The sequence below is a fragment of the Erigeron canadensis genome, chromosome 8 (assembly GCF_010389155.1).
Source record: "Erigeron canadensis isolate Cc75 chromosome 8, C_canadensis_v1, whole genome shotgun sequence".
Taxonomy (NCBI): Eukaryota; Viridiplantae; Streptophyta; class Magnoliopsida; order Asterales; family Asteraceae; genus Erigeron; species Erigeron canadensis.
In genome coordinates, this window is record NC_057768.1 from 34117310 (window position 1) to 34188370 (window position 71061).

At 33.5% G+C, this 71061-nt stretch overlaps 11 protein-coding genes across 12 annotated transcripts; 4 read left to right on the forward strand and 7 right to left on the reverse strand.

The window, feature by feature from the left end:
• Window positions 1–202: 202 nt before the first annotated feature.
• Window positions 203–6993, forward strand: LOC122578222 (ubiquitin-like modifier-activating enzyme 5). Its single transcript, XM_043750132.1, has 14 exons — window positions 203–426; window positions 1716–1784; window positions 1872–1985; window positions 2157–2285; window positions 2416–2484; window positions 2984–3136; window positions 3289–3325; window positions 3704–3786; window positions 3894–3968; window positions 4165–4239; window positions 4815–4901; window positions 5010–5122; window positions 5543–5589; window positions 6627–6993. The coding sequence occupies exons 1-14, from the start codon at window positions 337–339 to the stop codon at window positions 6764–6766; spliced, it is 1281 nt and encodes a 426-aa protein (XP_043606067.1). The 5' UTR covers window positions 203–336; the 3' UTR covers window positions 6767–6993.
• Window positions 6994–11211: 4218 nt separating this feature from the next.
• Window positions 11212–11634, forward strand: LOC122610685 (protein indeterminate-domain 14-like). The gene has a single exon (XM_043783654.1). It carries the CDS (start codon window positions 11212–11214, stop codon window positions 11632–11634), a length of 423 nt encoding a protein of 140 aa, XP_043639589.1.
• Window positions 11635–18767: 7133 nt separating this feature from the next.
• LOC122580599 (probable methyltransferase At1g27930) lies at window positions 18768–19833 on the reverse strand. Its single transcript, XM_043752864.1, has one exon. The coding sequence runs from the start codon at window positions 19768–19770 to the stop codon at window positions 18955–18957; it is 816 nt and encodes a 271-aa protein (XP_043608799.1). The 5' UTR covers window positions 19771–19833; the 3' UTR covers window positions 18768–18954.
• A 915-nt stretch (window positions 19834–20748) lies between these two features.
• LOC122579914 (protein transport protein Sec61 subunit gamma-1) lies at window positions 20749–23454 on the reverse strand. Its single transcript, XM_043752172.1, has 3 exons — window positions 23301–23454; window positions 22945–23066; window positions 20749–20987 (listed from the first exon to the last, which is right to left on the reverse strand). The coding sequence occupies exons 1-2, from the start codon at window positions 23392–23394 to the stop codon at window positions 22951–22953; spliced, it is 210 nt and encodes a 69-aa protein (XP_043608107.1). The 5' UTR covers window positions 23395–23454; the 3' UTR covers window positions 20749–20987; window positions 22945–22950.
• A 2468-nt stretch (window positions 23455–25922) lies between these two features.
• On the reverse strand, window positions 25923–29128 carry LOC122578436 (stress-associated endoplasmic reticulum protein 2-like). The gene is made up of 3 exons (XM_043750399.1): window positions 28995–29128; window positions 27882–28038; window positions 25923–26229 (listed from the first exon to the last, which is right to left on the reverse strand). The coding sequence occupies exons 1-3, from the start codon at window positions 28995–28997 to the stop codon at window positions 26183–26185; spliced, it is 207 nt and encodes a 68-aa protein (XP_043606334.1). The 5' UTR covers window positions 28998–29128; the 3' UTR covers window positions 25923–26182.
• Window positions 29129–30125: 997 nt separating this feature from the next.
• Window positions 30126–32296, reverse strand: LOC122578057 (nuclear transcription factor Y subunit C-4-like). Its single transcript, XM_043749927.1, has 2 exons — window positions 31492–32296; window positions 30126–30467 (listed from the first exon to the last, which is right to left on the reverse strand). Exons 1-2 carry the CDS (start codon window positions 32187–32189, stop codon window positions 30464–30466), a joined length of 702 nt encoding a protein of 233 aa, XP_043605862.1. The 5' UTR covers window positions 32190–32296; the 3' UTR covers window positions 30126–30463.
• Window positions 32297–40064: 7768 nt separating this feature from the next.
• On the reverse strand, window positions 40065–45169 carry LOC122579377. Its single transcript, XM_043751545.1, has 2 exons — window positions 45072–45169; window positions 40065–42461 (listed from the first exon to the last, which is right to left on the reverse strand). The coding sequence occupies exon 2, from the start codon at window positions 42365–42367 to the stop codon at window positions 40313–40315; it is 2055 nt and encodes a 684-aa protein (XP_043607480.1). The 5' UTR covers window positions 42368–42461; window positions 45072–45169; the 3' UTR covers window positions 40065–40312.
• Window positions 45170–51817: 6648 nt separating this feature from the next.
• LOC122579311 (CBS domain-containing protein CBSCBSPB1-like) lies at window positions 51818–58207 on the reverse strand. Of its 2 annotated transcripts, none has more exons than XM_043751462.1 (14): window positions 57969–58207; window positions 57015–57183; window positions 56580–56712; window positions 56157–56294; window positions 55935–56013; window positions 55728–55841; window positions 55229–55295; window positions 55011–55116; window positions 54883–54941; window positions 54047–54156; window positions 53833–53966; window positions 53350–53435; window positions 53159–53248; window positions 51818–52237 (listed from the first exon to the last, which is right to left on the reverse strand). In XM_043751462.1, the coding sequence occupies exons 1-14, from the start codon at window positions 58139–58141 to the stop codon at window positions 52052–52054; spliced, it is 1644 nt and encodes a 547-aa protein (XP_043607397.1). In that variant the 5' UTR covers window positions 58142–58207; the 3' UTR covers window positions 51818–52051. The 2 variants fall into 2 exon arrangements, with proteins under 2 accessions (XP_043607397.1, XP_043607396.1); XM_043751461.1 differs by having other exon boundaries at window positions 56124–56294.
• A 2095-nt stretch (window positions 58208–60302) lies between these two features.
• Window positions 60303–64144, reverse strand: LOC122610687. The gene is made up of 5 exons (XM_043783655.1): window positions 64098–64144; window positions 61677–62689; window positions 61309–61594; window positions 61014–61251; window positions 60303–60812 (listed from the first exon to the last, which is right to left on the reverse strand). The coding sequence occupies exons 2-5, from the start codon at window positions 61727–61729 to the stop codon at window positions 60451–60453; spliced, it is 939 nt and encodes a 312-aa protein (XP_043639590.1). The 5' UTR covers window positions 61730–62689; window positions 64098–64144; the 3' UTR covers window positions 60303–60450.
• Window positions 64145–66057: 1913 nt separating this feature from the next.
• LOC122609853 lies at window positions 66058–66664 on the forward strand. The gene has a single exon (XM_043782798.1). The coding sequence runs from the start codon at window positions 66278–66280 to the stop codon at window positions 66485–66487; it is 210 nt and encodes a 69-aa protein (XP_043638733.1). The 5' UTR covers window positions 66058–66277; the 3' UTR covers window positions 66488–66664.
• A 1256-nt stretch (window positions 66665–67920) lies between these two features.
• LOC122610688 (serine/threonine protein phosphatase 2A 57 kDa regulatory subunit B' beta isoform-like) lies at window positions 67921–69663 on the forward strand. Its single transcript, XM_043783656.1, has 3 exons — window positions 67921–68434; window positions 68578–69152; window positions 69234–69663. Exons 1-3 carry the CDS (start codon window positions 67921–67923, stop codon window positions 69534–69536), a joined length of 1392 nt encoding a protein of 463 aa, XP_043639591.1. The 3' UTR covers window positions 69537–69663.
• The last annotated feature ends 1398 nt before the right edge of the window (window positions 69664–71061 follow it).

Sequence of the window (71061 nt, forward strand, 5' to 3'; positions counted from 1 at the left end):
TTTACTTACTGACTATCCCCGTTTACTTACTAACTACGGAGTATAAGAAAAGACGATAATCGAGGCCTAGTTAATTTATTTTTGTTTCTGAAATTTGTTTAAGATTTTAAAATACCCAAACTATTTCTAATTAAAAAAAATTAAATAATGTTAAATGTATTTGACTAGAATTTACAAAGAAAAAAAGTACTCGTAAAACAGTAGTGAAAAAGTGGGGAAACAGAATAACAGACGTCAAAAGACTTCATCGCCGGATCCATCTCTCTGCAGCTCTTTCACACACACACACACACACACACACACAGACTAATTGAATCGAATAAAAAACCAGCGGCAATGGAGGTCGAATTGGAAGCGATGCTAAACGATCTTCAAAAACTCAAGTCTTCATTACCTGATTCATCGCGCCATTCTTCCATCGATCAAGTAACTTTCTTTCAACTCATTGATTACTAAATTTGCATGTAATCCGTTTGATATTTATGAAGAAATTGGCTCACATAAACCCTGGTACCTTTTTTATTTATTTATAGGATTTTTATTTAATTATATAATTATTGAGTATTTTTATTATTAATATTAAGATCGTAGTAATAAAATCAAATTGAAGCTAGTATGTGTTTAAAACTGAGGACTTGTTTGCAGCGAAGAAGCCTATATAGTTATTTCGGATAATGTGATGTTTAGTGTATATTAGTTTTATAATATAATACTAGCATGGTACCTGCGCAATGACGTGCCTTATGGTAATTTTTTGGTAATCTAAGAATGGGCGATGTGGCATAATTTGATTATTTTAAGAATACGGTGGTTGGGAAAAGCTTTATATAGTAACTGTCATAGTGCGCGTGTGATGCGGATGCATTTAGTTTGTGATTGTTTTTCAAGAAAAAGAATTTTTTCAATGTATTTGGCATATCTGGACGGCAAGAGAGATGATGACATGTCACTTTTTTAATTGGATGAAAAAGTAGTTAATGTGTCATAAAAGGTGAAGTAAGGCGACCGGGGAGGGGGGGGGGTCATCTTATGCATTATATTGAACTCGCATGCTATTCGTAAAATGTGGCTGCCACAATGACTTTCATATGTCTTATCGATATTTCTGAAGGGTTTGTCAGCTTTTTTTTCATAAATAAGTTTCAGATGGCTTTTGGTCGGTTTTGGTGATCATCACTTAAGAGGGTTGCCAGTGGTGGTCACCTCCGACAATGGTATAAGAGAGTGGGAAGGGTGTGTTGAATTTTGTATAGGCCGGGAAATTTAGGGTAATGCGACTCGTTCCTATAGGAACTCCTCAAGCTTAAAATGAGTGTGAAGGTGAATGCTTTAATTAACAGTATAGATATAAACACTAACAGCGTCCCACAGAAACGAATTGACTAGAATTCTAGATCAGTATGGAATTGCATGATGATAAGGGGTATTCAAGACCTTTTGTTTCTTTTATTCGGTTTACATCCTTCATGATGGCTGAGGGACTGGCCAGTCTGTCACTGGGTTACCCTTATTTAGTGTAATTACTTGATAAATTAAGATAGCATTAGCAGATGCTGATCCTTCTTTAGCCCTTACACAGTTACATATATCAGAATTGGCCTATTCTTGACGTTGTTAGATTATCATGATTGTATTCTAAGACAACGAATTACAAAAAAATGTTCTTAGAAGGAAAACATATTTTTTCTTGATTATCATGACTTGTGCTCTGGCAGATCATGTTGCGCGTAGAAAACCTTGGTAGTCTTGCAATGGCTGGACCAACTCGCCGTACGAAAGTCAAGGTTTTGTCTACATCTATACCAATTGTGATTAGTTTCTAATAAAATGATTCTTAACAGTAATTGATGATGCTGTTGATTTGCTGTTAGGATATGAGTGCAGAGGTTGTAGATAGCAACCCTTATAGTAGGCTCATGGCGCTGCAGAGGATGGGTATTGTGGACAACTATGAAAGAATACGGGACTTTTCAGTTGCCATAGTTGTCTGTACTGAACCCATCTTTTTCGTTTTTTTCTCTACTTTATCATTCTTTGCAGTTTGCACTAAACTGTCACTTTCTAATTTTTATTACAATCACATTATATATTTTGTTGAGTTTTGGCTTATATTTTGGTGCATCAATTTGTAATCCCTTACATCACATCTTTTACAGGGTATTGGTGGGGTGGGAAGTGTCGCTGCCGAAATGCTTACAAGATGTGGTATAGGACGTCTTTTGTTGTATGATTATGATACAGTGGAGTTGGCTAACATGAATAGGCTATTTTTTCGTCCTGACCAGGTGGGGTTAAAGTCAAAACCATTTTTTTATATTCTAATCCGCGAAAATAGTAACTTAGTTTACTATTCCTAAATAAGTTTTAGGATGCGTAAGCTGTTAATATTGCTAATATCGGTTTCATAATTTTCAGGTCGGTATGACCAAGACTGATGCTGCTGTTCAAACTTTATCTGAAATAAACCCTGATGTTGTTCTTGAGGTAATATTGCAGCAATGCTAATAAGACTAACATTGCATTATACTGCTGCCTTTGTAAATATGTCAAAGTGATTGTATGTCCACTGCAGCACAGTATCTGTCTTTACAGTTGATGTAACTAAACATATTGACCTTAAAAATTTTAACACAAATGTGTAAGAATTAGTCTTCTTTTGATAATTATGTCTAAAAGGAACAATTTTTCACACTAGCTTTGGATGTCTAAACCTTGCTATAAAACATCATGCTGAGTCGGACGGGTCCAGGTTGTTTTAATTGCCTAAGTCTGGAATTCTCGATTAGGTGGACGTATAAGTGGACTCATGAGTGTTTCATTTTAATGTATAAAATGTTTGTAGATTTAGATTATTAAGACATTTGATGATACAAATTCTATATTATATTATTTGATATTACATTTCTTAAACACTATTGTTATTTCATCTATTTACGCGGAAATGATTAGAAGCTCACCTTTATTTTTTCCCCACTATTGTCAGAGCTTTACCCTAAACATTACAACAGTTCAAGGCTTCGAAACTTTCGTTGCAAGTCTCACAAACAAATCTTTTCGTCAAGAGAAAGAAGGCACCGGAGTGGATCTTGTGTTGAGCTGTGTAGATAATTATGAAGCAAGGATGGTTGTAAATCAGGTCAGAGTTGTGCCATCCTTGTCAGATTCATTTCAACTTTTCTCACCCGTTTCTCTTTAATTTCTGTTTCCTTTATAATAGATAGTTGATGGTTGATTTTTGTCTTCTTTCTTACCGAGGGTTTTGTAGCTAACCCAGTCTTATTTTTACAGGCTTGCAATGAACTAAATCAAACTTGGATGGAGTCTGGTAAGTAAATGAATCTGTCTTTGTTTTGCCTTATTGTATGGGAAAACTACTAGTCATTTGGTAACCGAAGATTATTGAGTATGATAAAATGCTAGTATCTTTGGCTTTCAATTGGTCAGCATAAGAATGCATGACAATGAAATGTTCTAGAAATACTTTTATTGCATGGAATCCACTTTTAGTGGGGAATTTATTTTTTTCCTGCAACATTAGAAAAGATACTTTTGTAACAGCAAACCTTGCATCTCTAGACACATGTTCATATTCTGAACACATGCCTGAAACTAATTATGTTTTCAGGATGAATGGTTCCTACAATATATTTCTATTACAGTCTATCAATTTTTGGTTTTGAGGGTTTGGTATATTTTTGGGCAGGGGTGTCTGAGGATGCTGTTTCGGGTCATATACAGTTATTGATTCCTGGAGAAACTGCCTGTTTCGCTTGTGCACCTCCTTTGGTAAGTGTAATTAAGTTGTTGAGCTTTATCCATTCGCTCCTTTTTCCCTCCTGGTTGTCGTTGTACATTTTATGAATCAGCTGAAAAGTAATTTTTTTCTTGTTCAGGTTGTTGCATCTGGGGTGGATGAACGTACACTTAAGCGTGAAGGAGTTTGTGCTGCATCTTTGCCTACTACTATGGTGAGGAATGCCCTTGTCACCCATCAACTGCTTTGTTCCTTATGTCTATGTATCATTAATCCTTTCCTTCTTTTAAAGCTAATATTTGGCAGCTTATTCATCGTTGCTCATTCAAATATCTATTATTATTGCACGTGAAAAGTTTTATTGTAAAGTTTTTTTTTCGTTTCGGCTAACATTTCATATTATTTGGCAGGGGGTTGTTGCTGGGCTTTTAGTCCAGAACACACTAAAGTTCTTGCTGAAATTTGGACAAGTCTCGCCATACTTGGTAAATAGTGCACAACTCTCTCTTTCCTCTCTGTGCACCCTTGTGTGTGTAATGTTCTGTAGTATTTTACTTGCTAATATTGTTTACTGTTATATCCTAGATTCTGCTTACCAAGCCATGTTAATTGTTTGCATTAATTATCTCAAGACTGTTCAAGGTGGGTAATATTGTGTATATGAACTCACTAGTCACCAGTGACGGACTTGAAATTTTTAAAACTATATATATACTTGTTAAGTGTATTTCTTACGAGTGATGTTTAAAATTATGTATACTTGTATATCTATCATCGTGTATTTAGTGATTTAGTATCGAGAATTTTTTAATGAAATAGATAAGAGGTAAAGATAATCAGCAAGCTTTTAGTGAAAAAGATTAAAAAAAAAGTAAAAAAGTAGAGCATGGAGGATTTGAACTCCGGCCGAAGAAACCTGGAAACACATTATATCATAAGCCTTGATCCATGCCCCCACTAAGTTCCGCCTATGGTCACCACCCATGATATTGGCAACCACCAATTATCATATGCAAATAGTTCTTTGGGCTTCACATATATTTTTTGGTTATATAATCAGGGGTACAATGCACTCAAGGATTACTTCCCAACAATGGCAATGAAGCCAAACCCTCAATGTTCAAATGGACCTTGCCTAGAACGCCAGGTAAATTGATATCATGGAGTCTTCCTTGAGTTTCTGTTTGATACGTGAAATATTTTTAAAGGTGTTGGTTTCTTTCTGATGCTATAATAAACATTCCTCATTCTGCAGAAAGAATACATGCTCATAAAGCCTGCAAGGGATGCAGCTGCCAAAGCAAAGATGGAGGAAGAACGATCAACAATAGAAATCCCAATTCATGCAGATAATGAATGGAATATAAGGTAAATTACAGTGTTACACCAATGTTTTTCGAATACCATTTTCATGACGTTTATTTGATTGAACTGCTGATTAGAGGTGGCCAGGTTGGTGATTGGGTACTGGGCAGGTTGACCGCCAAGCACAAAATTCTCTAATTTTTAAATAGTTATACATAAGTAATGCGTTATCTATGATTACACAAATCCATAAAATGATTCACAAGGCTGTGTGCATTAATTATAGACCGCGGTTAATTTGCAACTCATTAAGCTCTTTCGCCTTTTAGGAGTTATTTTTGATTTGATCCACATGAGATAAAGACAACCTACATTCACGCATAAGTAATAAATTACATTCAAATGGGTTTTTTTTGGATATTTCAGTGTAAAGTTTGTGTTCTTGACAAGTAATTGATCTTATTTGTAATCTGTTTCTTTCAGCGTTGTTGATGATTGTGAAGTTGAGGTCAAAAATTCCCAAAGTTCAGGTTAGCTCATTCTACCATTAACTAATCCCTGAAATCCTGGACGGAGATCACTAGGCTAGAAATATACAAAAGTTTACTGTAATTACATGCTGACTTTTCATAACTTGTGTAAAAATCTCAAAGATATGAACATCTATTAATAGAATGAAGAAAAGTATAGGAATGAGTTTGAGTTCAAACTGTTTGATGGACTCAAGCACTCTTTGTAGATACCAACTTTTATCAATTTGAGGAAAAACATTTTTGAGGGGTGACAAAATGGAAGTGAAGTTTTGGTAATGGCTAAAACATGTCTCCTATAAGACCATCATTATCAGTGAACCATATAAGAGATCGTCTATTATAATATTGAAAGAAATGAAATTGTACTGCGAACTCTCACGAACCTATTTACAAAACGAGCCAAGTTTGTCTAAGATTGTGCCACATGCCCATTTTTCATTGGATTCACATTTATAATATTTAAATTATCTACATTTAATTTCACATTTATATGTTTTTCATCAGTATCTTTCATTCTAAAAGCTTTTCTAAAAATATGAAAATGTATTATTTTTTGTTTTTCTTTTACGAACATTTTGACATATAATTCATTTAAAACGGACCTATTTGAAAAAAAAAAATTCTAAATATAAAAAAATTATGTGTTTAGATTTTTAAAGGCAAAATAAAATTATAGCATTTTTAATTATTTATATTGAAATATGTTTTAAGATTATTCAAAACATAAACAAATTAAGTTAGTTTATAACAATAATTCATTTTAATATGATAAGATAATAAATCATATTAATATAATAAACAATTGGTGTAGGTTGGGTTGAGGATGTGAGTGGATATTTGAGTTAGATTGGATTGTATAGGTGGATGAGAGAGAAATTAATTTTTAATTAAAGATTGGATTGGGTTGGTTCACTGATGTGGGTAGTCTAAACAACAGTTTCAAATGGTCAAACAATTCTATATTCATGAACTAATCTACTTGTTCTATATTTTTTTTTTCTTAAATGTTGATACATCTCTTTTTATGCTTGCAGATGCACTACCAGAAGGTCTTGTCCATGAGCTACCGAATGCAGATGTGTATCAACAGCCAACGGTCTCAAAAGAAACGTTGGACACTGTAGATGACCTTGAAGATCTCAAAAGGCAACTCGAGGCACTTAATGCCGCCTAGTTTTGTGATTTCAATAGCCAAATCAAGTGTGATAAAGCATGAAAAATTTAGGCATGTTCCCAGTTTTCGTCTAGGAGTTACTTTGACTTGTTTTAAAATTTTTGAACTTTGACAGCATTTTTTTTTTGCTACTCCTTGTTTACATTCTGAACCAGTGACATTCGCCTAAAATAGAAGAAAAAGCAACAAAGTTTACTTATATATATTTTAAAAAACTGACCGGTTAATATTTGTATTGTGAGAGTACTATTGCTATATGACTACATCAATTGCAGTATGATGTTTGTCATACAACAAGACAGAAGAACAAAATAATAATAATTTATACAGTAGTAATTATTTACATCACATAAGAACAAAACTTGTTTATATATGTAGTACGAATAAGAATAGGAGATATGACTAGAAGAATATGTTTCATGCTATGCCATGATGACCAGATTGCTATGAAGATTCACCAAACACTATACTAATTTTATGTCTGGTCATGTTGCTTGAGAAGAGAGAGTATTTTTTGAATTTTCCTTTTCAAGTAATGGATTTTCTGAATCATTATGATATCCACGTATGTGGAATCAACGGAGGTTAAAATGATTTGATGAGTATAGCGGCATAAGCAATTTTTCTTAATAACGGCCAAATAAAAGTTTTATTACTCCAAACTGAAATCCATAAACACGAGTTTACAAAACTCCATGATATAGAAAAAAAAAAGAAAAATGACATTCTGAAACACTAAAGCTAATACATCAAATCAAACCTTTTCCACTGTGACAAAGTTCAATCCGAATCTTTGGATCAGTTCTTGACTCACAAGAAGCCCAACTATTTAATTTCCTCAATAACCTTTGACGTCCTGGGGCACCGCGTTATTTAGGAAAGTAAAATAAGCGTGAGTTTGTATTTGTTGAGTTATTTGACGAAGACCAAGCCTTTTGACTTCGATATAAACAACTTAAGCAGATTCTTCTCGTGACTAAATCTGAATCTTTCCTAGACCACTCTCAAGATGTTACCGATTGAGATTCCATCTTGTATCTCTTGTAAAAGTGTCAGGTCTTATGACCATAAGACTAGCTAACTACCTTAGGTCGGTGCCAACCCCATTCTTGGAGCTCGGCGTTCTTCCTCTTCCTCTCTTCTTGCGTTGGCACGAGCTCGGCGTGGAGCTCTTCCTTCCTGGCCCTTCCTCCCAGCGCCGAGTGAAGACGAGTAAGTGTGGGTCCCAAATGCAACGTAAACAAAAAAAAAACAACTTTTTTTTGAACTTTGAATGAAACGGTTGGATTTGTTTTTTTGTTTTTGTGTTTTTTTTCTTTTCCACCATTTATTTAAACAACACTACTCACTCTTTCAAAAACACACCCACACACACATTACTCTTTCAAACAACAAACACACACATATACTCTTTCGAATCCTTTCTCAATCTTCACCTAATGATGTCTCGAAATAACGAAAATGCAAACCAAAATTAACCCTTGCAGGATTTGTGACAACAAATTCTCGATTACCCGCAACCGACAATGTCATCAACCAATCAAAGCCAAACAAGCCACCCTTCTGGCTTCTCCAAGGCTCCAACCCGCCCCCTATGGGTCCCCCGACAAGTTATATGGTTAACCCATTTTCACAACCATTTTATAACACCATGAACTACAACCCAATTATGGGTAACAATTGGAACGATACTCAAAGAATGACATTAGCTCAAGCTCAAATGGCGTTTGAATTTCAAGTACAACAACAACAACAAAACCCTGAAAATGCACACGAGGCCAGCGTCGCATCGGCTGATGATAAAAAAGAAGTACAAACAGTGGGTCATGCAGGGCAGAGAAGGCGGGGCAAACAACCGGCAGAGAAAAGAAATTGAGAGGATGATGATGCGGAGTTGTTGGCGAAATGTTGGGTGCATTATTCGCAGGACCCGATCATGGGTAAAAGTCAAACGGATGCCATTTTTTAGAATAAAGTGTTAGCAATGTTCAACAAGGAAACGAGATACGACTCTCGTACCAAAAGCCAAATTCATGGCAAATGGAGCAAGATTAAAAAGGAGGTTAAGGAATTTGGCGCGACTTACAAGAAGGTTACCGAGCACGGTCGACAAAGCGGGACGGATGCCAAACAGGTGTCCCAAGAGGTCATAGACATGTACAAGAAACAAATATGGGAGAAACATTGGCATTACCAGAAGTGCTTTGAGCATCTTCAAATTGTGGTCAATTTTTGGAACGACAACGCCTCGACGAGTAGGCAACTGGCTCCAACAGTAGATTTGACTGCCGATGATTCACCACGTGGTGCGACTCCAAATCCAACGGGACCCTCATTTAAAGGGTTATATGGTGAGGACCCGATTAGGTGACCAGTGGGTCGCAACGTAAGCTGTAGGTTGTCTAGTTCGTCCGATGCAATATCTAACCGGTCATCGGGTTTGAAAGCGGCCCAAAGTATTACTGCGTATGTTCGAATGCAACAGGATGCTTTGGAACAAGCCTAGGTTAGGGATGCCATGAAGTTTTTGTCCAAACCAATACCAACGGGTTTGTTGAGGAAAGATTTGAAGGCGCACATGTCATATCGAAAATACTTGCAAGAAAAGTTTGGGAGCAGGTTTTATGCCGAAGCCGGCGACGACGAGGAGGACGAGTAGTTTTATGTAGTTTTAATAATGTAGTTTTAGTTTTAGTTGTAATGTTTTAATTTTATCTAGTTTTAATTTTAATTGTAATGTTTGAATTATGTAATTTGTTTCAATTTTAGTTGTAATGTGTTTTATTTTTATTAATGTAATGTTTTTTTTAATAAAATTAACTTTATGTTATTTTAAGATAAATATAAAATATAAATAAATAAAAGTTGTGGAAGAGATGAGGAGTGAGGAAGAGGTAGGGTTGGTAGTGAGTGAGGAAGAAATGATTTAGGAGGGAGAAAAAATGATGTGACAGTGAGGAAAATGTGAAGATGAGACTAAGGTTGACAGAGACCTTAATGATGATTAAAATAATTGATATATTAATCTACCAGATATATTAACTTTGAAATATTTGTATTTAAACATCAATGGAGACCACTTTTACTACCTTAAATGATGATTAAAATAATTTATATATTAGTCTACTATGTATATTAAATTTGACATATTTGTATTTAGACATATCGTTTATTTGAAACATAAACCATTGTTAAGGTCGGGAAATGTGATATCCTCAGACATTGTAACTTTCATAGATTTTTTTTTTAAGCTGAATTTCGTTAGAAACTTTGTGTTACGATTTGACAGCAAGAGGTCTAGCATACGTTGTCTAAACCGCATCTGCGCTAGAGAGCTGAAGCAGAAATGCATATTTCAAATACTAGATCGGGGAACACCCCATACTAATCCATCCGAAGGCACGCCAATTAATAGAGGTAAACCCTTGCCTCCTTAAAGATTCGAGCTTAGGGTTATCAGACCCACACTTCTTCATGTGGGACTACTTTTGCCACTATGTAATTATCATAGATTATATACTTGTATTTTGATAATTATTTAAGAAAAGGATCTAGATATGAACAAATGATTTTTTCTATTAAACATATAATTTTAGGTACAAAACTCAATTAAAATAGTCAAACCAGGAGATGTAGGCAAAAATGAGCTCTTCACCACAATCACTAGGCATTTTATCAGGTTTTTTATATTTTTTTTAATACTTTTACGGTTAAGGTCTGAAAAAAGTGGTGCTTAATTTGTTGATTCCATTATGTATCTATCTATGTACTTTTTTGGACTGTTTTATAACTTGCTAGCCATCTTTATAATTAGGGATTAATATCCAGAAATGTAATAAACTTTGGACAAATATCTATAGTGTGAAATAATTAAAGTTGTGTTCAATGTATGTTATCAATATTTATCATCTTTAAATTATGTGTATTGTATGTAAGAAAATGTATCCGACCAATCAGAATCTAACAAGTGGCTATATATGGTTGTCATGCATGCATTCTTACATACAATACACATAATTTAAAAATAATTACATACAATGAACACAACTTTAGTTAATTCACACTATAGATTTTCGTCCAAAGTTTGTTACATTTCAAGATACTTATCTCTTATAATTAATATATTCTTTTGCATTTTAAAAAAAAGTGTGCTTCATTGGCTATACGAACATATAATACCTCAATGTTAAACAACATTCGTCATAAATGACTTAACAAGAAAAATATGTCAAACAATACAACAAAGATCAATCAAAAATTGTATTATAGGACGTTGACTTAAATTTATTCAAGTCTTGAGTAATTATTTCTTCCACTATTTCCCCATTTAAAAAAAATGGTTATATATATAGACGTACAATAGAGCTTTCCTTTAGTCGTCGTCACCACCTTCTTCCTAATTCTCTTTCTCTCTCTCTCACAAAAAAAAAAAAAAACATAAAAAAATGGAAAATGATCACAAGGAATTACAACTTCTTCCTACAGTACCATTACCATACACCACACCCTCTTACTCACGTGCCTCACCATGGCCGTCCGATTTCATCACTTTCAAATCACTACTGCAGGATGATGCACCATCTCCTTCCCTGGACTTGCAACTTTCCATAACCATCAAACCACCACCACAAGAAAGTGAGGTGGCAGCGGCGGAGAGCGCGTACGCGCGGCGCGTGATGGAGATGACGAGGCGGGAAATGGAAATGGCTCAGTTGGAATTCGCACGTGCCAGGCACATGTGGGAGAGGGCACGTGAGGAAGTGGAGATGGTTGAAAAGATGAAGGAAAATGCCATGCGCATGACTAGTGGTAATTCGTGTATGGAAATTACTTGTCAAGCTTGTAGAAGAAAATTTACACCGAATTAATTGATCCATTTTATTATGTATAATAATTAATTAATTTTTATTTATAAATTAAATTAGTATTTTATTTTTTTTCGAACATTTAGTCGGAATGCAACATTAGAGAAACCTCACCGTATAATGGTGAAACCTTGCACGTATCCTAGACAACGAGATGTTTACTATGTATGAGCCGTTACAAGTCTTCGGGGGAAAAAACCTCAAAACTTATCATCCCTAAGGATCAAACTGATCAAGACCTTAATTGGGTAAAACCTGTAAAGTATTTTGTTGAATATATATTCAGTTGATGATTTAATTAGTGATAATTATGTTTTTTTACAATATATATCAAGTTTATAAATATGTTTAATTAACGAAACTAGTTGGAGTTACAACTGACTCGGGTTGGGAACTTGAATTTCTTCTTCGTAATCAAGATTTTTTTAGGACTTTTCGAAGGAGATAGATTCTAATAAAAGCTACATTGTTCGACCAAATTCTTTTTTTTTTTTTCAAGGAAAAACTTCAGCCAAAAAGCTCCGATATGTCTTCAAAATTGGTTATCAAAGAAATTAACATCATAAAAAGCTAATTATAAAACAAGCATTTCTTGAAATAATCTACGAACATATAGAGTAACAACGTAAGATAGTTTTTTATTCATTCTTAGGAAAAGGACGAACTGTTTGCAATTAATCATGTAGTGAAGAATCATTGCAGTATATATCTTCATGTTTCTTGTTTTGTTTTGTTTTTATATGTGTAAGAAGTGATATGCATGATGGCAACGTGTTTCGTTTGAAACCTTTTCATATATATGCGATATTGCGAGTTGAATATCGATGGATAGAAAGGAATCATTCTGTCTTGTGACATAAGGTAGGATATATTACTAAGACAATTAAGTCTTTTGGTTTTTGAGTTTGTAATCATACGAATAAGAATCAAAATGTATATATTATTTGATTTGATTTATCTTATTTTATATACATGATCTTAATTATAGATGTCATGATATTCGTACAATCGTACATACATAAATGTTTTTTTTTTTTTAGCTCACATTCATACAATGAATATATATGATCCTTAATTTGATTCTTTTATAACTCTCATGTAATATCACGAAGTGCTCATCTAGTGGTAAAATGTTTGTTTACTTCTATATATAGGTTAGACAAGGTCTAAGGCCCCTTTCCTCTATTTTTATATTTAGGTTTAATGTTTTAGATTTTAGACTTTTATGTCATATGTTATTATTACTATATAAGGGTAACAAATATGCCCAAAAAAACAAATAGGCAAATAAACTTCATGGCTCATGAGTGACCTTTAGAAAAAAAAAAATCACACAAATGAAGTTCAAGGAAAAAACGGGAAAAAAAAAACTAACTACATACAAATCGAAAAATCCAAGATTTTTACTTTCATTTCCAACAACGAGTTAGTAATTACTAGTATATCTTAATTCTATGAAATACTTTCTCCTAAAAATGGTACAAAGTTTTGCTTCTTTGCGTTTTTTTTTTCACATAACAACTTAGTATATAAGAGGAACTACTTTTTTTCCTAATTTTTGTGTTTACTTTAATATAATACGTTAATCAACAAGGCCCCCAAAATTTATCTCACTTAAGGGCTCCAAAAAACTTAAGCCAGCACTGAAGATGTGTAAGGGAAAATATTCGAACCGGCCGTGGCAAATAAACCCAATTAGGCCCTTACATCCAGGTTAAAAAATACTCTCGCTATCTTCAGATAATTTGAATAGGGAAAAATCTCCTTCAGATAATTAAGGTGCCTCGCGCTAATTAGTGATTATCATCTTGGACCTCTTTTCTAGAGTTCGATCTCATGTTTGAATTTTCCTAGGTATAATCTTGAAGACAATCGGCCAGAAAACAAGAAATGATTATGGGATATATATATATATTCAATTCCGGTTATGTTGCGTACATTTTAGTCAAAAATAACTCGCTTTTCATAAGTAATTTGAATGAGGATCAAAAACCTTATTTGTTTACGTGTTTGTATCATGTAGTAATAGTCAAAGCAATATAATGAGTTTTGCAATAATTTGTTAATAATCAAGTGAAAATCTATACAATTTGAACTTTTTTCAACTTGATAGTACAAAGTTTGTTTCATATAAAAATTACAAGGAAGTTTACTAGTGACTGTCCCAAAAATCGTAAAAGGCCTAATGATTAACTCAAATAATATTATATTTGAGCCACATGGAATGATGGAACCCATATAGGGAAAAATCTACATATGTCATATGAGATAGGAACAATAATGATTGACCATTTGACTGACTTGTATCTTGTCACTGCATCCAAAACCTTAAGTTCCACTACATCCATAATTGTCCTTCCTTCAACAAATGAATAACACCACTTTTGGTGCATCTTTTCAAAATTTTGAACACTTTGAGACTTGAAAAAAAGGAAACACAAAAAAGTAAAAGCTTGAGTGTAAGACAAGTTGAAATGTGTTAGAATGTACAGTAGTACATAGATTGTGTTGGCTATAGATATAGATCGGCAAATGCATAAAAAGCATACATACATTGAGCTCTCTGGTTACCAAATGAAATATTGGTTCCTGATAATGTTCCATATATAATGGTAAATGACAAACCCAGAAGCATACTTAATTATGTTGTATTATATTGGAACATATATGGTATATAAATACTAGGAGTACTAATAGAATTGAAGTCACTCTAGCCTTAATTGATTTTGATTAATTTCATCAGTTAAATCGTAGTATAACAAATTATCGATAGATCTTAGGTTTGATTCTGGAAGCAGCTGAAAAGATGGAGATATATGATGGGATCGATGTGACTAAATTAAAGCAAGATGGGTTTATATATAGATTCACCATAACAAAAAGCAAAAACTAACACAATACATAATTAATGGTTCTCTCTCACTCTCACTCACTCACAAAGTATACATATATATACAGCTTATTTTGTTTTCACCTTGTTAGCTTTTAGCAGTACCATCAACCAAACACCCACTACCCTTGTCTCCCTAGCTAGCTGGGATTATATATTTACTAATTGAATTCCCTCCAAACACTAAAAGATATATACGTACTCATCATCCCTTGATCCTATAATAGCTACCTTTTCTGAGACTGAAACAATGCATGTGTAAATAAATGGATACAAATATATATATTCCATTCAAGATATTAATATCTGGTACGTGTTATAGGAAATTAAACAACCAGTCTACATGTGTACGTGTCTTTTTCTTTTTTGTTTTTTTGTATTTTAAAGATCAATTTCAAAAGTCCTTAATTACTAGCTAATTATTTATGATGATATACAATTGATATTCTGTCTAGAACTAATTAGCTAGGATTTCATCAGATATATTTAACTAGAATTAAGGAAGAGTATCTGTGAACGTAGCTAACTATGGACGGACGAATGTCTATAATATGTGAAAAAAGTAAAGTTGTATTCATTGTATGTATTAACTTTTAAATTTTGTCTATTGTATATACCCAACTAATTAAAACTTAACCTTACAAGTGACAGCTTATATGGTTGCCACATATACCCAAATACATATGAGCTTATATGGTTGTCACATCTTACAAGTGAAAAGATTCGAAAGTTATTACATACAATGAACACAAATTTAGCTTTTTTTTCCACCCTCTCCATAGTTAGTTAGATTCACGGACACTAATGCGTTAACCAAAAAGTTAGTTGTTTAGCAACCCTTAACTAAAAAGGCAATTTCCAGGCCCTAAACATATATGTGATTTCTTTGACCATTGGTCACGTACAATCTCTTCTTTTGGTTCTTTCCCTTCTTTTCTCTCAAACACATACATAGCGGTGGCTCTAAATCTCTAATTGTATCCGATTCAATATTTTAAGTGAAATGTCAAATTGATTAATTAAAACTGAAAGTGATTACACGCCTTTAGAGATTACAATCTGATTGTTTTGTTCCTTTAGTGCATATCCCTAACACACAACATTATTTGTTATGGGTAGGATATATAGACAGAAATTCAACATCTATTATCACAAAATATCAAGAAGCTAATTTCCTCTAAGATCGATCGATATTATGGGTACCTAGCAAGCCAGCTTTGAAAATGGCCTATTCATTTGTCACTATCACTATACATGTGCTCTCTATCAGATCATTTGGTGGTCAAAGTCAAACTACATAATTCCAATAATTATTTGTTTTCAGTTATATGGAAATCAAAAGGAAGATTAGTTAACTAATACTACTAAATGCTAGTGTTTAGTTAGTTTCATTGCAATATTGCATTCAAATGTGTACGTACATATATATATTTAACTATGTCCATTTCATTCCGTCGCTGTTCAATTTAGTACAAACAAGTCAGCATAGATAGTGGAGATAGAAAATTACAATCTACTCATATCTATGCAGCAATAAAATATGTAAATCTATGATGTTAATTACTCGTATACAAGTCACATGTAATGGTAATATTTGTCTTGCATGTACTCCCTTATGGGAAGAGTCATACAATAGAACTGCAACGATTAATGTAATATTATTTCCTTTTTTTGGCCAATCTATATAGTTCATAACTTCATATGTTCCAACTTCCAAAGTAATGATTCATATTACTTTTCTAAAATAAGTGTTCATTTCCAAGTTTTAATGAATTGATAACACTTTTAAAAGGTAAAAAGATGAGTTCATATTGCCATATATATTGGTTGAATAACGTCTTCTTCAAAACTATATGTTAGTTTTAATTAATTATAATGGACATTCAACTTAGAAGAAGGTAGGAGTAAAAGAGAGTTTGAGACCCTTTCAAGTTAGGTAGTTCTTATTATAACTCAGTGGTTGATCATCAGTTTTATATGCTGGAGGTCTCGAGTTCGAGATATAAGAAGAACATTGAAAGGAACTTCACAATAAAATCCTCCAATAAAGAAGGTTGAATCCTACAGAGGGGCAGAGTTTTATCCCAATTAAATGTCATGCCTTCAGGCGGTTTAGTTGAGAATTTCTCCTCCTACTAGGTATTGAGGGTGAGGGGCTCTCTAACACGGATCCGATTACGACAACGTAAGCTAGCTAGATCCCCTGTTGCGAGCAAATAATTCACACATTAAAAAAAAATCCGTTCAAGTTAGAATCTTTAATCAATCAAAATATTTCAAATTAAATATGGTTAAAGGTCTACTGATAAATAAAAATCAAGAAAACAATATTTTAAATTGCTTCTCTCAAACTACCATTATCGTTGATCCATTTATTGGATCAAGCAATATAATATTCAAAAAAATGAAGTATGTAAGCGATTAGTAATGAACTAGCCTCACAAACAACCTAAAATTGTAAAAAAAAAAAAAACATGCCAATTGTCACAATTTAAATGGTGGTTGGATATATAATTTTAATATATATATATATATATATATAGTTTTACACCTTGTTAGTTTTTATTATTATCTTATATATAAACATGATATTTTATAGTTTTTTTATGGACGTTTTGACATAAGTTTTATTAGAAACTAAGCTATTTTAAGAAATATATATTTTTTAAGTATTTTAATTTTGTATTTTCTTATAGGTCTTTTTTTATTTATTTATAAGACTATTATAAAATGGTTTATGTTGAGTTGTGAATATGAGTAAAAAGTTTGAGTTAGATTGGATTGTATAGGTGAAAATTTTTTTTTTAATTTTTAATTAAAAAATAGGTTGAGTTGGTAGTCTTAAAATCTAAAAATTTTACATATTAGGGTCTGTACGAGTAAAGCCTTCGCTTTTTGGTATAAAAAATGAAAAATAAAAAATCTTGTAGGGACGCTAGTTAAGAAGTAAAGCCATGGCATTTTTGTTTTTCATATTTGGACACATTCTGTTGCCATGGTAATTAGTGATTTGTCTCGGTTTCGAACATTTGATGTCGATGTATACAACACTTGCCAGTTGCCACAATGATTGGAGTGAAAAGGTAACCCACTGGTAAAATTTTTGACCATAATCACAACTACTAGTATTCCTATTATTTATTTTTGTAACAAAAACAAAAGCATATATGCATGAGAGAAATTAATCAAAAGCTCATACAAATCGAGCATACGTACGAAGTGAGGTAAGTTTAGAAGAAAAAGCCTATATATATTGAACAGTCCAATTAATTAAGGACAGGGATTAATCTTCGGGTCTCCTCAACGGAAGAATGTCATTTTTGGGATCGAGCAGCTACTCACGATATGGTGCGCGCAATGGGCCGGAGTGTGTTGAAGATGATAAGGCGAACGCCATCTGATGAAAGTCAGCTTTCACAATAACATAGTCATCATAGATATAATTACGTTTTTTATATAATATTCCACAATTCATCTAAAACTCATTAAAAACCAAATGAAAATATAAGATAAACACTACTAGTTGTTCTGGTATAAGTAATGTAATGTGGTATATATAAACTTACAATTATAATTGTTGTTTTTTTATGCATATAGAAAGTTTTTATGATAAGCGTTGAAGTGTTATCGTTTTCTAGTTTTTTTGACGAATAATGTCTACGAGTTTTGAAGAATGAAGATATAAAGAATGAAGAGCGCATTAAAAAATAATTAACATTTATTTGATTTTTAAATAGTAGTATAGTAGTATTGTTGTTTGTGTTAATATGAATTTGACTAACTTGGTAGAGGCTCTTGCCTTTTCGAGTGAAGTCCAGGTTCAATCCTTGATATAATGTAGTTTAAGGTTATTTGGTGCACTTAGTAATTGATTTGTTCTTCGTATATAGTTCACATGTTTAGTACTCTATATTTTTAATTGCCAAAATGCAATGAGGCTCCACGTACTCTTTATTTCTTTACCCCATCAACCCAATCTTAAACTAAATTTGGGCTTCCTGAACCGGACCCAACCTGATTAACCGAACCAACATGACCCAAGTTCTTATTCAGGTTAAGTTACTAATATAGTGGGATAGTGTGTGAATTTTTGTAGAGGTAGTGCTAACAAAAAACATCATGAACTAGCCAAGTGTATTAAAATAAACAGGTTGATACATGTTTAATTTTTAAGCAGCTAGGCGCTTTCATTTAAGCAATTCCAAGAGCTATTGAACATCGGTTGTTTGATAAAAGAAACCTCTCATGAAGAATATAAATGAATGAGTTATTGGCGGGAATTTGTTTCTAACAGCTTACATACTTGTAAAAATAGACAAGAATGCATGCATTTTAACAATTTTTTTCTTTTCTTTTCATTCCCTAATTCTATTTAAAACGAACAAGAGAATGCAGCGTAGTTACTAAACAGGATGACAATTACAAATTACTCACTATTTACCTAGAGCAGAATTCCTAGAACTGTTTTTAACTTGCTGAGGTATCCTAAAGTTCCAAAACCGCCCTTTGGAAGAAACCCGATTCTCTTCACCTAAAAACTCCCATGAAAACCACTTCTCAATCATACGATCAACATCATGAACAATCACATTAGTTCCATTTCCGGCTCTTGCCAGAACACCAGCCATAAATACAGAACCCATTCTTCCTGGTGAGTCTGGTCCTTCACCGCACGGCCCATCCACGATGATTATATCCCATTTCGTCTTTAACACTTCCTTAGGCAGCCCAGTCAAAGCAAGTTTACATTCTGTCATAATACTTTTTATTCCCAAACTCGGATCACAACTCGAGTTTGATCTTGCATACTTTAGTAGCTTGTATGCATCCTTGGCATAGGTTTTGTACTCAGTTTTATAAACCCGACGAGCATTATATCCTCCTTCAACTTTCATAAGCCTTTCAGGTCTATTTTCTAGAAAAACTGTGCTACCACCTGTATTAATAATCTCTAACTTCAGGTACTCTTCTTCTAACCCAAAAACAAGAACGTTGCAGGGAGATTTTTTTAGAAGTATATCAGATAGAAACCGGAACTCTTTCTTGGAGAGTTTTTCTTTTCTGATTGGATTTAAAGGAATGGGAGGTGGAAGCATGAAGGGTTCATGGTTAAATGTAGTTAGAACAAGTCTTGGAGACGAAAAAGACGAAGAGATTAATGTAAGTTTGAGTACTCTCAGAAGGGAGATGATTATTAGAATGAAAACAAGAGGAAGGATCAGTTTCCTTTTGGCAAGTCCCATTCCCATGGCCTGGATGCAACAGTGGACCAGGAGAATGAAGTTGATATGACATTATTGTTAGTTAATGAAGCCGAGTATGCTTTTCCCTTTGAACAGCTAACAGATGGTGGAAGGAATTGAAGGGGGTCATTGGATTAAAAAAAAGGTGTTTGTTAATGTGTTCATTTTCAAGTGGATAGAGTGAAGATGAAGAAATGGTTTTGCTTAGGTTTTAAGTATGGCAACTGTTTGGTATGATGGTAAACTACTCACCAACCTGATAATGATGGTTTTGTTAAGGTCAGCAGGTTGGGTGACCAGGTCAAGACATAATATTTTGGGTAGCAGTTCAAATGGGTCGAACAAGTTGGGTGGACTGATGAACTTTATCAACCTATTTATGCAGCTTAATCCGTAGTCTCTCTATGTCTTTTATTTATTGTACGTAGTTGAACCTTTGGTGGTCAACATTGGCTAATGTTGCCGATGAGCTCAGAAACTGAAATAAAACATTGATGTTGAACTCGTGTTGCTGATAAGTTTTGAGGCTGAAGTAAAAATTGTTGCTGAACTCATACTTATGATAAGCTCAGAAGCTGAAGTAAAACAATGTTGCTGATGCTGAACACGAGTTTTTTCTTCTACTTATGTAACATATTTGCATGTACCTCAACGCTCACTAACATCCTTTCTAAAGCTCATGCTTCTGATTAGCTCAGAAACTGTAAATCAGTCCTTATTGTTGTTCGTTCTAATAAAATTTTTAAACACATCGTTCATCGATTTCAGACTCGGGCTACGTTCATAGTGTTAGAGCTTGAATATACATTTTAACAATGCTTAGGCTCAAACTCAATGCTCGTTTAATAGCTTTGGGCATTTTGTTATTAACTATTAATGTGGGTTCTGTTGGCTTTTCTATAACCTCAAAGTCTCAAACTTGATTTCCAAAGCCTTAAGGGATATAAACTCTTGATTACAAACTAAGAATAATAGGACAATAGCTTATGTAACATAGACGAGTTCGATAGAATAATAATAACGGGTATAACAGACCATTGTAATAGTAAACAAACATTCACACCTGAAACAGGGCAATCCTCATTTGTTTTAGTAGTAACACGTAAGAGTAATTAAAGAAATAGGCATATGATATCTTTGAACAGATGTAAAAGACATCAGTGTTCATTTTATTCTCATCTCTAAGCCTTCTATTCTTTTGCATCTGTCAACCTCCGTGCAGCCTGTTATAGATCATGTTAAATGGTTTGGTCAAACAAAATACCGACAATTCCATCAACCAAAGAACAAAAGTAGTTATTTAGAAAGGTAATTTCACCAAACCAATGTAATTAGTATGACAAAGTTGATTTTATATTTTTATGTATAATAAGAATTGTATTTATACACTTAGTGAACTGCTTTAGTATCCATTTAGTTCCCAATTCAATATCTTTGTGTCTTAGCTAGTTTGTGCTACATACCAGATTTTTACACGTTGTGGGCCGAACAGCTGATACATTTTGGCATATTACTTAAACTACAGAGTTAGATTAAGATGAGAAAGTCATAAGGTACGCAACGGTGACTGATCATTCAGACAGGAAATTTTCAACTATTTTACATCCTGAGTTGTGGTTGTGACCTTATATGTGCTACAAAAGTCAAGTGGATCTACCAGATCATTTGGTATTAGGAAGCTCTATTTGTGTAACAAACATAGTTTACATGACAGAGGGTTTTTGCATTAGAAGAGGTACCAATGAATTGGCAAGTATGCTTAGAAAAAACTAACGAAGTGTGGAACAAGTAGTTCTTCAAATGTTAAACTTACCAACCAAAAAAATCACCAACATTCCTATTTTACTTTTGATGTTCAATTTAGCTTAGATGCAAATAAATTAAGAGAAAAGTGAGTATGGAGCTGTTATGCACTCAACTTGGGTGAAAAACCCTTCACATACCAATATTTTAATATTTTGAATAAATGTTTGGCCCCCCCATGATTTTTATGGTTAAAAAAAAGATATGTGAGGGGTTTTTCACCCAACTTAGGTGCCTAACAGCCTCATATTCCCTTCCCCCATTAATTAAACCATATTATAGTTAAACACTCATCCTATTGCATATGAGTAGCTAAAATCTATGATTCTGCCTTTGAAAAAAAGATCCAAACAAGAGAACTACATATAGAGAAAGTATGAATTCAGGAACTTACAGCACAGATAGACTATTTAAGTTAGCTAAAAGATATTAACGCAGCAAATAGCTCGATCCAGCATTCCAGGCTAACACATAAACTGGCTAATCATATTGCTAGATATACCATCACTTGTACAGCTTTTGTTAAAGTTTCTGTCTAGTTTGTGTTCTAGTTAGTGATTTTCTAGATAAATGTGGTAGCTTTTGCTTCTGTCGTTTGGGTTGTTGCAAGTTTGCACATACATTGTAAGCCGTATGGTTGTCCAACCATATCGCCTGTTGTTATTTTTGATTGATCAATTAAATTTCACCGGGCTAAATTAACCCTTTACCTAAAAAACTCTCTCTCCTCAGAAGTCAAAAAATTTCTAATCACATACAAAACTTTACCTCAGAGGCTTGCTCCTGGTCAAGCAACTTTTCCAATGGTTAAAAGTAAATCATTCACACGCTCACAAGTTCACAGGAGCCAAACCTAGAACAAGCCCTGATTTTATTTATTTTTTTATATAATTTTGTTTAACCTGGCTAGGTATCAAACTCTCTTTGTGGGCCTACTAATCCCACAGCGACCACCCGCCTTACGAGTAACCCAGAATCGTCGTGGGTGAACCTCTGGCCACAAGGGGTATATATGCTAACTAAAATACTAAATCAGCAGCCAAGTAACTATGCACTACTTTCAGCCGTCTAAGTGATGCCTTTGGATGCATCTTGTCTAACTTTATATTCCGGAAGGTACACCCTATATTAATTAATATTTTCTTAATTTCAAACAAATCATGTGAACTGAAATACATAATGTACGTGCTTCTAAGAAATGTATTTTGGTCGTCTCAGCTATACTGCGATATCTCATAAACAATTTCATGCGTTTAATTTCTGGTAATTAACCTTCCAATCAGTCGATCACAATGTTTATTAGAATCATAATAAACAGAAATTCATAATAATAATAATAATAATAAAGAAAAAGGAAGCAAAACTAAAAAAGAGTACCTGCTTTTAAGTGGCGCCAACAATGATGTTATTTATAGGAATGAAAATGAGCTTCACAAAAAAACCTACAAATCCCATCACAACGAACCCGATCGCAGTCCGAGTCGCAACTTTCGTAAACTCTGCCAAATTTATTTTAATTTAAATCACTCATACCTCATCACAATACATACATACAAGCCATCAACCAGGGGTACAACTATATACAAATAACAATAACAAAACATGCATTATTATTATTATTATTATTATTATTATTCTTAATATGAAAAAAAGGATAAATAATCATTCATAAGATGAAGATATTACATGCATATGTTATATGTATATGTATGTATAATAATAATAATAAATACCTTTGCGATCAGGTTTGTGACAGCGTTTAACAAGACGAGCGCTGTCCTTAGCAAAATCTCTCAGTGGATCGATTACTGAATCTATGGCGTCCATCTTTTTTTTTTCTTCTTTCTTTCTTTTCTGGTGGGATTTGGTAGAAACTAGATATATTTAGTTGGTGTTTGATAAACTCATCGACTTAATTTTAATTGTCTTAATCCATTAAGTCAAGAAAATATGTTTGTTTTTGACTTAATAAACCAAAAAATAACTATATTGACTTAATCTATACAGACATTGTATATCCATTTAGTCACTTTCTTCATTCAGTCACTTAAAACAAACAAGCCCTTAGTCTGTTTAATACATACTTCTATTAATAGAGGACGAGTTATGAAGAGTAACTCCAATGAATCAGGCTGGCTTTTTTTTTTTACGAGTTAAATACAAGAATGGTCCCTGTAATTTGTTACTTTTTACAACGGCTACATGGAAAACTTAACAACATTATTAATGGTTCCGTTAGTGAGGATCCAACATTGCAACTGAAACATATCTTTAGGGACCACGGTTGCTTAAAAAATCAAGAGAGAGACTGCCGTTGCAAAAAGTGACAAACCACGGGGACCATTCTTGCATTTAACTCTTTTTTAAAAATTATTATTCTTAATTTTTTTTCACATAACCTTAATTCTTTTATTTTTGGTACGAAAGCTTTGTTTTATTTATTTTTACACTTTTATCTTTCTAACTTTTTTCCACAAAAGTTTCATTCTCTTTACTTTTTATCACATATATTTACTAAAGTTTCATCCCTTTTACTTTTTGTCGCATCACTTTCGTTTCTTTTACTTTTTGCAAGAACGTTTTGTTTTATTTACTTTTTATACTTTTATTTTTCTAACTTTTATCATGAAAGTTTTATTATCTTACTTTTCACCACATAACTTTTATTTTTTTTCCTTTTGTCAACAAAACGAAACTTTTAACCTTTTTACTTTTTGTCACAAAACTTTATTTCTTTTACTTTTGACACAAAATTTTTGTTTAATTTAGTTTTTAAACTTTCATTTTCCTAAATTTTGACACGGAAGTTTTATTCTGTTTACTTTTTATCACATAAAGTTACTAAAGTTCTCACCCTTTTACTTTTGCCACATCACTTTTGCTTCTTTTACTTTTGGCACGAAATTTTTGTTTTATTTACTTTTTATACTTTTATTTTTCTAATTTTTGCCACGAAAGTTTCATTATCTTACTTTTCACCATATAACTTTGTTTTTGTAATTTTCGACAAGTTTTTTCCATTCCTCACACGAAACTTTTAACCTTTTTACTATCTGTCATATAACTTTATTTTTTTTACTTTTCGCACAAAAGTTTCATTTTATTTAGTTTTAAAAAATTCATTTTTCTAACTTTTACCACGAAAGTTTTAGTCTCTTTACTTTTTATCACATAAATTCCTTAATTACCATGAGTTGTAAATTTCACATGTAGTTACCTTTTTCAGGGCAACGCCCAAAGACTGTGGGATGACCAATGCTTTCTTTGTCTTCTTCTGCTTTATCACGTATCTACGATTATTGCAGCCCGCAACGCGGACGTTGAATTAAACTAGTTCTTAAAATACATCACAAAAATTATACTTTCATTGCCAGACTTTTTGAATCTTTTTATTTCAAATTTAACCATAAATATTTTTGTTTGTTTTATATTATAAAACTTGTTATAACATATATGAATTGATTGAGTTTTAAATATATTTTTTATTGATACAACTTTCATTAACTAATATATACATATTTACGGTCAAAGTCAGAAGAAAAAATAAAACTTGACCAATCAAAATAGGACAATTAAAATGAGACGAAGTGAGTACTATCAAAAATTAAGTTAAGAAAAGAGTTTTGCAATAGTTTTAAAGTTAACATAAATTTAAAAGTGAGTTTTTGATACGAAAAAATACAAATTTGTTTATGCATTTTAAATGTAGCCTTTTGAAAATTGCGTTTAGCATTTTTCTTTGAAAAATATCCCTTTAATTAATTAGTTTTTAATTAGTGGTGGATTAATAAATGTAGATTTACTGATTTACATACTTAAAAAATATCGGATTTATTAAATGCTTAATACATGTTTGGTTAAATAAGTTAACCACGACATGTTTGTCCTAATATAAGTATTAACTGGAAAAGGAAAAACAGCTATTACAACCGAGTTCTATTCAAATGACAGTTTTGTGTGGAGTAATAATTTCAATTCAATATAAATAAGTTGATTAATAAAATCTAAGTAATTTAACGTTTTATTTTAAATCTAGTCGTGTGTATACACAAGACTAGAATCCAGCCTGAATATTACAACTTTACAAGATTGTTAATCTAACCCAAATCAGTCCTAAAACCGATCAACATTTTACTTCCTTTTGAAGACTGTCCAAATGTTGTGCTAAACGCTATGAGTATTTCCATATGTATGAAATTATTCAAAGACAGACATTAATCGTTAGACAGATGTGTAATTCTATGTTATACTCCGTATTAATTCACAGAGAAGTGCATAGTTTTGGACTTTTGGTATCGTATCAGAGCCAAATATCACCTGTAGCTAGTTAGTAGTCGACCAAAAAAGAAAAAAACTTCATAATCAATTTGTAGCTTCAGCCCTACATTCAATTCAATAACTGTGTATTGTCTCATAATACACAAATGATGAACACATATTATCGTCTTTTTAGAGTAAATAGAACGTTATATAATTTATTAAGTTATATATCTCATATCACAACAAATTCTTTTAACTGACATAAAGGCAACATTAGCTCTCTAACCAACAGATCATAAACACATCCTAGATATTAGACTTGAGCCACCTATAAGGATCATTGATGCTTCAAGGTTTAAGCCATGCCTCCACTTGTTGCTGTGCGGATGATCTGAACCAAAGCTGATAATTTAACACAGTATCAGTTATAAACCCAGGAATACATAACATGTCAGATCGATTGAGTTATCTAGACAAAAAGAGAAACCTCCCCATCGAGTCTTCATGTACACATATAAATATGGTCGTTTTCCTGTTCCAAAATAAAACTAGATATACATATGGTCCTTGTAACCCGTGAGCTTTGTCTCATATGGTGTATATGATGACATATCAACCTATAGGTCATGGGTCCAAGTCCAATGGTGAACACTTTGTGGATATGTGTGGAATATGAGAGATTTGTTTAGTTGTCTTCCTAAGAAAAATATGGTCCTTGTACTGATATATGATCATGCGGGCTTAGCACACGACTAATTGTTCATGCTACCAAACACCACAGAGAACTGCAAACTCCAGTTTTCGTAAAACGCTTCTGATGAACAGGTCAGTATCTAGCTAGATAGGACAGACATTCAGATGTTAAAATATCTCCTAACAAAATGAACGGAGAAATTATCTTTGGTTTGTTAACTAACTAGGAAAAACAGGAACAATTGATACGATACTTTAACAACGACATCAAAAGCCTCCAAAGTTGTTTGTTGGCCCTTCAGAGGTGAAACATTATTGAACTAGTGATGTTTAATGCAAAGAGACATTTTTCTTAAATCTAATATTGTGAAGGTAATATGTAATTGTGTATTGGTAGTTGTAGGCATCATATAAAGATCATTATTTACCTTAAATCTCCTGTCACTATAGGTGGCATCATGGAAAGGTCAGACAAGCTGGTTATATGAAAACAGGGTAACTTTTGGTATGGGTAGAGTCATGTTGCCCGGTAAGCACTTTTATCCCCCCCTTTATAAAAATTTTTTGTATAATTAATTAGTCGCTTAGTGTGTTATGTATGTTTAATCTAAACTTAGGAATAAAATGATTTAACAAATTTTTTCACTAAACATTTATATTGGGCAGCTTTCAGCCCATTTAAACCATTAGAGGTAGAGCACAACCCTAATTGAGCCATTGAAAGGAGCTAACAACATGCAGTTAGTTACACAAGTGGCATACAGGAATACAGGATCCAACATGAAAGCTAACAAAGATAACAAATGCTCAGAATGTTCACATATATGCATATAGTAAACTCGGAATATACCGAGAAATACATAAGCCGGTGCAGAATGTCATAACATTCCACATGCATTCTACATTAAGTGAAAATGTGCATACAATGATCTGATGTCAACATACAAGCTTTATGCAAGTAAAAGCCTTTTTATTCCAGCATGCATTCCAAGTTAAAACCACAAAGATTTATGCAAGTAAACGCCTTTTAATTTTTGTGTGATAAGCATGCATTCCAAGTTAAAACCACAAAGACTTAAGCAAGTAAAAGCCTTTTTATTATGATCAGCATGCATTCCAAGTTAAAATTACAAAGATTTACGCGAGTGAACGCCTTTTAATTTTTGTGTGATAAGCATGCATTCCAAGTTAAAACCACAAAGATTTATGCATGTAAAAGCCTTTTAATTTTTGTGTGATCAGCATGCATTCCAAGTTAAAACCACAAAGATCTATGCAAGTTAAAACCACAAAGATTTAATTTTTTTTGTGTGATTCAGCATGCATTAATTTGGCAAAGGTTAAATGAGATAGAGACTTACATGATCCAATGACGACAAATACGAAAAAACAAAGCACCATAGGTCCAACAGGGTAAGAGTCTTTTTTCTTTGTCGTGGTTTCAGGCACCGAACCTCGCTTCTTGATATTCTTCTCAAACCTCTCCACCTTTCTATCAGCTAAACGCTTAGATGTAGTCTGCAAATATACAGGCACATGCTAAATCAGTTATCAAAGAACCGTCATACTTTGATAAGTTTTCAACATATCTACCGAAGTGACCTGCCTAACTCGCCAAACATAAAGACTCACACTAACGTGTATAAAATTACCTAACTTTAAAATTCCACATTAAAAATGCTCCCAAAAGACCATATCCCCAAATAATGTATCCGAACAAAAGAATATTCCGTGAACCCGTGGGAGGGATTCCATTCCGCAAAAACTATTCTCTCGGGATTCTGTAAATGCTATTTAGTTTTCCCTTAAATTGGGCGTGTCAAATAGTGCAGATGTAACTCAACAATCACTGATCCAAGAACGTAAAAAAGACGACTTTGAAATAATCATCACACAGTAAACAATAAACAGTTTCGAGAAAAAGAAAAATGTATTACACTAGAGACAAAAGAAAACACGTTGGACTATATCGTATCAAATCGAATTTGGAGACAACAGGGACCAGTGTACTGCCTTTTGAAACTTATACAACACTTTCAATGAATCAGAATATAGCACAAAGTCACTACTTGCTATAAGAATCTAAATCTTTAGCATATTGTCATATCGAAAAGTATCGATTTATTCAAATTCTATGATTCTACATTCAAAAATTCAGAATATACACACCCAGAGAGCTCATTTAGTCCAAAATTTCAGATATCATAAATGTAACTACATCAAGATACATTCTTTTGAATAATAAAACCAGATTCAAACATAAAGGTGAGAACTTTATTTTATATAAACAATTATATTAAATAAACAAAATTAAACCCTAACAAAAAATCAATTATACAAACAGATGAGATTAGATCTGACCAAAATTCACATGCAAAAATTCAATCAATTAAAATAACCAGAAAATCCCTAAATGTATATAAATATTAATCAACTACAAGAATTGTAATTAAATGAAATAATTGAGCTGTTACCATTGTATATGGAGCTTCAAAAAGATGTGATCTGCAAATTTGATAGATCAATTAGAAAGAATTTTATTTATTTATTTATATTTTTATATATTTTGTTTGATTACAGAGAAGAGCAATGCCTGTGATATAGACTATAGGGGAGCTCTAAATTGCTTATACGACACCGTTTGTCTATACAGTGTTAATTTACAATAATGGTACTTCAAGTATAGTATACACACATTTTGGTCTTTGTTTTGATTTTTTCTTTCAATTAAAATTTTGATATATTTCCCAAGAAAAAAAAAACACTTTTGATCCTATAATAAAAAGAAATATAACGACAAGTAGTTTATAATAATAGTTTTTTTTTGTAATTGATATAAAATTTCAAAATTCCCGATCTCAGCAAATAATTAAAAGCTTTATTTCTTGTTTAAATAGAACTGAAAGCTCAAAATTAATAAATTTATAAAACTTTTAATAAAAATTAAGTTGATGTATATGTTGTAAAAATATACACTCTTTTTCTTTTGTTTGGTAATGTTTGAGCTAATATTCATTTTGATTAGAGGAGAAACTTTTTGATATCTAACATGGTCACATTAGTACGAGTATGTTTTAATTGCCATTTTTTAACGAGTTACTTTTGTTGATATCAATATCACAAAAAATTCAGAAAAGGATAAAAATATAAAAATGACAGTCTTAAAGGACTAAAGACGTCGCTTAGAAATAGTTCATGGACGGCTTTGGCAATTCAGCGGTCACAAATCTCCATTTTCTAATTTATTTTGCAACAAACATGACAAGTTGTTGGGCTAATTTATTACTCCTACAGTTTCAAAATCTTTTTTGAACATTTAACATTAGCTCACTGCTCAATGTGAATCCAATTATATATGAAAACAATAATCGATAAACTAACAATCTTCAACTTTACATCAATTTAACTTATCGGTACTCCCAAAAGGTGTTGATTGACGGGGACATCCTCTCAGATGTCACTTGAAATCGGTAATTATATATCCATCCCACAAGAAATAGTTCCACATATTATAGACTAAGATATATAACGGTAGTCTATAATCTTCTAAAATATATGCTTTACTTTTGTGACAAAGCAAACAAAAATCATGCAAGAAGCAGGGCTGGCGGTTTCAATCTTTGACAACTTGATATATAGAAAAGGCAGAAATTTGCAAATTAGACTGCACAATGTATGATGGTTGAAATTAAGGATGATTTTATACAGAGATCGATCTCTAACACTACATCTGCATATTCAATCATTCAAACTAGCTACTTTTGTTTTTTTCTTCTTCTTGTGGTTACACTATGTATAGCTAGCAACCCCCAATGTTCATAACAGAATTTGCAGGAATTGCTACACCAACAGGGCTGCAGCTCCTTCCCATTCATTCCATCCTTGCCGCCCTCTCCAAGAAAATTAAAAGCCAACAACCACCAAGTCATTGAACAATCGGTTTTTAGCTGCAATTATCAAGAACGATAAGAATATGATCAACAATACTAGTCTAGAATCAAAAACCTCACGAGTGCTTGGAATTTCATTCGATTCTTACACGTATCAAAAAGATCTCGAATTAGAATTTAAGGATTTTTTTTATTCCAAATTAAAACAATTTTTTTTTTTTGAAAGGTGATTCCAAAACAACTAATATGCCTAAAAGAACAAAATAAATTGCTTAATTCTTATAATTAAAGTTAGGACATTCTTTCTACTAACAAGATGCCTGTTTCGAACAAAGACCCTAAACCAAAATTGGTTGCTAGTCTGATCTATCCATGTCGAAAACTAAAGATTTCCAAAACATAACTTCATGTTTTCACAATTCATAATAATTTTGCGCATGCATATACAAGAAAAAGAGAGAGCATGAGCACAAATTTAGATGAAGATTTAAAACAATCCCAAAATTTGAACACAAATTTTTAAGGACAACTAATTAAGATAAGTAGATAACACACATTGAGGCATTGAGCAACACAAATTTTTGTTAATATATACAGATATACTGTATTTAATATATGAATCTTAACAATTAGCAAGGTATGGCATAAAATTAAAGATTCAACGTTTGATTATATAACTACAAAGATGAGGATTTAGAGTTGAATTACATCCCACATAATGAAATAAACATAGAATTTTAGCTAGGATAGCTAAGGGAACATCAAAGAATTTGATGCCAACAAATTCAAGAACACAAACTTTTGCATAATTAATGCACTTTATAAAGCATTATAAGATATACCTAGTTACAAATGTTATAAGTTTCAATTAATCTTTAGAAAAATAAAAGCAAATACTAAAACAATATTAACCATTTAACCAAAATTATTGTTTAATTAATAAACAAAATTTTTTTTAGAATATAAGATATCCCAAAAAAATCCCAGATTTGTTTATGAAGATAAGATATTCGTTGTTAAAAATTATATCAACAACAAAAACAGAAAATATTGCAACAGATGAGTAAAAAGACCGAATTACCCTTGTCCATCGATACCACCATGTCCGGCACTGCCACCACTTCCATAAGACCCATCATCCTGCCAAACCGACTGCCACGCCTGCGAAGGCGGTCCATACATACCGGTGGGATCCACAGCTGGCCTTCCCAGGGCCGGCTGACCCACCGGTGGATAATAATAAGGTAGCCCACTAGCTGCGCTACTATTATTATTATTATTCCCAACCATCCCAACATTACTAACAACCGAACCAACATCATTAATATTATTATTATTAACATTTTCATGATCCCTTGGGACAATATCAACAAGGAAATCAAAGATGTCCGTACGCGTTATAGCGGCGGCAATATCGTTTTTTTGTAAAGTTCTACGTTTGTTTTCTTCTGCATGGAGCCATGAACGTATGGTAAGTTCTAATATAAAGAGTTCGCATGCTTTCGCGAATAAAATGGGAGCTTCCGCGGATATCATGCGGACATCTTCATCGGCTTTCATGATTTTTTTGATACGTGCAAGAGGAAGTTGATGGTTTTTGAAATCGTTGACTTGCTCGATTTCTTGACGTTGGTAGTTCCAAAACATTTGGAGTTGTTGATGTTGTTGTTGGAGAAGATGTTGGTATGGTTGTTGTTGTGGTGGGAATGCGGTGGCTTGTGGTGGTGGTGGTGGTGCGGTGGATGGTGTGTGGTTGTTATTGGTGGTGGTATTTTCCATTTGTACAAGAATGGGTCTTTTTTCTTTCTTTCTTTCTTGTTGGTGTTTTTTTTCTTGTTTACTTTTAGATTGTGAAGGTGGTGAGGGATTGAAGATAAGGTGAATTGATTATGATATGAGAAGTTTTGTTGCTATTGGATGAAATGGGACTTCGATTGATGTGGTTATCATGTGCATCTTGTCCCCACAGGGGTATTTTTGTAATTTCTCCGCTCAAAATTATTCATATCATAAATAAATGGGTTTTGTTAAACAAAGTCCTAAGACTTTTCGTTAAAGTGCATTAATTAGTTGTACATTTACCATAAAATTCATGGGGCCGACATTTAATATAGAAATGTACAATCTTTTTATACATGTTAAGTGAAGCTCCAAGGGCTTCCTTTAGCATTTTCGATTTAGACGTATTTTAACTAGCGATTTGCTGACCTCTAATAAAGGCTGGCAATTGGGTATCTGTTAAGACCTGTTAAGCAAAAAATATACTATGCAACTTTTTCTATTTTTAAAAATAATTGTTTTTAATATTTTAAAGTTCAACATTTAACTCTTTTTTATACATAAAACGAATAACTGTCAAACTCAAATCATCAAAGACAAGTGTTAAATAAAGCTGAAAATTTTGTGCGTACCGAACCTGTTAAGACCGTCTCGAACACGAAACCTTAAAAAAAACTCACCTCTGGAGCCTACTTAACGAATTTAAAAGCCCTTACTGAAAATTATAAGCCTAAATACTTTTATGAATGAATCAAAACATATGTAAAATCTAAACGATGGAGTACAAATTTAGAAATAGAGAAAAGCAAAGAAATTCATGTATCAATATATAGCTGAGTTAATTAGATATTTAAATATATTTAAAAAAGGAAAATAATAACTTTTTACATATAAAAACACTTACATGATTATATCTAAGTAAAAAACTTATTACATCTAAATCAAAAACTTGTTCTTCATGTATAACCTAAATACCAAAATTTTAATTTATTTCCCTATTTGTACTTGAAAATTTAATGAATAGATGTTCACTTTTGAAATTTTGTGATACTAATCTTGGTATTTTATATACATTATTGTAGATGACTTTTTATTTTATTTTTTATTTTTTAGAACAACCATATATAACTTTTCTTAATTTATTCATCCAAAATAACGTCAATTATGGCATCATTTTAAACATTAAAAAAAAAAAAATGTAGTCTACTGTCTACGTTTAAATGTGTAAACCATATACTAGTGGCCAAAAATCATACACTTTTAAGAAACTTGTAATCACTAACTTGTTCTTAGACAAAACGATGTCTATCCTTAGTTTCTTGTCTTTAAAAATAGCATTTTAAGGATAAAATTAAACTTGATAATCTAATTTACGAATTGACAATTAATATAAAAGTAAAAAGTAAATATCTAGAGTTATAGACAATGAAGCATGAAGTAGTAGAATCGTATTGACTATTCTCAGTTCTCAAACAGTTTTTCGGATTTTCTTTTTCTTTGGCAAAAATATTGGGCCCATAAATCCATAATAGTGAAAATGACATGGGCCTTTTTGATAATTTAAAGGGTCAAATAGTGAAATACTGCCAAGTTGGCCATTTCCAGTTATCCATGATGAATGACTTTCCTGGGCTATATCTCATAGCATTATCTATTTCCATTATTTTGAAATATTATTCCCTCCATCCAATTTATCACATATAAAAATTTCGCCAACTTTAAACTATTTATAAAAAAAATTATTATATTTCTTTAAAACGTCCTTTCATGAATAAAACAGACTTGTTAAATTTTCGCCACGGACATTTGGAGTGGCATGGAAAATGGTTAGAACAAGTAAAGGGTAAAGTTGTTTAAACTGTTACCCAAAAATGATTTGTCGTCTCAAAGTAACCCTTACCCGAAAAAAACTTTTGAAAAAGAAAAACATTGTCAAATTTTCCCAGCATATCTTTGAGATATCGATTTTTCAATACTAGTCTAATTACTTTACCTTTTAAAGCACACAAAGTGCTATCTCCATTGTGTTATGTGTACTTCATTATTCTACTAGTAATATAGTTTTTACAATCATATTTCAATACATCAGTTCTCTAACTTCCAAAACAATTGTACAAATGTATTGGCCAGTCAACCAGATCCGGCCTTGCCATCTTACCATGTACTTGCAATATTTCCTCATGACCCAAATAGACTTAATTCGATGTCTGACCCGCCAATTTAGTGTTTACCATCCGAAACTCAAACTAACATGTCCAATACTGGGAACTAAGACACATTAATGATGGTTCGGCTTTTGGGTTAAAAAAAGACCTCTAATACGTAAGCTTGGTGAAACATGCCATCTAGGAAAAAAAGCAATCAACTATGGAAATAAGTTCAACAAATCATTTTAATAGCCTTATAGGCTCTAGACGGGCAAAATTCAGAAACAATTCTGACAATTAACGGAGTCTACTGATTCATAGCACAGAAACCTAATAAGATTCAAAGAGAAATCACAAACATGCCATGTGATCATTGACTTTGAATCAGGACACCGGATAAAGATATAATGTCAACTGTAGATTGTAAATATCTGAGAAAACAGAGAAATGTACACCAGAATTTCTAAAAAACAGATATAGTTTAAACAAGATCTAAGATTCTACAAAGTTTAACATTTCCCCCCTCTTTAGAGTTTCATATTGTCGATAATTGCAACGTGCCACTTTCAGAAAGTTTCATAGTCAACATTGCCTAGTGGTCAATTTTCGAAACCACAACTTAATCGATATTCATAAGGATCCATGAAATTCCGATTCTTTTCTTTCTTTAAGACTACTTTAGACACTAGAAATATATACAAAGTTTTAAGATTTTTTTTTTCTCAAAATATATGTGAAGTTAAACATTATAATTGTCACTTAGTTATATCCGTGATCAAAGTTGACTTTTCATAAACCTTAATGATCATTTTTGCATAGTTGACTCATGTTGTTGCAAAGTATAATAGAGATCGGTCAAAACAAGTTAAGAGAATAACCCTTTAACATTTTCTATCCAGCAAATCTTGAAGGAAAAAAAGCCACCTAGAAACTAATAGCCAGAACCAGATTCATTTGACAAATGAAGTGAAATATCCAACTACTTGATGTAACTAAATTACTTGAAAATGATAAATACAGAATACACGAACATATCTAAAATACATGATAATGCACGACTATGGCAACTGACATAAGTAAAATGATCCTACAACTAAGATGCTCTATCACAAGATAGCATATCCACAAATCTACAAAATTGAAGAAAAGGCTAAAAGACCCTCTCAAACCAAGCATGAATAGCTAATGTTGTGTAGATAAGAGACTTAAGGAAATAAAGTTACCCAATATTTTCCAGCAAGAATTACTTAGATAATTTCCAGAGGTGGCAATTTCAACTTGTGTATCTGTCAACTGCTTGATATGGCTTGTACTTTGTCTTTAACAGACCAAGTGGGAAAACCTGAATAAAATTTACAGCTAGTTTTGACACGGTACCCAGCCTCCCCAACCCGTCCAGTTGGCCACCTCTAACTCTAAGAACTCCTTTTGAAGCTTTAGTTTCTAGCTTCTTAATGCCCCTCATCAGTGACTCTACCCAAGGGCCATTCTGAACATTTTTAGAACCCTGAAACAAGTTCAAAATTAGCATGCTAAAGCCAAATGTATACTTAAAACAAAAAATACAAGACAAAAATATTTACCTGAAAGACTGAAATTCAAGTTATCATCTTTGCCTCGATCTATCTTTTATTGGCGGCGTTTAGTCACTTACAAATTCTTTATGCTTATTTTAATACATACTATATGTAGTTGATTGCCATGATAAATTTGGGAAAAGTGAGTGTGGGTTCCAAATATAGCATTTAATGATAAAAAAAATTTCTCACTTTTCTCTTAAGTGAGTGTGGGTTCCAAATATAGCATTCCAAATAAGCATACATACTATATGCTTATTTACATACTATGAAGTAATGAAGTATATGGAAATTCAATCAAATCTTTAGGATATAGGATAGTTGGTTGTGAGAAATTGTTGTTTCTAAACAAATGTATTATCTAACATTATGTTTGAGTTGGAAAATTAGACCCATTTGCTTATAAGTGGGATTTAGGTCATGTTTATCTCTAATGTGGTGAAGGGGGAATTTTTAAAAGCAAACGGGTCAGTTTGTCAGGGAATCTGAACTTTAAATGCAGGGGATACACATTTTAAATGCAAGGTTAAACATTTTCCTGGGTATAAATGCAAAGTCAAAGATTGTAATTGTCCAGAAATTATATCCATCATCAAAATTCACTTTTTAGTTTTCACAAACCTTCTTGATCTTCGTGCAAAGTCGACGCTTATTGTTGCATATAATAAAAACCAACTGTCAGATCAACTTAAGGGAAGATACCTAAAACAATTTTAATCCAGCATAACTTGAAGGAAAAAATCCAACTAGAAACCAACAGCCACAAACAGATAGACCAAAGAAGTGCAAAATCCAACTACCTAAACTTATTGAGAAATATAAATATCGAGCACATGATGAGATCTAAAACACATAATACGGCATGATTAAGGCAACTCAAATAAGTAGAATGATCCTACAACTAGAATGCTCTAATCACTGGACAGCATATTGATATGAATCCATCCCATAATAGACTCGCATCAAGCCATAAGCTAGGTGTAGAACTCACTCCCAAAAGCTAGCCCAAAGGAGCAGGGGACACCTAGACTTATAAACCGCCAACCAATCCCATACTTGCCCTATGTAGGATCATAAGTCGTAACAATAACCCCACCCTTTGAAGAGTCAACGTCCTTGTTGGTCACGGTTGGCACCCTTCTTTTTGGGTCCAAGCCACCACTCCATAGTTCACCACTCTGAGCTCGGTGGTCACGGCTATGTTGGTCACGGTTGGCACCCTTCCTGTTTGGGTCCAAGTCACCACTCCATAGGCCACCACTCCGAGTGTTGGAACCTCGAAAGGTAGGGCTGACTCTGATACCAAATGATACAAACCCATCCCAAAATAGGCTCGCATCAAGCCATAAGCTGAGTGTGGAACTCAGTCCCAAAAGCTAGCCCAAAGGAGGCGGGGACACCTAGACTTATAAACCACCAACCAATCCCATACTTGGCCGATGTGGAATCATAACACATATCTACTATGTATTATAGAAAAGGCTAACAAAAACTCTCAAACCAGGCATAAGTAATAAATGTTGTGTATATCAAGAAACTAAGGATGGAAAGGTTACCGAAAAATTTTCCTGTAGAATTCAGTCGAAAATCTTAAGGTGGTAATTATCGACTTATTGGTAAACAGCTGAGTTGAAATATCATTTGTGTCCAACGGGTCAAGTGGGAAAGCTTAAAACATTCATAGCTGAAATGGAAATAAGATGAAAGTAATCTAAGTACTCAAAATGTATAAAACTTCATTAACTGCTCCGTGTTTCAAAAATTAATTTTTTGACGTAGTAATTTAGTTATTTAATCATATTTAACATATTAATCATTCTAGAACTCACGAAAGAAGAGTGCCAGCGGATTGATTTAACCTGAGCTATGTTAGGCTGCACTAAATCCACCAATTTAACACTTTGACCATCGGTCTATATGAACCATCACCCATCTGACCCACCTACCCATTTTGCCACCTCTAAGATCTTCTTTAGAAGCTTTTGTTTCCAACTTCTTAACTCTGCTGATCATTGACTTCCACCAAGATCAATTTTGAAGATTTTAAGAAGTCCTGAAACATGTTCAAAATTAGAATACTCAAAGCCAGATTTACACTTAGAACCAAAAAGAAGAAAACAATATTAGTTTACCTGAAAGACTGAAATTGAAGTTAACATCTGTGTCTCGATCCATCTTTTTTGGCATTTTGTTACCTATCTAATAGATATGCCCATATAAATGCATACTATATTTAGTTAAATTTAAAGCTAAATGTTTTTCCAAATTTGGCATTAAATAATAAACTTTGCGTTTCTAAAGCAAGATGATGTGATTCGTTTTCATTAAATGATATTGACTCTAGTTCAAAACACATATTATCATGAAGTATAGAACGATCACTCAAATCTTTATCATATTGGTTAGTTGGTCATAAGAAATTACTATTTCCAAAAACGTTGCGATTGAGTTGTAGCGTTATCTTTGAGGTGGAAAATTTGTTCATTTGCTAAAAAATAGCTCAGTTGGTCAAACGGACAGCCAGTATTAAAAAAAAAACAATCAGATCTCTTAAATCACTTCATTTAAAAACTTAGAATTATGGTTGAACTAGTTAATTTTGAAGGAAAACTAAAACTTTTTGAGAAAAAGTACTTACAGATCATCAACCCAACCCGGCCTTTTTCAAACCGTACAAAAACTACTTGTATTGACCACCCATTACTCAAACAGCCATTTCGGCACCTCTACATGTGGGCATATGGCTATTTCCATGTATCGTCAATAACTTTTCTTAACCAAAGAGATTAGTCTCTCTTCAACTTCTTTAGATCTGTCTATTGTTTCAAGTTATTCCGTAAACAGGAAAACACTCACCACAAAGTTAATTAGCCAACCATTAGCTAACAATTCAAACCAAGTTCAAGTATAACACTTAATTCAATGTATTTTTTAGATTACTTTTCATCCCATCTTGGTTAAAAAGGTAAAGTATTTTTAACTCATAGTAAAATGTAACGTAAGAAACTGAGTTGCAGAAGAAGACAACATGTCATGATTTTTTTTTTGCAAAAACATGACCCACATCATACTTGTATTCATAACTCATAAGCATAAAATGTGCATCTAAAATGTGCAAGCTAAAAGAAACAGGAAACCAGCAGATGCATTTTACACAGTAGAATGCTTTAATCTCAAACAAATGACCCCAAAATCCCTACATATAACAGTTTTAAAGTGTATCAGAAACATTTCAATCTTTCCTTTCTATAATTGAAGATACTAACAATCTTCGAGAACATATAAATGTCTACAGATTTTATTACAATCTGCAATCAACCAATAGTCCGTCACGCACATTAAGTGACAATTCATCCCAAAAAGACACAATGAAAACTACGGCTAGGAAAAGGGCTGGTAATATGATTATAAACCTCAAAGCATATAACCGGACAAGTATATATACTCGGAATGCTGGTAGCTTGGTACATAAAATTGATCCCAAAAAGAGACTATGTTTTCATTGTCTTCCTTGTAGGGTACCTTTTATGAAGACCAGATTTTAATTGCAGTACTTTGAAAAAGATCAGATTCACGTGACGTATAATAAAATTACCACAGGATTTCAGATGCAGATGGGGGTATTTTAAAAATTTGTAAAGGGCATCAAGGTAGCCCTTGTAGATTTGATAATTATCCAGACAGCGGAAGCATTGAATAGATACTTGATAATGTAAATGTAAAGTAACCCCGATTTATGATTCCAACACATATATCACAATAAAATCATTGTTCAGCCAGAATCTACAATCTGTTAGTTATCTATAGGAAATCAATACCTATGTTAAGCACGCCACCCTAAATCAAGTTACCTAAGGATTTTGAGGGATATACCATTATGTTATATATAGTTACTTGATATTGCATCCTTAAGTGTCAGTGTCACTAAAAGATCATCTAAGAAAATACTATTACACCCAGACCCCACACATTAATCACAAAACCATGGTCCATGGGTACAAACTTATAATAACCCAAGTAGTATACGATGTCACTAAAAGTAATATGCATCATCCTAGACAGATAGAGAGTGGAAATTACAGTAATCAAAGATATGTCAAACCAACAGATATTCACAGAAAATTGTCATTTGGATATAAAAAAGGCGGACCTTCAGAGAACTACTGCTTTCATGTATATAACATGTCTCCGGTAAGCAAAAAAAAGGAAATAAGTTTTTTACAGCAAAGCAAAAAGTTAAGTTAACCTTTGTAAAGCTCAACTGCCACAAAAATAGCCCTTTATACTGTCTTTAAGTTGCAGGCATGGTTGAGTCCAAAAATGAAACTAAGCTCCGCCTCTAATTCAAATCTATCTGCTATTCTTTCCTAAATCCACCCACTATGGTTTCTTCTATCACTTAATTGGTCCTTGAAGTTTCACAAGTTTTCCCTTTTTTCCTAGAATATGTTATAATCCCTTTTACCTCAGTTCTCTTTAAATTCCCATCCTCCCCTGACTTCACTTTTGGTTCAATTGTGGTCTGTAGGAGCTCCAATGGCAGTGCAGCGGGATCAAGCTCACAGCATCCGTTAGGAACATTAAGAGATTCTTCACCTGTGAGCATATAGAACGGCACTTGATGAGACATACGAAAGATCTCTTCCCTAGGAATAATTTGAGATTTTGCCACATCAGCATGTTGATGAAATACTGACTTGAAACCAGCAACCTTAACCAAAGGAGCTACCTTCACCCCTTTTTCTGCAGTATAACCTTCAATGACTACCACCATGTCATATTTACGTATCACATCATCTGATGTGAACTCATTCCAATCAGAAGACCAGTTTCTGTAAAGGGCCCACACATCCCCTTTTTGAGGGTAGATATGAACAACCCCCCTTTTGCCTTTCGTCCACTGAACCTTGTGTGAGAAAGAATTAAGCGAGGTGTTGATTTCATGCTTACTCATTCTGTAATCTCCACTTGTTTTAGGAAACCCTGATAAAACCCAATTAATTGGTCCTAATTCAGAATTACTCTTAGAGTTCAGCCAACTTATTTCCATCTTGAACGGTTTTCTTGATATGACATTATGAATCATTGCATAGTATCGAGGCATACCGTCTTCTTCATCATAAGCAGCCCAAATTTGGTTTTCACCAAATGAATGTTCAGTTCTGTCCATGTCAAAATCATGAAAATCTGGGTCAGGAACACTCATCAGTACCGCTGCAGGGCCCTTAGCATCAGAGTCCACTTCATCTGTGACCATAGTATCTTTTACTGGCATTATTACATCTGTAACTTTGTTACCATTTACAGTGACTTTTTCAGCATACTTTTTGGTTTTATCACTGTTACTTATCTCACCTTCTTTCTTGGTACCTTCATTCTTTAAAGCTTTTTCCACATTCCACTCATCCATCTTCTTAAGAATTTCTTTCCTCGCTTTTGTCAACAACATAGTACGAATTTCAGGTTGTGACAATTCCCTCTTACTATTATTAAGCTTGCTTTTTGTAGAAGAAACATTGACCTTTTCCCCTCCGTAATTAACTTTCGCATACTTATGGCAGGCATTTACCATGGAAGATTGTTCAGTTACATGTCTCTTTTTAGCAATTCCATCTGAAATTGAAGTCTGATAACTCATTGCACCTACTTTCGCTTCTCGGCGGCTTTTAAACGGTCCGCTGTTGTTAACAGACGAAGTGTTTTTGGATGAATCCTTTTGGACATTCACACGATTGACATCGGACGAATTTATGGACGACCCCTGCTGAATGTTTATGTGATGATTTCCATTGTGATTCTGCCTTTGAGGATAGCCCATTGTTGAAAGATGGTTTGTGCGTGGGCGAGACAGCTCTAAAGCCCAAAAGGGATGATGACACTCGTCACTGGGGCAAAGAATTTTCTGGTTGAGGTAGACTTTTGAATATTCCAATTGCATTAAGCACTTTGGACACGAAGTCCAAAATGTAGTGGTGTTTGGTGGCCGACGGTTCGGTTGAGTGGGCTGAGTAGTAGAGGTTGTTTTCTGAGTTACAATGACAGGTTGGTAGATGGATCTTGGGTTGCGCTTTTGGTCATAAACTTTTCTTTTAGTTTTATCAGATAGTAATGCATGTGCCTGAGACACAAGCTTAAAGGCTCCTTCAGCTCCAACCAACCTGTTTTTATCAGGGTGAAGAGAGAGAATGAGCTTCCTATAACTCTTCTTGATAGTTTCATCATCGGCTGTGGGTCGCACACCAAGAACACTGTACCAATCTGGTTCACCGTTAATCTTCTTCTCAAAAGAGATGTACACATCAACAATTATCAAAAGATGTGACAGACCTTCAAGTCCTGAACATAGCTTCTCCGCTTTTTGGGCAAACTTTTTTGCTCCCAGATAATCCTTTTCCGCTAGTTTCACCTCAGATATCTCTTTTGCCCGAAGAGCTTCATCTTTATTACATTCCATATCAACAATATTTCATATCCAACTCCACCAATTAGAATAACTCGCATGCAAAGTAAAGGGCCCAAGTCTGATTGAGCAAACCGCAAGCCGTAACCTAATACATATAAAAAGGGGTATAATGAATTAGTAAAATGTAAGAAAGATGTCATAGTCAAAATGACGATGATATATATATATATATAGCACACAAAGCAAGGACATGGTCAATAACGACCAATATGATTAAGAATCCAGGTATTTATACAAACTGATGTCCTATATATAAGCTCCTATTTGATGCCCTAAGAAGAAAAAATACACCAAGTACTGGAAATACCAAAAAGGACTATGAGAAGAATAAAAGGTTAGACCTATCGGACACTGCGTAACTGTCAAAAATACCTTAAGTTCATGAATCTAACACTCAGGGGAAAACTACTCCTTATGATTTGTATTAAGCTTTCCATATGTCGGTGAAAAATCTGGACACTTGTCTAATGGCGTCAAAAACAAGTCTGTTACATTAACCCTGAAAAACTATTACGCAATTCATATGATGATATAATAAAACGATGACAATAACCAAACAATGTACAAGAAGATCATGGATCAAAACCATGAATGAACCCACTTACAATTATCCTCAGAAAAGTTACTAAAACGATATTATGGTCGTAACCAACTGATGACAATGTATAGCACCCAAAGCAAAGATATTATCAATAAGAGCAAGTATGATTAAGAACCCAGCAATCTATACAAACTGTCATCATTTTATAGTCTGCATTGAATGCCCTAACAAGAACAAAAACTCAATAGACCTTTAAACTAAAACTACTAAAAAGGGTTTACCCCGTGATATATAAGAATACAGCTAGTGGAATATCGAATATAATTTGTCTGTAAGCATCACAGATTCCATAAGTTAATTGAATCTAACGGAAGAAAAAAACAGCAAATGTAACAGCTTTACCCTATGCAGAGTCGTATACAGCACAAATAGATAAAAACCTTGGAAGTATTACAAAACCAATGACAAACCTAAATATATTCAAGATGGTCATAAAATAGTACCATGAAACAAACTGCTTATACAAATTATCCTCACAAACAATTATAAAAAAAATGCCAACACTAAGGTAACATAAAAGATATCATAGTCAAAACCCACAATGACGACAAGCATGTAGCACACAACGCAAGAATATAGTCAACAACAACAGTTATAATTAAGAAACCTGTTAATTTATACAAACCGATATCCTATGTATAGATCATTTTGATTCCCTGATCGGCCACTGAAACTACCAAAAAGGGATTTCCATCTTAAATACAAGGACATGAGTCATATGACCAACAGAAAATCATAAAACAATAAATGTAATCCGCCATATAGTCCGCATATGCACGTGAAGGATATGGACAGTCTAATAAAACAAATAAAACCTCACAAACCGTTTCATTTTATAGCATGACGAAATAATGAAAAAATTAAATATACACAATAAGGTCATATATAGTCCAAAAATCAAACTGATTGCACAGACTAACAAAGACACAAAACGATGCAAAATTTAGGTGACATAAAAACATGTTATGATGGATAGCGACAATTATGACAAAGTGGCGAGCACACATAGCAGGGATATGATCAAATGGCAAGTACGATTAAGAATCCACTTATATATACACGGCTACACGCACACACAAAAGGCCGTCCTACTTATAAGCTCCATTTTGATGCCCTGGGAAACACAAACGCATAACTGACCTTTAAAACTACCAAAAAAGGTTATTCACATAACATTTGAGAAAGTGGGATATCAAAAAATATGTGTGTACCCACACATGTTCGATACGTTCATATAACACATAGGAAATTCCAATAAATGCAATTCATCATACAGTTCCAATATGTACGTAAAGCAAATGGATAGTCGCCTAACAACAGAAGCATACTAGACTTTGCAAAATAGGTAACTAAATGAAACCCAAGGCGTCAACAGTTCATATATTCAACATGAATGAAAACCCAATCTATGTAATCTGTTATGCAACTCCCATATCTTCGTGAAGCATACGAAAGCCATCTGACGACATAAAGACATAACACCTAGCAACAATGATACCCAAAACACATGTGGTGGCATAGCTTTTTATATGTGAAATTTGATTTGTTGCACACGTCAAAAAATATGTCGGAACATGTGCAAGGAGGCATAGGCATATCATCGATTACTTGGTTCCTAAGATGATATAGTTTCTTAGATTAGCCTGCTCTATATCATATATTTACACGCACACGAATACATTTAACCGAAGTGGCCTGGTGTTCTCACAAGATGTCTCGGGTTCGACCCTCCCTAGTTAGACCGTATACATCTAAGTAAAAACAAAACCTCACATGATAACCTGAACATGGAAAACCGCCTCGTTTACCCGTTTGATTATATATTAATATATGATATGAACTACCAACAGCAAAAATCTAGCACAAATTGTATCAAATCAAATAAACACACTAAATCATGCAATCAATATTACTAGATTTTTTTTTATCTAATATTATTTTTCTTAAACCCTATAATGCAAAATCAATTAAATGCAAAAATAAAAATCAATCATCAGCATTCCAAATCATAAAAATGTATATCATCTTAATAAAAAATTTAATTAATAATAATAAATGAAAATATATAAACTGATGAAATAAAATATAGAATACCTAAAACACTCTGAAACCAAAATCTAACCGAAGAACCGCCACTGAAAATTTGTTGCAAAATCTGATATTTATTTATTTTGCCGTTTTTGTGATCAATGAATGTTTATAAATGTTATATGTAACTTAGCTTCTTTTTTTCCCCTAAAATAATTAAATAATATATGTTTGTATGTGTATATATATAAGTTTTTTATATATACAAAACATTTATAAAAATTGTAAGTATATATGTTTGTAATTTATTTATGTTTGTAGGAAAACATTGGTGAAACAAAAACACCCACCAAGGGGTATGTGTGTTGTACTGTTTTGTTTAGTTTTTGAAATAAGATTTCTTATAATTTAGATATTTTTTTTTCTTATTAGTGTGTCCTATTTATTGCCGAAAGCTATGAAAGGGTACAAAGACACATTGTGCACCCATTGTTTACTTATTGTGTTTTAAAATAATTGATAATTTGCAATTTTTAGAGATAAAACACTGTTTTGAAAAATAAACTAGGACATACTTTTACAAACCACAATTTTAAATTTATACTTTATTTTATAGATGCAATTCCAAACATCATATGTAGGCATCCACACTTGTCCCTTTTACTAATCCATGTCATGCATGATTAAAACATAATAAAATGAGACTCGTTCCTTGTTCGGTTTTGGTTCATTTGTTTCCGAAAAAACGAGTTGAATATATGAGTATATTTTACGTAGTACTATAAATGGTATGTCCTACTAGTTCTTGCATTGAGAATATTGTCTTAGTTTTGGTTAGTCATTATGTGATGTAACATTGATGTAAAGAGGATATGAGAGATACTTTGAGTATATCAATTTTTATTTAAAGATATATACTTATATACTATATTAATTAATAATTAATATTAATTACAAATAAATCACTAAGACCATCTTCTTATAAAAATATTTATTTATTACTTTATAAACTTTATAAATGAAGAATGATTCATACACAACACATCTTTATCATACACAATAATATATGCATTATAGAGTTATAAATGTAGCAAAACATTTTTTAGATAACTTTGACTTGTGAATTTAATATTTATATTTACAAATAAATAACTTATTTTTTCAAATTAATTAAATTTACTTGTTCCATCAATAATATGTGTAGCGTATTTATCACACTGTAAATAAATTAGATGTATGACATAATCAATCCAATTATTCACTTGTAACCGAACTATCCAAATAACCGCCTATCATATCTATTAATTGGTTAAATGATTAGCACTTTTCACGTCTTACTACTCTCTTGTTAATTTAGGCTTGATCGACACATCGCCATCTGTAACCACCTAAAAAACTTAAGTGTTGTCTAAAAATACATACGTATATTGTAAAATGTGGGGACCATCCACAAAAAATGTATGACTGACGAGTCAAAGTTTCTATCAACGAATTCTCCTAATTCATTTGTGATTATCAATTTGAAAAAGAATAGGCATATTTATTTAATTTATCTTAAAAAACCTCTTTTAATTATATAAAGTATTAGTTTTAATACTCCTATATGTGTCAATATATTCTTATAATCTTTTATTTTGTTGACATATATTTTTAACTCTATAAAACATAATTTTTTTAAGTTTGTTGACAACAAATTTCTTAGATTATATGTAACTCAGTATTAATCTTTATGGTTATGTGATGTTCAATTTTTATTTTTTAAACTAATCCTATAAATTAAAATTGATAATTAATGAAAACATGTTAAGTATGAAAGTTAATCTAAGTCAAGAAAAAAGGATTTTTCAGGAAAAAAAAATGAAAGAGTATTACAAGGTTTAAAAAAAGGCAATTAAGAATTATTAGAGTTATGGGAACTTTTAATGCAATACTTATACTTAGCACGAAAATTTATTTTGAGAGATTTTCAGAATATTTTAAGAAAACTTTAAGAATTACATTTATTATATTCCATTTTAATAAACTTTCAATTAACAAATACAATAAACAAAACTTGAGATCATTCAATGCAATTCACTTTTTCAAATATTATTATCCACCTCATTAATCATAACTTTAAGTATACCATTTAGGTTAAAAGGAGAAAATATCCAAAGTGTGGACTTGCGTCATGAAGCGCTTAGTCAAACATTGGGTAACCTCTTTAAAAATGTCAGAATGAGGCTATCCAGATGAGTGTGGGACTTTCGACAAGTGGCGTTGGAGAGAGAGAGAAAGAAAGAGATGATAGAGATCTATTATATAAATAAAACAATTTTGATGACATAATTATTTTTAAAAAAATCTTACATGGCATCTTTAGAATTTTTTTAAATAATTATTTCTTTTAATTTAATTGTTTTATGACATCATCTTTTAACCTTTTATTTTTAATCATTTTATTATGAAGTTTTCTAAATCCTAACCAAGTCTAATATAAAATAACAATTTTTTTTATATGTCATGTCTTATCAAATGCGTCTCACTAATTTTATTATCAATTTCTTTTTAACTTACACTACAGCAAATTTGTCATTTTTACGCAATTTTTCTACATACTCACTAAAAATGCGTAAAGTTTTGTTAAGTTTTTCGCACTTAGAAATGTGTACAAATAGTCTACATTAAAAAGTGCGAAAAAAGTTACAAGTTTCATAATTAAAAGTGAAAAGAAAAATGTTCACACACTAATAAGTGTGTACAATATTAGATTTGTACACACTTATAAATGTATAAATCATTTTTTTCATGGGTGATTTTTACACACTGAAATAGTAATGATCATTATAATTTCTTACAATTTAAGTATGATTTCAAAAAACATATGGTACAATTATAATTTATATCCAATTTATTTTTGTAATCATAACTATGTTTCGTTATTATTATTTATTTGTATGAGTTCATTAAAAACAGTTAGACATATATAATAAACGAATTAATATGTAAAATTACCATCAATCTGGTCAACACTTTTACGTTTTTGTTTTACGTAAATACATTTTTGTCCGACTGTTGGTCACTTTTATAAAAAAAAACAATTATGGCATGTTCACAGTCGTATGGTTCTTTAATTTTATTGTCACTTTTTATAAATATATAAGTAGTGTTGTTTTTAATGTTTATCTTCTTGTATGTCATAACCTTTATATCTTTAATATACACGGGTATCACCCGGGTTTATAAGCTAGTTGTCAAATAGAGAAGGATGTTTATCCGCTGATATATTGAATCGCGCAAACAAATATTTTGGCTAAGTAGCCTAGTGGGGTGGTGTTTTAGGCAAACCAAATAAAAGAGGAGGCGACTAAGGGGTGGGGTTCTCCCCAGTCCATTTTAGACCGTATATGTATTAGTTTAGATTTCGAGGTAGTCGAATGTAATAATTTGAAGGTAGTTAATTGTAATTTGTAATTCTATAAATTGAGATGAATGAGAAGGGAAAACCCCAAGGGATTCATTATCTTACATGGTATCAGAGCTCGTCCCTCTTTTCCGATCAAAACCCTAATTTCTTTCTTGTTTTTCCGACCGGCATTCTCTTTTCCGATCAGCAGATGTGCGATCGACTTACAACCCTCTATTCTTCGAATCACACAACACCACCTATACCATTAGCTTCATAATTTAAAACCGAAAAACCCTTTAAAATTTCGTATCCGCCGGAGCCACCACACGCCACCACAACAGTCGCCGGAATATTTTGAATTTCAGCGATTTCACCCCTTTTTTCGGCGAGTACAGTGTCACCGCCGCCACCATCTTCCTCCTTGCATAATTCCGGTCAAACCCATATAATTAATTTTACATTCGGCCATTCTCCGCCACCGTCCGCCGCCGGAATTTTTTTTCAGAAACCCTAATTTTTATTTTCATATTTGTTTCCCTTTTCCCACTCCACAAACACCTACAATTATGACCGGCTCCGACAAAGACAAGCAAACAACCACCACTACACCCTTCCATCCCGCAATAACCGTCACCAACATCCGCAACCATATCCCGATCATCCTTGATAGCGAAGAAAGTAACTATAATTCATGGATGGCTCTTTTTAAGGTACAGTGCACTGCGTGTAAGGTCTTGGATCACCTTACCCGTCCTGCCACAGAATCCTCTTCAACCGCAACCCCCACTCCTCCTGATGCGGAGTGGCTCCGTCTTGATGCCATTGTACTTCAGTGGATCTACAACACCATCACCCCGAATCTGTTGACAATTATCCTTCATCCAGATGACACTGCCGCACAAGCTTGGGCTGCTCTTGCAAGTATTTTTACCGACAATAAACCGACCCGGGCGGTGTATCTTCAACAAAAATTCAGTAACACCAAGCTATCTGACTTTCAGTCCGTTTCAGCATACTGTCAAGAATTGTAACATCTTTCTGATCAACTCTCTAATGTTGATGCCCCGGTAGCAGATTCAAATTTAGTTCTCCAATTGATTGCGGGCCTAACTGTCGAGTATGATAACGTGGCTACTAGTCTTCAATAATCGGCCACTCTCCCCACTTTTGAATCCGCTAGATCTCGCCTTGTTCCCGAAGAGGGTCGCAAAGCCCGTCAAGCAACAAGTGCCAATTTCACGGCCACCACATACCATCCGGCTCCAAATCCACCAGCCCCCCGGCTCCGGTTCAGAATACCGTTTCATCAGCTACCGATCCCCAACCACCGAACAACCAGGGTCGCGGTTATGACTATCGTGGCTGCGACAAGGGTGGACGTCGCGGGGGTCGTGGTCGTGGACGTGGAAATAATTGGACCTCCAACTTTGGTAACTTTGGCTACTTGCCTCAATGGCAGCAATAGCAGGTTCCGTATCGTCCCCAATGGCCGATTCCACCATCCCCCTATCCTACTATTCCTCTGACTCGACCACCGTCACGCAACCCGGGGATACTTGGACCAGCTCCATCAGCGTCATATGTTTCTGCACAGGATTATACACGCCCACCAACATCGACTATGCCTTTCAGACGATGTCCTTGAATCCTGATCAGACTTGGTATATGGATAGCGCAACAACGAACCACATGTCTAACAACTCAGGTATGCTTCCTTCTTATGTCAATAATAATTTTAAACAAATCGTTGTTGGCAATGGTTCCCACATACCCACTACTGGAATTGGCCAATCCACCTTAAAACCACTGTTTCCACCTTTAAAACTACCTAACATCCTTGTTTCACCCTCTTTAATCAAAAACTTAATTTCTGTTAGAAAACTCACCCGCTCTTCTAATGGGTTATTCTTGTCTCAAAGCCGTTATACCTCTGACATTCTCCAACGGGCTATGATGCAGGATTGTAACCCTGTTTCTACTCCTGTTGACACTGCAGGAAAACTTGGTGCCCAAGCCGGTGTTCCTTTTGATGATCCTACATTGTATCGTAGTTTGGCCGGTGCTCTTCAGTATCTTACATTTACTCGCCCAGATATTTCGTATGCCGTTCAGCAGGTGTGCATGCACATGCATGCTCCTCATACTGATCAGTTTATTGCATTAAAACGCATCTTGCGTTATGTCAAAGGGACTCTTGATATGGGTATATGGATGCAGCCATCTTCTTTGTCCACCCTTGTTGCTTACACTGATGCTGACTGGGCTGGTTGCCCTGATACTAGGCGTTCTACATCCGGGTATTGTGTTTTTCTGGGGGACAACCTTCTTTCTTGGTCCTCTAAACGCCAGTACTGGAATGTTAGTGCTATTTATCTTTTTGAGAATCCGGTCCAGCATCAACGCACTAAGCATATCGAGATTGACATTCACTTTGTTCGAGAGAAAGTTCAACGTGGTCAGGTTCGTGTTCTCCATGTTCCGTCCCGGCATAACTTTTCAGACATTTTTACCAAAGGGCTACCGCGTGTTTTATTTATTGATTTTCGGTCCAGTCTTAGTCTCCGGAATCCTCCGCCTTAGACTGCGGGGGTATATTAGACCGTATATGTATTAGTTTAGATTTCGAGGTAGTCGAATGTAATAACTTGAAGGTAGTTAATTGTAATTTGTAATTCTATAAATTGAGATGAATGAGAAGGGAAAACCTCAAGGGATTCATTATCTTACATAAATAGTGATGATTACCAAGTGGTTTAGCAACAAAACTTTTGTTCTTCACTATTTAGCAAAATACTAGTGTTTAAAAATGATTTTTCATTTTAACATTTTAAATCGTTTTTCAAAAAGTTATAAAAACCAGACACAAATAACTCAACAATATATAAGCAATGTGTTCTTTTTGATCATTTTATCAGCATAAGCATAATTTGTCAAATACTTAATACTCTAAAGTCTAAACAACTTGTTAGCTTGAAGATGCATTCAATGGTCCAAATAGTGTCTCATACAATGTATTATGATTATGATATTAAACCCAAAAAGGAGTTTGTGCTTACCTATTAGATGCCTAGCGAGAAAAAGTAAGGATGTGAATGAATTGTGAAACTCAGTGGGTTAGTGCTACAAAATAACAGGTCAACTACTCAACTCCAAATCGTAATGCTTTAATAACATTTAAAGCCAAAACCAGAAAGTGCTACAATGTGTCAAAAGTTGCTTAAAGTGCAGCAAAATGATAGCAATTGATCCTAAGTTGTTATATTTATATATCACGCAACATGTTACATGTGTTCATTTATATATGAAGTTTTCAGAACTAAAATTTGACATGTTAGTATGTTACCCAATACTTATAGTTTATTTCATTTCCGCTTTCCTTGAACAAAACAAGAGCCAAAGCAAGCTCCAAATCAACAAAATTTGGTTATAAAAACTTCAAATTGGCATTCCATTGCAATTTTTTTATAAAATTTCAAGTACATGTATGTAGCTCAATGAGCTGAGGCTTTTGTTTTCCTTTTTACTTTCATTTTCTTTTCAAGTATATATGTAAACCCACGGAAATGGACAAAGAGCAAAGAAGCACCCTCCAACCAACTTCATTTGGCTCATCTTTATCTTCACATCTTCGTAATGGTAACGGATACAAAAGTTAATCTCAATTACTGGATCTTCTTAAGATGGCTAACATCCCTAGTCCAGCTACTAAGGCAGCTCCAGCTGCAGCAGCACTGTATGCAGAAGCCCATGCATCGGCTTGGGCAACCTCCATACCCACTGATGATGGTTTTGAGCCTATTTGACGATTAGACGTTCCATAATAATCTAGATGCAACTTTAATCCCTATTAATATTCATCATCAAAACATCAAACTTCACTAGTATTTGTTATATATAAGTACAGCACATGGGTGACTCTTATTTCTTTTCCTAATGAATAATGATTTGCTGGTTAAAACAAAAACCAGCAGTTCTATAGCTGATATATGTCCAGTGACGAACAAAAGGTTTTGATATATGTTCCCTTGATTACGAGTTGTGTTTTTTCTTTCTTTCTTTCTTCTTCTTCTTCTCCTTTTTCTTTTTTTTTTTTTTTTGGTAAGGCCCTAGATTATGTAGTTCTAATTGTTATTTCTATCTGCAGATTTATACTTTTGCAAATAGATGCCCTCATTGACAAAATTATTTAACAGAATGCCTTGGATTATAGGTATGGCACACTAGAGATGGCAATAACAATGCTGCTTATAAATGAGTTGATCTGAGTTATGTTTTTACCCTTTAACCATTAAAGGGTCAAACAGGTAGCATCAGAAAATTAGATTAGAAAAGAACATGTCAAATGGGTTAAAACGGTTGAAAGATGCCCAAAGTTATAATTCTTTAACTCATTTATTCGAAGACTTAAATTATTTTGAAACAATAAAATTGTTATAATCATATTGATAGACTACTACTTATTGAAATTCTGTGAGCTTTGAAAAAATGTTTTGGTCAACCTAACCCGTCTCATTTCGATATGTACAGAAAAAGCCACAGATTTTGACTAGTTACAGAACAGAACAGACCAGACCCATCTGTGTTCCATCTCAGTTTTACTTTAGTCGTATTGCAGAGTATGCTTCACCAAGCCCATCTAGCTTCAGGTTAGGACTTTCGCCACAGTGGGATGGAGTATCGTTGTTGTTATGTGCCTTGTTAAATGTAGTATTTTGGGATGGGGGTAGTAGTAAAGTTTTAGTTTTGGGAAGAAAAATAAACATACCTTCCAACCAGCTAAGTGTGCATGTTCTACAGCTACGCTAAGATCATAGTCTGATGAAATCACGACTTTATCCTGGTCTTCATCTTCATACTGCAATATGATGTCATTGGTAAGCAATTAAGCATAATAGGATATAACCATACAAAAGAGTTACGCAATTTTTACAATCAGATGAATTTGGTCAGATATACCAGAATCTGTGGGAGGTTGTTGCGGTCGATCTCACCCCCTAGTCTCTGAATTATTGCAGTTATAAGATCTGTCAAACTTCGAGAATCTGGAAGAATACAAACACAAGATATTGTACTGTAAGCCTTAAATATTCCTTAGTAACGCAGTGTTTGTATGTACTTTTTGAAAGTGATTATATGCTATTGAATAACCAAAATCAGATAACTAGCAGAGGTAAACCGGTTGTAGAAAGTAGTGTTTTAAAGTGCTTCTGGTGTTCCAAGCTAAAAATATTTAGAAAAGCAGATGTTTATGTTTGGAGATTCAAAATTATATAATGAAAACTGATTATATGATACCAAAATAATCAGAAGCATAATCTATTTATCCAACCATTAAAAAAATAATTATATCACGTTGTAAATTACCATTTCGAAAACAAAATGATGGCTAAATGATTTTTTTTTTGGCTAAATGATTTTAGAAACAAGATAATAGCATACCACAAATAAATCTATGCATCCGACCCATCTTATCTTGAATTTTGAAAGCAAATGTATTAGGATGAGAGGATGAAGGATAGGCGGGAGATTTTCCAGTGTCTCCATTTTCAGAAGGCAATTTCACGGAACTCTCACTGCAGTTCACAAACGCTATACATGTAAACCAAGAAATCAAAATAGTATTCTTGTACTAACTAAAGGTGTGGCCGCTTACCTTCGTGTATCATCTTCATCATCTATGGGAGATAATGCCATTGCAGAGTCCCAAAACTTTTGCATCATTGAACTTCCCACCTCATTATTGGTACCTGTAGCATTTCCCACCTAGTTTGCAAAAACAGAAGTTTTATGTCAGTAAATGGGGAAACATCGAGTGGTTAAAGACTTAAAGTTACAAATTAGCTTACAATAGAAAGGGGTTGAGTAAGCCAAAATTTGCCCAAAGTGTATTCAAAATGCATAAAAATCCCTTTACTTCAAAAACTAGATTATCATTGTCATCATATATGTTTTAAATCATATACAGTGCTTTAGTATTTAAAAAACTTGATAATATAATATAAAATTGCTTGTGGAATGACCTGCCTGCCTCGACCAGTTATCCATACTAAAAAGTACCCATTTTTACTAGAAACCGTTTCCCAACCCGCTTGACCTGCCCATTTTCTACCTCCATACATCATCAGCTGAAAACGCCAAAGAAGTGTTTAAATTGAGAAACAAAAGCACTGCCATTTATACGTTTTCGCACATACATGGACCCAAATATGTGCTATTAAACATATGATACAGATATCACACTAAACTAGCCTTGTACCCGTGTTACGCCAGTGGCTTCCAGATGTTTTAGAGTTTTCAGGCTGTGGAGGACTGGAGGGTGGTAGCGGTGATGTAAGTGGAGAGAAGGCAGTAAGGTGTAACATTTTTATTGGTTATCCTTTTTATCTTAAATTAGGGTATGTTCTATATAGAAGAGAAGTATAGATGTATCACAAAAAGTAAATGGTATTGTTCCTTCAATATTAAATTTCATTAAAGTGGTTTACTTACTGTGGCTATTGCAGCATGAGTGATGTGGAGTACATCAACAATGGAAACAATAAATCCATCTGCATGAAACCATCTGCAGTTAGGCATAAACTGTATGTATAAACTGAAAAATACAATATTCTCTTTACCTCTATCAACAACAGGAAGATGTAAAAACTTTCCATCATGCATCGTATGCAGGGCATCGACAATAGGTGTGTCAATAGTGACACATTCAGGGTTTGGAGTCATTACCTACAAAATCATTCATGCAAAACTAGAAAGTAAGTTGAAGTTATATATTGTGGAATTACATCCATGATCCGTCGCATACACAAGAAAAAGGTGTCACTTAAGAAACATTCACCTTCTCCACTAAGGTTGATTCAGCTGGAATATCTTGTGCTATCACCCTTGTTAAAATATCTTTAGAGCTGATATTGTCCAAAAAACACATGTTACTTTATGGTATTCTCAAAATCACATGGCTCTTTCTTGTACGTGTAATAAAGAATGGGTTAGGTAATGGGTCAAAACAGTCAAGTTCTGGGCAAGGGTTAGGTTAATCCGATACACTCTTTCTCCAAGTTTCAAATAATGTAATAAAGAAACAAGGCTTTCAAACACCATAAGAGAACATATTGTATTATAATAGTAATCTAAGTATATAAGAAAAATGATATAGAAGGTTTTATGTGAAAAACATACACTTTGGGTAACTTTTGACCCAGTTTGATTCGTTTCCCGTTTAGCTACTTTATATTTCAATGGCTAAACTAGTTAGAGAAGCATAAGTCGAATCAAACCCATCACATGTGACGGGTTAAATTTGGCCCCACTATGAAATGCAGATGAGCATAACTCACGTTAGAATCCCTCGTGGCTTATTATCAACTGTTACAATGGCAGAGCTACTACGAAACTCGAGCATCTTTTTTGTTGCCATCACAACTGTGTCGAATGGTGAAACAGTCACAATCCTGGACAAGGATTAGAATACATCAAATTATTGTTTGAAAATTGTCTATAAGGCTGTGCATACAAACAAATGAATATGTAAAGGTATTACCTACTTTGAATTCTCCGAGATAATGGTTGACAAGGTAGGCTTAAACATCTTATCTCGAAGTGTTTCAATGAATGTATTGGGACCTGTACAATAGTGACCAGTAAAAAGGGATTATAGTTAAATTTCACCACCTGTATCACAGTTCAATAAACCTTTTAAATTATCTATACTCTATAGTAATATACAATCTAACCAGGAAAAGAAGTTCCCCAGTGTTTCTCCACACCTTCAACAGCAGCTGCTATAGCCTTCCCCTTTTCAGCTGCCCTTTCCATGCGTGCAATAGCATCGTACAAACATTTGGCTATGTCAAGCAAAGCAATAACCTCGCCATTCTCTACAACAGGCAAGTGTCTAAATTTTCCTGTACATGTAGTTTAACTTTCAGCATTAGAAGGTTCAGGAGGTGGCAAAATGGGTAGGTGATATCGGGTTGGGCAATGGGTCAAAACAGTTAAAGATGATAATTCTAATATGATTGCGGTTGGTTGATCCATTAACAATTTCTGTCCTTTTTTCTGATCTTTAAAAGATAAAGTCTGATATACTAAATATAACCCATACCGAGTTCCTTTCGACCCATTTGATACGTTCCCTCTTTAAAATTTATATAACCTAAATCAACATGTTCTTCCTAGTTGTTACAAACCTTGGACCATCTTTTGCAGAGCTTCCACGGCAAGGGTATCAGACAACACATATATCGGGTTCTTTGTCATCACCTTTGAGACAGGTGTGGTCATAAAATCAATCTCGTGAGGAATAACTTTTGTTGCAACATCCTGGAATCACCAAAAGGCGCAATCAACATTTTGATTCACAGTGATGTTGAGTTGACTAATATGTAAATGCAGGCAGCAAAATGGATGGCTCAGCTAGCAAATTGATTTGGGTACTTTTAAAACGGGCCAGATTGGGTTGCCCCGAAACATGACCAAAATGTATTTAGTTTTTACAGATAATTAGTGATTTAAAGTATGATTAGACAACTAATCTAAATTTAGGAGGTCGCATACATTAAAGATAAACTTCGGGCGACTTTCAACCCAATTGAACAGTGATAATGTCAGGTTTTAAGGCAAACCTTATCTGTCAATATACCACTGAGTAGTGCATTCGAGTCAGTAAGCAAAAGAGCATCAACTCTTCGAGAAGCCATCCGACAACAGGCTTCATATATTGTTGTTGTGTCAGGTACAGTCAGAGCCCTTGATAGGCGCAATCTTCTCACGGTACGCTCTCCAGTTATGGCCCTATTTCAATTCATGTCAACAAGTAAACCATACTACTTTAGAAACACATTCAATTGAATTTCGAATGTGTACAACTAATATCAAAATCTCAAGTCCTTTTATGTTTCTGCATACAATCTATCTATAACTATATATACAATGCAAGTATATTTGTAATTCTCTGGCCTTGCTGAATCAATGGCAAGCCACGGGCTCTTTACCTTGATCCACGGTTCCATTATATATCTTCATCACCCTGATCCAACACATTGGCCTAATCGTTTTATAAAAAGACAAAAAAATTTATAAATATGCAATTTTTATTTTGTCAATTTATCAGCAACAACTCCACCATGGGTGTCATGTATTTTTAAATTTTTTTTTATGGATTTAAAAATTTTTCTTATAGGTTTTTTAACATTTTGCCCCCTTTTAGATTTGTTTTTCATAGATTTTTTAACTTTGTCCTTTACTCCACCCTAAAAAGTACAACTTCAATGACAAATTATTTCCGTCTAATAACTAATGGTAAAATTAGTTTCAACGTAAACATCATGGTTCTGCACTATTGCTATTATTAAAAAAGATTAGCGGGCACAACTTGTTGTCAGTTTGTCATTAATTTCCATGTAAATATTTCAATACTAAACATTTAATTTGCGACAAACTAAAATGGAAATGCAAAACCGGAAACACAATCAACGATTACACAGCTTGCGTATTAACAACGCTAGTTGATTTTATACATGCAGATTTTGATATGTACAAATATATAAAAACAGAGAAAATAACGAAAGAATACATACAGAGATGAACGTGAATTTGTGAGAGATTTTCGGTTAGAATCCGCAGCGAGATTTTGAGTAATGTTTTCATTATTGTTTTGATTATTTGTTCTCTTTTTGCGGGAAGATGAAGATGTCGATGATGATGATGACATGAGTCTACGTGAAGATGAACTTCCATGACGCGATGTCATGATTTCTTCTTCAGCAACCCAAATGCGACTTTTTTTTTATTGTTAATAACAACTAATAATCGTATTTGAAAATTTTTGGAAGATTTTAGAAATGAAGAGAATGATCAATTAAATTGGCAACCAAATTTTGGTTTTTCGGTTTTATAATTTGAGGCGTTTTCTGTTTTTATTTATTTATATTTATCGAATGAATTTGACTTTCATTAAACATGGACTTAAATATATGTTTATTTATTTACTTGTATTATATATATTAAATGCAAAATCAGTTGCTTTTCTGTTACGTGGGCGCTATTTTATGTTTCAGGAGCCGTTTCAATAAATAAATTATTCTTTTGCTTAAATTACAATAATAGTTGATCAATTGGCAATTGTCTATCTGTCTAAGTTCTAATACGATAGTTTTTACCTACAGCCCTACAGGCGAAGATTTGAAACCCGGATGGACCTAGTAAAATTTTTGCTTGAAAATTAACAAGATAGAATTAAGTTTTACTGTTTTTCGGGGGAAAAAAAAAGTTAAAAAGGTTTTATTCCATGGACCGTTATGTATTTTATGATTTATCTAATTTATTAAACCACCTGTTTCCACCGGCTACATTACGGTCCAACCAAAATTTCCAATATTACTAGTTTAATGAAGCTGGTATCTGAGTTAAGAATTGAACTAAATAATAATAGTATAAATTCACAAAATACATTGGAAGTTTTATTCAATGGTTTTAATCTACAACTTCAGTTACACACGTTTAAAATGAATTCTATCAATATTGATGACTAACTTCTAGACTTATTCATGATCATCATTGTTACTTTTTTGACTTAATATATACATGTTTTTGTTGGATTTTATTACTAGGCCAGTTGGATTTGGATATATTCCAATGACACTTTATTATTAGGTGGAGTTCTTCCACTTAAATATAAGTGGGCGATCTTTTGGTGCATTTTTTCCATTGCTTTTTTTTTTTTAATGTATATATCCAAGTTAAAAAGCATGTACTTATAGATAGAATCATAGAAATATAAGTTACCAAGTCTTTAAAGTTATTCCATCATTCTTTTACAGTTTCACAACATTTTGATATGCAATTCTTTCAACTCAAGTAACAGCTAGCAAAAGGCAAGGAGTTGAGGAAAGCCCACAAAAGGGAAAGGGACAAAAAAAAAAAAAAAAACATTCTTGCTTCTATTTATGTAAACTGAGTTTCAAAGTGTACTAAATAACAACTAACAGTTGAATCAATTCAACTTGCAAGAAGAGCAAAATACTAGATTGGGCACAAGTATTGGTAGTGTTAATATTGTTCATATTTCAAGTTCCTGGTAACACCCTAACTGTTGAATTCGGTAGCTCGAGCACTAATGGAAAATCGATAATCGTTCGATTGGGGATATTACTACACTCATTTTGGCTAATGGAGTTCATATATACACAGGGATATTACTACAGATCATGATGCTAAGCACTTATTCTTTATTGAGCAATATATTCTTTCATAGGTTTGCTACTTATTAATGGAGCTCGAATTGTCATTTTTTCATGTATGTGTTATTGTTCTTTCTTTTCATTGTTTCTAACCATTTCTTGTAATGATGAAACACTCATACACTCGTCATATTGAATTCGTGGGTTAAGTATTGTATTTTGGTGATAGCAAATGTTGGGGTCGGTGTTAGAGAGGCTGGGACAAGTGAGTTCTGCAAAAGAGGCAGCGTCAACACATTGGCCAGCCTATTACTACCCCTCCATAAATTCTCTAAGTGTTAAACTAGTAATAGGCTGCGGGTGGTGTTCTGGGTTAATAAGTCGGGGATCAGGGTTGAAGTTTCTTACTTGAAACTTTTAGTGAGTCAAAGTAAGAGTAGAGAATTTCAACCCAAGAACTAAACTCGTCAACTCGAATAGATTAACAACCCTACTCACATGTGTATTACGGAGTACAAGTGACTATAATAGAGATGGGAATGAAAGCGTCCTGGTCCTGGTATCGGTCTTGAAAACTGTCAAAGGTCCTTGTTGAGAAGGAAAACACTACGCAGTGACTCATTAAACCATTCTCTCTCTCACTAATCTCAAAATCCCCGAATTTTTCTAAATATTCTAAACCCCCTAAACACACACACACACACACACAGATCAATCTACAAACTGAAAATCGAAGTACAAGAATGGCTGATTGGGACCAGTATCAGTTGCCGTGGTGCTGTTCGTGTTGTTAACACATTTACACAGAGAATAAACTACACCACACCTACGTACATGAGCATCTCACTAACAAAATAACAAGTCAAGTAATAATTACCGGTTAAGACCAACATGGTCCAATCCAAGTACAAGGGTGGTGGAGTTGGCGTCGAACTGTGTGACTGACTTGGATGGTTTTGTTATTGAAGGTACCTAACGTACATGTTTCAAGGGTATAGAACACTATCCTCCCATTCCTATTATGCAGTTCATCCGGAAAATAGATCTTGTTTCCCATTTCTGGTGTTTTGGCTTCAACGCAGAGGCATGTTTCCTCGGAAATATAAATCATGTGCCGTCCTAAATCATCTACTTTCTCCCAAGTTTTAGTACTATCATTAAGCTTGAATACCTCGACAGATTCTCCAGACACATTAACTAGTAAAAGATGTTGATCATCCTGTTTCGTAAGGTAATGTTTAGCTCAACAACTTTTTGGGTGGGCTTGAGCTACATCTTTCTCCCAAGAGTAATCATCTATGCCCAGATCTTTGAAAACATGAAGTTCATCCTTATTTAGGGCATAAAGATCTCTGCCATAAAATGTTGGAAAAGCGGAAGTCATGATATGTATAAACACCATCAAAGAGCAGACGCAGACGCAGACGAAGCTTACTTAAAATTCCCCCCCAACGAAATGGATGTGAACTTCCCAATCAACGTATCCTGAAAAACCAACCACCATACAATCAGGGGAAGTAGGTGGTGTAGAGAAGGAGAAGCTATCAGCAATTGAATATTCTATACAAGGAAGCTTGCGAACACCAGTGTAGACTTGGTAAGAAACAGCAACAACCAACCAAACTTTGAACAAAATACCTTCTTTCCATAGATGGATACCGGTATAATTTTCATAAAGTACTTGTCACCCAACAACGGATCTGTAAAAGTGATAATTCCTTGTTCATTGTCTACAACAATTAGCCATGGTGAAACTAATGAATGATTCTGCAATCTCTTTAATCCAGATTTGCCCCTCCATAATCATCAAAGGTGCCGCTAAATGACATCGTTTGCATGTAGCACGCAACTTCAAGTATTCCACTCCAGCGCAATTCTCCATAATCATCTCCAAGAAATGAATCGAAAAATTGAGGAGGTGTGATTCATTGAATTCAAACTCATCGTCCGTAACCGATTTCATCATCATGATTTCATCACCCTTAATGTCCTCTTCTTCTTGTTTGTAATCACATTTTAACCTACTACACAAAATATAATTTTAAGAAATAAACATTTTTTTATATCAAAAATGCCAAATAAATACAAATCAATTCAAAGCATTACCTTTTCTCTTCCCATAATGTGACATGGCTGGTTGACAGCAATGGAGATCGCATATAAGATTGGCCAAGTGTTTTATCTTTAATGTGCTATGATTGTATAATTGTGCCCATTTTACCACGAATATGTATGTAACCCCCTAACTCTGAATCAATTGAAGGGAGGTAAAATACCGATGAGTAATCAAGAGCAAGATCCACACAGAAGATAGCAGCTTTGAGGTCTAACATTTCCTCCCACATTATATCAGTCATCATCAATTTATCCCAATTAGTATTGTCAATTACATACATATCGGTCACGTCCCACTGTTCATTAACAATGCTATGTATATCTTCCCACTTTATAGTAGTTGTGTCCAATTTGAACAAATTGACATGATTTATTGTTTCATGTGTTTCCTCAATAAAGCCTACGACAACACAGAATAAAACTGTAGAAGATCCTGTAAGAAATATTTCCAAAATACGGTCGTAGATCGGATCTTCATCGGGTAGAGGGGCTGGCCCAAATAAGAGTAAATTTATCACAACTTCTTCATCCTTAACTACTATGTCAATGGTTATGATAGCACGAAACAAGCAACCATCCGTATGTATGGCACATACTTTACCGTCACAAAAAGTTAGGCTATGCAATAAACGACCATCACCGGTTATTCTCTTGAGCTGTTTGACATATGACATTTCAGTCCATTTTAACTTCTTTCTTTTACGGTCTAGCCGACAAAAAACAAATGTAGATTTATCAGTTCTTGTTAACAAAATAGTTGAACCTGGATCATCGGGAGGGGATGTCAAACAACAGTGTCCGATGATATCATCATCAGAATCTCCATCCTTCAATACTAAGGGAGGTAAACACATAACCTTAGAGGTAGATGGATTCCAAAGAGACCACATAACATTGTTGGAGAGAATCACCCAGCCATGGAAAAACCCTCGGATACGTCTCCCAACCAACTCGGGGATTTGATAACAATATTGAGACAATGGGTTGTCTAGGCTGTAGAAAACCTGGTTACCAAAGTTGTTTTCAGCATTCTGAACAACGAGCCATGGATATTTTGCAGATAGCGAAGGCAATCGATCACCACATACATATGATCTTTACCCAGCTAACCTAAACAGGACTCGATTGTTAACCAAATAGTCATCTAAAAGGCTTCATTTTTACCCAAATAAGCTAAAAAAGTATAGATATTTTACTAAAAAAGTCTAGATATTTTATCCAAATAATCCATTAAAGATTCGAATTTTAACCAAATAATCTGAAGAAGACTCGTTTTTTTACCCAAATTATCTATAAGAGGCCAATGTTTAACCAAATAAACTAAAAAAAACTCAGTTACTTTTTAGAAATACAGCTAAATAAATCAACAGTGTTTAAAGTGTCCAACTATCTACCATGGATAATCCATTGTAAGCTCAAAATTAGAAAATACCTACCCAAATAATCTGTAACAATATAAAATGCCTTATGTTTACCCTAATCATCTAAAAAGACTTGCTTTTTACCCAAATCATCTATAAAACTTTAAAAGACTCTATTTTTTCACCCAAATTATCTAAAAAGACTTGATTTTTACCCAAACCAATTATGAAAAGTCTCGTTTTTACTCTTTAATGTTGTTTACTATGTTCAATATGGTTGCTATTGTATATGTATTTGTCGAACCTATGCTAAAGTATTGTTAGGTCACATGTTTGCTACTCTTCCCTACGCTTAATGTAGTCGGGCGATACTCAGCAGACAGGTATATCTTCTTATGCTATTTTCGGCTGACAAGTATGGTAACTAAACCCTTTATACTTTCCGACTTATATCTCTAACTTTGGGTAGAGGCAAGACTGTCTACAGCTCACCTCCCCCATACCCCGCTCAAGGATTGGGTCTTGATGTCGTTGTTGTCGTTTTTACATAATTAATCAAAAAAATGACTGGATATATGAATGCCACATTGCCACCAGTTGCTTCGTCGTCTACCTACATCTGCTCCTTTTATAACTGAGCGTTCTTTTAATATCTTTATCTTTTCAACTCCTTTAATAATATGGTCCTTAGCCTACCAATCCATGGCCGTTTGAAGCATTATGTACCAGCTTAAACCATCTTAAATATTAACACCAAAATTCCAGACTTTTACTCAAACCATCTTAAAAAGGTTAGATTTTTACCCAAAATTAATCTAAGGACTTGACTTTTACCAACATTATCTATGAAAGACTTGAATTTTATTTATTCTTTTACCTTTTATTTTACCTAAAGTCACCTAAAAATACTTGATTCTCTACAAAAAAAAATACTAAAAAAAGAATCTATTTAAGCGCGAATCATATAAAATGCAACAATAATAGAATTACAAACAAAAAAATTACTGGGTAATGAATATATACATATAAAGTTTAAAGATCGAATTTATACCTCAAAATTGACGAACGATTTCTTCAAACGCTTAATACAAATTTTTCCGACCTAACCGAAGAAATAAATTAAGGAATTAATGTTTACTTTGTATAGTACTCTGTATGACTGTATATGTTTACTGTGTTACACTGTTACGTATTGTATTTGCTGAGACGGCTCTAGAGCCTATTTGGGTTAGGTGATTGGGCCCAAAATGAGTCATTGCAGGCTTGCAGCCTTCAAAATTTATTTACGTTTAGATTCATTTGAAAACTAAAACTATCAAATATGAGGCCAAGTAATATTAGATATAACTTGATATGTTCATATGTGTATGAATTTGTTCAAATAAGAAGATCAAGTTACAAGTTAAAAGTTTTCATGGTTTTTCAAATTCAAATTATCCTTATAGTTCATGTGAGAATCTCTATATTATAACTTAACGTTCATACATGAATAATATATGTAAACAATTTACATATGAACAAGTCAAATTGTACTAAATATTATTTATGTTTATAAATGAATCTCACATAAACCTTACCCGATATATAAATATAGATATTTACAAATTTTTGTTGGATTTATTACTATGCCAATTGGATGTGTTCTCCAATGACTCGTTATTAGTAGTTCAAGGTCTTCCACTTAAACAAAAGTGGGCATATGAGCAATTTTTCGTTCTTTTTTTTATATGCATATACAAGTTAAAAGCATGTAACTTGTAGAAATTCAGTTTACCAAGTTTTAAAGTTATTCCATCATTCTTTCACACAATTTTGATATGCAATTCTTTCAGTGCAAGAAACACTTGGCAAGAGGCAAGGAATTGAGTAAAGTCCACAAAAGGGAAAATGAAGGATAAAAAAATAACCAATTCTTGCTTCTATTTATGGAAACTAAGAGTTTCAATGTACACTAAGTAACAACTAACACTTGAATCATTTCAACTTGCAAGAAGAGCCAAAATGTTAGATTGGGCACCAGTATTAGTAGGGTTAATATTGTTCATACTGTTCTCACCTGGCCTTATATTTCAACTTCCTGGCAACACACGAACGGTTGAATTCGGTAGCTCGAGCACTAATGTAAAATCGATAATCGTTCATACCCTTCTTTTCTTCGGGGCTTTCACTATACTCATTTTGGCTACTGGAGTTCATATCTACACAGGGAGATCATGATCGATGATAATTAAAGCACGTATTCTTTAATTATTAAGCAATTTGTTCTTTAATGATTCATCTAAGTTGGCTACTTATTGTAATGGAATTAGATTTTCATTAAATTTTCAGGGTGTGGGTACGTTATTATTTTATTTTTTTTCTTTTCATTGTTTCTGACCATTTCTTGTAATGACGAGTGGTTTAAACACTCGTACACTCGTCATATTAAATTATTGGGTTGAGTATTGTATTTTGGTGATAGCAAGTGTTTGAATAGTGTTAATGGAAACCAAATTGTTTTTAATGTTGTAACCACATTTCAATACTTTAGACATGTAAAGTTTGTATATCTTGACAAAGTCAAGAACGGTCACCGGTTACAGTCGATCTAACCTTCGTTATTAAATTTGGTTGGAAACTTTAAAAGATTACAAGCCTAAAGATGTTGTACTTTAACTTCTAAGTCTTTCCGTGAAAATAATGTTTGTAGACTTTAGTAAGTTCGTACTTTGTAGATTAATCATTTGATTGTTTTTTGTATTTACTACCCATTTGACATGAGAACCAACCCATCATGAACCCATACATTAATTAGGTCCGCAGGTGAGATTCAGGTTAATAACCTGTTTATCCGAACCACTTAACAGCCCTACTCACATGTGTATTAAGAATATACATATTGGGAAATGATATTCGTATCATAAAAGTTGATAAATCTACCACTGTAATTCATTAAATGCTTGTATGTACGGTGTGTATGTTAAAGATATCAAATTTTGTGTTACGCTACCCATACAAATTCGGATTATAATTATAATAGTGTAAAAACAAAAATTGCAACCCAATCAAAGTTCCCGCTTGAGAAGGAAAACACGTGAAAACACTACGGATCTACTGCACCCAACTCATAATAAACTACTCTCTCTCACTCACTAATCTCAAAATCCCCAAATTTTTTCCAAATAATAAAACCCCTAAAATCACACACAAACACACATCGTAATCTACAGATTGAGAAATCGAAGTACAAGAATGGCTGATTGGGGACCAGTGTTGGTGGCTGTGGTGCTGTTCGTATTGCTAACCCCGGGCCTATTGTTCCAGCTGCCAGGTCACAACAAAGTGGTGGAGTTTGGTAATATGCACACTAGCGGCGCGGCAATAATTGTCCATTCTGTTATCTATTTTTGTGTTATTACTATCTTTCTCATTGCCATCGGTGTCCATGTCTATGCTGGTTAATTTATTATAATAGTGTTTAATTACCCCCTCCTGTTACATTTTACTTTTTACCCCCCATTACATTAGCAGCATCTATGTTTACCCCCCCTTGTATTTTGTGTTTGTTGTTTTTTACCGCATTGTGTTTCCTTATGTGAAGTTTATGAGCTATTCGTTTATGAAAAACGATACTAGTAATTGTGTGTTATGTTCATTTATTTATTGACCTCCGAGATGGATTGTTAAATAAAGCCTTTTTGGTCCTAAACTTTACTATTTTAGTTGTATATGTTGATTTCGGGCTATATTTCGTTCGTACTCTTCTAGTTGTTTCCATAGAATAGTGTAGAAGAAGCATCCAAAATACTCTTCAAGTAATTATAAAGCTAGGTTCAAGTCTAATGCTATTATTTATAAGATGAATAATGGCTGGTGTTAAAAAGATACTCGATCGGGGAGTCGGGGATCAAAGGTGTCCCACCAATCTCTACCTTTGGAAGAGACATAATGGTTGCAAATACATACACTTGAAGCTTTGTTTCGTTAATTCACTAATATTTGATGCTGTCATATGTTTCAATCCACCTGTTACACATTACTTTAGATGTATTTGATTGTTATCATTACAAGATTAATGTATTTAAAAACTAATAAGTTGTAGGTTTCTTACCAATCTGTCTCTACTTACCTATAATATCATCAGAATTTGAGTGCAGTCCATTAAATGTTGAATTCCTTGATCGATACTGAAAATATGAATTTGGGCAAAACATATACTCTAGTAGTATGTTGTTCAATCCACTAATTCTCTCAAATTGGTAGCTTTTATTTTTTCCCTGTCACCTATTTAATTTGAAGTTTTAGACTTACAACCACAAACAAGAGCAATATGACCCTTGCGTGTATCTTGTGAAATTTGACTGAACCTTGCTTTATAATTACGTGAATCTTTCTCTTAGTAGGCGATTATATTCTACACCTATCTATAAAGTGTCTTACTCTGGGACTCGAACTCACAACCTATAAGTTGAATTGTCATCATTCATAACACAAGAGCTTAAACTCAAGGATTACGAGAGAGTTATTTCATTTGTCTTTGAATTTGTCACTAACAAAGATAATACATTGAAGCATCAATCCTAAGATATTGTCAAACAGAATGTGTAGGTATCTTGATATCGGAAAATGACAGTATAGAACAAATGTTAAATTAGCCCCCCATATATCAATTGTAAACCGAAAATACTACTGAAATAGTGTACAAATTATCCTTTGATGTGCCAACATTGTTGTTTCGGATAGTTCAATGCTTGTCACCTCAATATTATCACCACCTCTTATGTTGTATCATTCACAACAAATATAATGCAACAAACAACATTCTCTCATGTTTAATTTTCAGACCATTACAGTTATTATCCAGCATGAACAACGCATACCCACGTCAAAATATCATGGGGGCACAAAGAAACAGCCCCAAAACGATTGTAGCATCGCCTGTTGGAAAATCCACGACTCTGCAGTTCCTCTTCAATCTTGATTCAAAAGTTTGCAGTAGTCAAAAAGACGATAATAAGACTGAATCTTTGGACTCAGAAGGCGAAGAACTTAAATTGATAATCACTTATTGCACTCAACTGCGTTCAGATGATCAAGAATCTGCTTTGAAACGACTCAAACTTACACAGATTTTATCTATAATCAAAACATCAATAACTATGATTTCTGATGAAGCCTTGGATAGTTTGTTCAAAATGGTGGCTTGTAATATCTTCCGCCCTCTTCCTCTTCCGTCTATTACCGTGTGCTCTATTGTATCCCCTGAAGATGATGATGCCATTGCCACACCTTCTGCCGCTTGGCCATACCTGCAAATCGTTTATGATATTCTCCTCCGGTTGATAACCAAGAAAGACGTCAAAACCCTTTGCAGAGAACATATCGACGGATCCAAGACTTCAAACCAGGGTATGTAGTTATATTACAATTAATTGTTAGATAAATATGTACATATATATACAGGGAAAAGTGAGTATGGGGCCATTACACACCCAACTTATGAGCTAAAAAAGTATAAAATCTATATAAATTGTTGTAATTTTAAAATGTAGGTACTCCTATTGATGAACAATTAATCAGTCGGAACTTCATTCTGAACCTCCTTACTCTTTTCAACTCGGATGACCCACGTGAGCGTGACGCTGTGAAAAACATTGTACACCGAATTTACTCAAAGTTCACATTCTACAGATCTTTCATGAGAAAAGCAATGACAGAATTTTTCCTATATTTCATCTATGAAACTGATCACAGACAAAATGGGATAGGAGAGCTTCTTGAGATATGGGGAAGTATAATCAATGGATTTACGGTTCCATTGAAAGATGAACACAAAGTTTTCTTATCGCGGGTTTTGATCCCATTGCATAAACCAAAGAATATGGCAGTTTATCATCGCCAGTTGGGTTATTGCGTGTCACAGTTTGTGCAAAAGGAGCCCGAACTTGGCCCTGTTGTGATCAGAAAGATTTTGAGGTATTGGCCCGTGACGAATTGTCAAAAGGAGGTGTTGTTAATTGGTGAGCTGGAGGAAATCGTTGAATATCTTGATCGCAGGCAGTACTTAAAGATAGCTTTTCCTTTGTGGACTCAAATCACAAAATGCATCAAGAGTAACAATTCACAGGTAAAACACTATATATGTCAAAATCCTGTATATTCTATAATCTTTTCAAAATATCTAAATCATAGTGAAAAAACTATTTAGGTAGCTGAACGGGCTCTATACGTTTGGAACAACGAACAGTTCACGAGGGTGGTGTCTCAAGATATCGAGATGGTGTTCCCTATTCTAGTCGAAGCCATTGAAAAGAACATCATGTTGCATTGGTGCAAAAGTGTACAACAACTGACGCTAAATGTGAAGGTTTTGCTTGAAGAACTCGAGCCCGTTCTTTACAAGACGTGCCTTGAGGGTATCAGGATACATGAATTCACTGCTAAGTTAGAAGAAAATGCGAGGAGGACGACATGGGAGAAGATTGAAATGGCAGCAAAAGCTAATAACTAGCTGTTATTTTTTTCTTTCTTTCTTTTTTATGACAATTGTTAGTTATTAGTAGTTAGTTTTACCCAAGTTAGTAATTAAACGTCAATATCCAGGTTTGAATTCGAGACCTTGAGAGAGGCAAATAGGCAAAGGCTCCCAACTGTAATTAAGTAATACTAGTATTACATTAATGTTTCTTTATCAACTAGTATTTTCAAATCTAACTAACTACTACTCGTAGTATTTTATAACTAGGTATATAGATATTGATTATTGAATAAGATGCCTTTATCATTTTTGAACGTAAGATACCTTTATTCTAATGGAAGTATGAAACTAAATATATTCAAAGTAAAAATCAATATGTGAAGTTTAATGGGTCAATCTTCAGGCTTGTTTGAGTGGGCTTATATATTGGGGCTTAAAATCTTAAATTTACTCTTAGTTTTTAGTAATATATTGAGAAGAAGAAGAAATAATTATTCATTTATATATTAACCAATCAAAAGTTTTAATATTATCTGATTATATTTTTCTGATGCCACAATCTAGCTTAGAAATGAAAAATAAAATAAAATAATATTATAAGGAAACCATCTTTAATAAATACTAAAAGAGAACCCTTAATTCAAAAATGGATTAATCTTGACTCTTTATTAAATTTATTTCTTATTTCTTCACCCTTAGATCAAGATGATGACATCATCATTAACTCAATCTTTAATCAAATACTTTTTTAGTACTTCAACTATGGATTAAACGTTCCAACAATACATATTATTAATTAATATTCTCCTAATCATGTCAAAATTAATATGTCTAAGTTTTTTATACCCTTTTTGATTCACATCATCATCTATTTTTTCTTTTAATTTTATTTTGATGATCCATCTTCCATTATAGTTTTTTTTCGTATTTGATTTTCTTACAAATAATTAATAACAAATAAATTTGTATTGGATTATGGTTTAAATTAACCTTATGTTATGAAGTATAACTATACACACTTGATTATATATGATTAAGGTTGAAAAATAGGGTTGTTATTGTTTATAGTGTATCATTTGAATAAGCTCATGGAAGATATTGTGACAAAGAGTCATTATCGTGATATGAAAAATGTGTGAATATTATACATCAACTACGCATTAGCATAAAAAAAATACATATTTGCTTCCATATCACTATATACAATATCATGGCAGGTCAAGTTGTGTTCGCTAGAATGACTGACATCGATGCATCCAAGGAATCTTAGAACATTCGGGTTAAAGTTGTCTTACTTTGGAAGCAAACGCATAAGTCAACCCAAAAATTGTCCCATACGAGCGTCTCTTTAATGAAGGGGGCGTTTAGGAAAATCAATAACTTCGCTATGGCTTCAATAAAGGAGATGAAGATTACATGTTTGTGGATCATAGGGCTTCCACAAAACCACTACTATTTGTGTATCAAATTATTTTGTGGATACCGTGAATCCTTATAACTTTATATATTATACGTATTTAACTGGGAAAAAGCGTACGTTGTAATCTTCAAAAATATA

Coding starts and splice junctions, on each gene's coding strand:
- LOC122578222 (XM_043750132.1), top strand. CDS start 337: ATGGAGGTCGAATTGGAAGCGATGCTAAACGATCTTCAAAAACTCAAG. Junction 1,785..1,871: donor CTCGCCGTACGAAAGTCAAG/GTTTTGTCTACA, acceptor ATTTGCTGTTAG/GATATGAGTGCAGAGGTTGT. Junction 4,902..5,009: donor GACCTTGCCTAGAACGCCAG/GTAAATTGATAT, acceptor CTCATTCTGCAG/AAAGAATACATGCTCATAAA.
- LOC122610685 (XM_043783654.1), top strand. CDS start 11,212: ATGGAAAATGATCACAAGGAATTACAACTTCTTCCTACAGTACCATTA.
- LOC122580599 (XM_043752864.1), bottom strand. CDS start 19,770: ATGGGAATGGGACTTGCCAAAAGGAAACTGATCCTTCCTCTTGTTTTC.
- LOC122579914 (XM_043752172.1), bottom strand. CDS start 23,394: ATGGACGCCATAGATTCAGTAATCGATCCACTGAGAGATTTTGCTAAG. Junction 23,067..23,300: donor TCACAAACCTGATCGCAAAG/GTATTTATTATT, acceptor TAAATTTGGCAG/AGTTTACGAAAGTTGCGACT.
- LOC122578436 (XM_043750399.1), bottom strand. Junction 26,230..27,881: donor ATTTGTCGTCATTGGATCAT/GTAAGTCTCTAT, acceptor TTAAATTATCAG/CTTTGGTTCAGATCATCCGC.
- LOC122578057 (XM_043749927.1), bottom strand. CDS start 32,189: ATGGAAAATACCACCACCAATAACAACCACACACCATCCACCGCACCA.
- LOC122579377 (XM_043751545.1), bottom strand. CDS start 42,367: ATGGAATGTAATAAAGATGAAGCTCTTCGGGCAAAAGAGATATCTGAG.
- LOC122579311 (XM_043751461.1), bottom strand. CDS start 58,141: ATGACATCGCGTCATGGAAGTTCATCTTCACGTAGACTCATGTCATCA. Junction 55,842..55,934: donor ATTATCTCGGAGAATTCAAA/GTAGGTAATACC, acceptor ATCCTTGTCCAG/GATTGTGACTGTTTCACCAT. Junction 53,967..54,046: donor GATGAAGATGATACACGAAG/GTAAGCGGCCAC, acceptor TGTGAACTGCAG/TGAGAGTTCCGTGAAATTGC.
- LOC122610687 (XM_043783655.1), bottom strand. CDS start 61,729: ATGCGATCTCCATTGCTGTCAACCAGCCATGTCACATTATGGGAAGAG. Junction 61,595..61,676: donor ACATTATGGGAAGAGAAAAG/GTAATGCTTTGA, acceptor TATTTTGTGTAG/TAGGTTAAAATGTGATTACA. Junction 60,813..61,013: donor CATCCATTTCGTTGGGGGGG/AATTTTAAGTAA, acceptor AAAGTTGTTGAG/CTAAACATTACCTTACGAAA.
- LOC122609853 (XM_043782798.1), top strand. CDS start 66,278: ATGGCTGATTGGGGACCAGTGTTGGTGGCTGTGGTGCTGTTCGTATTG.
- LOC122610688 (XM_043783656.1), top strand. CDS start 67,921: ATGGGGGCACAAAGAAACAGCCCCAAAACGATTGTAGCATCGCCTGTT. Junction 68,435..68,577: donor ATCCAAGACTTCAAACCAGG/GTATGTAGTTAT, acceptor TTTAAAATGTAG/GTACTCCTATTGATGAACAA. Junction 69,153..69,233: donor TCAAGAGTAACAATTCACAG/GTAAAACACTAT, acceptor AAAACTATTTAG/GTAGCTGAACGGGCTCTATA.